Source organism: Acomys russatus, chromosome 17 (genome assembly GCF_903995435.1).
Source record: "Acomys russatus chromosome 17, mAcoRus1.1, whole genome shotgun sequence".
Classification (NCBI taxonomy): domain Eukaryota; kingdom Metazoa; phylum Chordata; class Mammalia; order Rodentia; family Muridae; genus Acomys; species Acomys russatus.
The window spans coordinates 1,047,409-1,119,497 of NC_067153.1; positions in this window are offsets into that span (position 1 = coordinate 1,047,409).

The following is a 72,089-nucleotide window of genomic DNA, read 5'->3' on the forward strand; positions in this document are numbered from 1 at the left end:
AATTGAATTATTGCTTTTATAAGAGTTGCCTTGGTCATGATGTATCTTTAGAGCAATGGAAACCCAAACTGAGATACGCCTGATCAGTGTTCAATACTTGTTCACAGCCGTGGCCATCGCCCTCACTTTTATTACTGCTATCACATATGTTAAAATCTAAATATTCAGCCAGCATGGCAACCTTAAGCAACGTGGGGCGTTAGAACTACATGTTACTGCGGATCTTCTAATTATATCTAAAATAAACATTCCTCTATTTTTCTGAACATGAAAAGAATAGAAGAGTTACTTTTAAGGTTGATTCTTTGGGATTCCTTTTAGCTTTTAGTAATTAAATATGTTGCTATTTATTTCTCTTTCTCTCTTCACAAAGAAATGACAGCTGTACAGGGGGAAGCAGCAGGATCCTAATAGCCCATTCTTTGATGGCATTCTATTTGATAGGGTTATGTAAAAAAATTTAAACACAACCTGTTCCTGCCCTGTTGTTTTCTAGAGTTGAAAACAAGTTCTCTATATATCAGAAGGAAAAAAGTTTCCCATTGCCATGGTACTAACCAAATGCTAACCTAGCACTGGAAACCTCAACAAAAGCCAGTGCTGGTTAGCTAAGCTAACCAGCTAAGCCACAATTGTAAGGGCCACCAACTGAGTACATATACAACCTGAGTGCTAACTATCTCACTCACTTCACCTTAATGCTAATCCAAACCACAAACCACATCCATGAATTCAGCAAGGACCCCCCTCCAAACATCCTCTGATACCCCAGCTTCAACCCTCCTGAATAAAAAGGAACTTATCACAGAGTTCTTTGTGACAAGAGCAATGCCTAGAACACCAAAGATAAAGCTCATTTCTGACCCAGGAGGGTGTGTCCACTGCAGGAATCACAGCTTCCTTGGGCTCCAACCCAGGAGACAGCGTGATTATTTCTTGCCCAGGGTTGTGGTTGTCCTCTGTATATCCAGACTGGACCTAGACTGCCCCATGTTGTGTTTTTTTCTCTGCCCATAGGGCTCTGAGGGAAATAAACCAAAGAGCTCTCTTTGCCAGAAGATCATCAACAATTTAGTTTATTCAGGAGCAAAGGCCCCCATCACTTTTGACCTTGTCACATTGTTCTAGAATAATCCCTTTTCTCTGACCCACACAAAATCTGTCATCAATGCCTTCTTCTAGACCAACAGTTCTCAACCTGTGGGCCATGAATCCTTTGGGGGTTGAATAATCCATTCACAGGGTCACCTAAAACCATCAGAAAACACAGATGTTTACATTACAATTCTTAACAGAAGTAAAATTAAAGTTATGAAGTAGCAACAAAAAAAAAATTTATAGTGGGTCACCACAACATGAGGAAGTGTGGTAAAGGGCTGCAGCTTTAGGAAAGTTAAGGGTTACTACCCTAGACCAACCCCACTCAGTCTCTACCCTCCCCAATCTTCCAGGACAGCAGCTATCTTCAGAAACTTTTGGGCCCCACAACACCCTTCTGTCCTCTTCCATGGCCTTTTGGATCTGTGGGTCAGTATAATTTTTAGTGTTGAAAGATATAGATGATAAATATGTACTGGTGATTTTCTGCCTTGCCTCATACACTCCAATCACAACTTCAGCATTAGAGTATTCAGTGCTTCACTTGTCTGCCTAAGGAATTCACTGCCGGGCTCAGCTGAAACCTCCCTTTGTCCTTAGCCCCAGTATATCTCTCTCTTCTCTGACAGTTTGTGTTTCTGGGTCTTTTTTTTTTCCCTCCAGAACCACCTTCCATCCTGAAATCAGAAAATACTCTTAATATGAAAAAGAAAGCTCATTCTCTGTCTTTGGCATGCCTACAACTTCCTGTCAGTAACTAGTAATTTAACAGGTGTCTCTTGTTGTAAAGATCATTGTCCCTTAGATGGGGTCTCCATGCAAGTTGTATGGCTCCTATTGTCATATAATCTGAGACTGTTTCCCTTCAACAATGAAGGAAACTTGGCTCTCAAAAAACAGCCCCTGGTGAGTCATGTCCTAGCTGGACTGTGAAGCAAATCTGAATCCCCATGCTCAGGCATATAATACGTTGTTTTCACACATGACCAGAGCAAGCACAGAAGAACGAAAATCTTAAGCCTAGGTTTTCTCTAGCACCATGTCTTTCTAGCCACCAATTGCTGTGTTCTGGGAGACAAAAAAGTGTTTTCTGAAAGGTCACCTTAAGGCTCCCAGATGCTTTTAGCTGAGCACAGAAAATGATGGAGATTCTCTGAGAGTAGCAGTTGAACTGATACAGGTACCATCATGTGCTGTCCCAACTCTTGGAAAATTCTGAGTTCATATCCTTCTTTCTATGTGTTTGTGCTTCTTCTTGACACCCAAGGCAGCTAGGAGAGTAGAAAAGCCTCCAGGGATTACACTCCACCCTCATCTTGAAAGTGGAGGTAGGCACACATATTTAAAGCATAGCCTAAGTTGGTATGGAGCCAGAGACTATCAGCGTTATTGTAAGATGACCATCTGATTGGTAATTTAAAATTGGCAGTGTATTTGGTCTCATTAGCTACAAATCAAGATGAGCAGTTTCTAAATTGCTCTCCTCCAGTAAACAAATTAAGTGCCACTAGGGGAAAAAAAAACTGATGAGGATGTTTGCGGAAGAAAAGATGGCCCTGTGCAGGAACACTTGAACGAACCATACTCACAGGACACTGAGCAATGGTTAGGGGAAAAAATGGTTTAGAGTGATGTTTCTCAACCTTCCTAAAGTTTTAACCCTTTAATACAGTTCCACATCTTGTGGTGACCCCAACCATAAAATTATTTTGTTGCTACTTCATAACTGTAGGTTTGCTACTATTATGAATCATAATATAAATCTTTTTGGAGACAGAGTTTTACCAAAGAGGTAGAGACCCACAGGCTGAGAACTGCTGGTAATAACTAAATGGAGTCCCCTTGTGTCAGACCCTACCTGCAGAGGAGAATTAGTGTAGCCGTTTTACCCATAATTTCTGCATCTGGCCCAGTGAAATGCTGACTCACTTTGCTTCCATCTCTCTTCTTCTACTTTTGCCTGTGTGACCCACTGAAGATGAGTCAGAATTTATCATATCCAGTTTATTCCAAAGACATTTCCTGAGCCCGCATTCTGTTACCTTTTTGTTGAGCCCACATGAATTAGCCAGTCCGTGTTAACCATGATATTAAAGAAACCAGGGAGGTAAACTGGACTAAAAAAACAACTGACCATCAAGGAGAGAAAAAAAAGCCTATCATTGATGTAAAATAGATGTGGGGGGGAGGGGATAGCTCTGTAGATGATATTCATTTTGACCTAAGTCCTGCTAAATTGAGCTGTCTAACAGGAACATTATGCCCTGGGAGATGGTAATAGTAAGCTATGTTTTCTAAACCCATGTCATGGCACATGGTACCTCCGTTCATGGTAAACTGATAACCCTCTTACTGCTCTTGATTTGAAAAATGCTAGAAGCGTGAATCCATTTGGAAAGGGGCTTAGGGTACAGTGAATGGAGTCTTAGCATTTCCAGCTCCAGCGAGCCTGGCTTTGTTCTTTACTGCCTTCTGCATCCTGTGAGGTGTGGCTGCAGGCCAGAGCCTGCTAGTTTACTTCACATGACTCAGACCTGGTTCCTTGGGAATTAATACAGCTGAATACACATCAAGAACTTCTCTGAAAAGCCTTTGTTTCCTTTAGCTGGTAGCCATGCTTGCTGCCATCTCAATGGTACAAAACCAGCACACGGAGTCAAATAACAACATGCGATAAAAACAAAGCCTCAATGTCCCTACTTACTGAAAGAAAGTTCATCTGAAAAAAAGACATGTTTCACTTTTTTGTTTTGTTTTCCCAACAGGTTTCTCTGTGTAGCCTTGGCTGTCCTGGACTTGCTTGTAAACCAGGCCTGCCTCGAACTCACAGAGATCCACCTGCCTCTGCTTCCCTGAGTGCTGGGATTACAGGCGTGCGCCACCATGTCTGGCTCATGTTTCCCATTTGTAAACCCCAAAATGCCACCAAGCTGAATAAAGACAAAAGAAAATAAATCATTCTACTCTTAGGGAGAAAAATAATCCTGTGTTTACATATAATTTTAAAAGTAAAATTTGTTAGAATATAGATTCTGTATGAAGTTGACTCATGAATTTTATGATCTAAACATACTTCATCAATCTGAGTTATGTCAAAACCTGCCTGGGCCAGTTTCTACCAACATTCCACATGGCTGACAATTTGTTGCATTTTTCGTTTATAAAGTGCTCCGTGCTCAGGACCTCATGGGATCTTCATTGCAAACCACTTATTCCTGTAGTCTCACTAGAACCCTATAAGTATATATATGGATTCCATGTTGTAGACCAGGACAGTGAATATCAGAAAATACAGTAACTTTATACACTAGTAAGATATTACTGCATAACAAATTTCCTGAAGCTTAGAAGTCAAGATGATTTTTGTTATCTCACAGTTTCTGTGAATCAGAAATCTCAGTAGTTTAGTAGAATTGTCTGGTTTAGGGTCCTTCTTAGAACTGTAATCAAACCATCAGTTGGTAACACAATCCTTTTAAGGCAGAATTGCCAAGAATTCACTTTCACACTCACTTACATGGTTACATGGTTGTTAGCAGGACTCATTTCTTCCTAGGCTATTGGTCTGAGAATCCACAGTTAGAGACCATTCCTAGCTCCTTGCCACATAGATCTTAGGTGAGACAGCTCACGTGGTAGATTGTTTCATCAGGTTCAGAGAGAGATGGAGGCAGAAGAGAGAGAGAGAGAGAGAGAGACTATCAATGCATGACTACCATGGTTTGCCATCTTCTATTCAGTAGGGTCTCTAAGCCCCCCCTAGATACAGGTGAGATTATCAGGAAGGGACAGGCCATTGGCAACCATTACACGCAGATCCCACCCCACTTGCCAACAACTTTGTTGTAGACTATCAAGACATCAAGCACACATTTATCTGATCTGCAATACTTCTGCACCATTTATCAATTAGCACAGCCTCACAGGATTTCAACATGTCCAGTTGTTCGTGTGATTGTTTCTGAAGCGCACAAGCGATCTACTTCAATCATGGTATATTTTGATAGAAGCTTAATCCTCTTTTTATAAAAGAGCTGTAATTTGTGGAGGTATAAATAATTCATATATGATTCATTGTAATTTCTGGTGTTAACATTTAAAGATATTTCTTAAAAGCGCACATGACTCCCAAGGTCCTACAAGGTGGTGACTAGATATAGACGTCCTGCCTCCAAGTCCCAGGAATCCCACTGCTACTGACACATCTTTCATTGATTTCAATTAATCTTCTAGGAAACCCTCATATCAGTTGACAGCAATGTCAGATCCTAAGACCCATCACTGTAGATCTCGGGATCATGTGGCTTCCTGGCATAATATGGCTCCAACTTGCTATGATGTTAAGACTGTGTGTGAGGCAAGAATAAAAATTCCTTGCATGATGTGTACTGATTTTTGCCACATGTTAGAAATATAAATAAATAAAAATGTGGGGGGAGCCAGGCATGGTGATGCATGCCTTTAATCCCAACCCTTGGGAGGTAGAGGCAAGCAGATCACTGTGAGTTCAAGGCCAGCCAGGTCTACAAAGTGAGTCCAGGACAACCAAGGCTACAGAAAGAAAGAAACAAAACAAAAAGAGATGTAAATAAACGGGAACTTGCCACTCTGAAGGAAACATCAGTCATTCTTTCACAGATAACTCTGGCCTCTCTTCCTTTACATTCCTCAAGCACAGTCACTAAGAACTCCCCAGTATCTCTAGTACCTACTCATGCAACACGGTTCTTGCTGAATGAACTGCCCCTCTCTGGTCTCCAGCCCTGAAGTCAACCACATCCAAGGTGAGCATGTTAACTTAGACCTGATGAGAAACTGCTCTACCTTAACCCTGTAGAGTTTCCCATTGCATATCATGCAAGAAGGTTCTCCTATCTGGCTCCTTCCTTCTCAGCTGTAGCTGTCACCCTCGTCATCATCATTTTTGCCCTAGCTAATCTTACTTGATATGGACAGTATATCTCATGTGCCCCTTCCTGCCTTTTTTTTTTTTTCCTTTCTTCCCTTCCTACTTCACCTTTCACCTCTAATTAAAAATAGAATTTTTCCTAATATGATGTATACTGATAAAAATAACATAAATGTATATGCAAAAAAAATTTTTTTAAATCTTCATTTAAAAAAACTAAGTTTACAGTGGAGATTATCAAAGAAAAAAATCGTTTCTGCTTTCTCTACTTCTAGTTCCTTTCCACCTCCCCTCCCATCCAGATCCACCCCTTTTCTGTCTCTCATTAGAAAGCAAACAGGCTTCTAGGGGATAATAATAAAAATGAAATAAGATAAAACAAATACTAACTCACCAGAATAAGAAAAAACAAACAGAGTGAAAAGAGCCCTAGAAAAGGCACAAGAAGCAGAGATGGACACAGAGGCCCCATTCATTTGCACATGAAAGAATCCCACAAAAACACTAAACTGGAAGCCAGACCTGTAAAATAAAAAGAGAGAAATAAAGTACACGTATATAAATAAAATAACTGGATGTCTACATGTAGAAAAATGGAATTAGATCCATACTTATCACCATCCACAAAACTTAAGTCCAAGTGGATTAAAGACCTCAACATAAAACCAGAGACACTGAATCGATTGGAAGAAAAAGTAGGGAAGAGCCTGGAACACATTGGCATAAGAGGCATCTTCCTGAACAGAACACCAACAGCCCAGGCCTTAAGGTCAACAATTAATAAATGGAATCTCATGAGACTGAGAAGCTTCTGTAAGGCAGAAGACACTGTCAACAGAACAAAGGGACAGCCCACTGACTGGGAAAAGATCTTCACCAACCCTACATGTGACAAAGGCCTAATATCCAAAATATATAAAGAATTCAAGAAATTATACACCACCAAACCAAATAACCCAATTAAGAAATGGGGCTCAGAACTAAACAGAGAATTCTCATCAGAGGAATATCGAATGGCTGAGAAACCCTTAAAGAAATGTTCAACATCTTTAGTCATCAGAAAAATGCAAATCAAAATGACTCTGAGATTCCATCTTACACCCATCAGAATGGCTAAGATCAAAAACTCAAGTGACACCACATGCTGGTGAGGATGTGAAGAAAGAGGAACACTCCTTCATTGCTGGTGAGAATGCAAACTTGTACAACCACTTGGGAAATCTATCTGATACTTTCTCAGAAAAATGGGAATAGGGCTTCCTCAAGACCCAGCTATTCCACTCCTTAGAATATACCCAGAAAATGCTCCACCACACTATAAGGACATATGCTCAACCATGTTCATAGCAGCCTTATTCATAATAGCCAGATTCTGGAAACAGCCTAAATGTCCCTCAGCTGAGGAATGAATAAAGAAACTGGGGTCTATTTACACTATGGAATACTACTCAGATGTTAAAAACAAGGAAATCCTGAAATTTGTAGACAAATGGATGGAACTAGAAATGGTCATAATGAGTGACTTAACCCAGAAGCAGAAAGACTCACTTGGTATATACTCACTTATAATTGATCACTAGCCCAAAAGGCATGTCCCATGAAAGTCTTCACTAACCAGAAGATTGGGACAGATGTGAGGACATCCCACTGGGACTCTAGGTAAGACAAATATAGGAGATGAGGAAATAAAAGGACCCATAGAGTCCTAGAAACCTACAAGAAGAACATGATGATGAGTGGATCGGGGCCCAGGGAAATCTGCTCAAACTATTGCACTAACCAAGGACAATACAAGTAGTAAACATCAAACCCCTACTCTGATCTAGCCAATGGTCAGGACATTCTCCACAGTTATGTGGAGAGTGGGGACTGACTCTGACATGAACTCTGGTGTCCCATATTTGACCACCTCCCCTTGGTGGGGAGGCCTGGTGGCACTCAGAGAAAGAATAAGCAGGCTACCAAGATGAGACTTGATAGCCTATGACCATATAGTGAAGGAGAAGGTCCCCCTCAGTCATAGACCTAGGGGAGGGGAATAGGGTGAAAGCAGGAAAAAGGGGGGAACAGGAAAATACAAATGATGGGATAACAATTTGTTGTAATCTGAATAAATTAATAAAATAAATAAAAAAATTAAAAGCCCTGACATGACATTTTCAGACAAGAAACTTCCAAAGATGGCACTGAGTTCCTTTTCTACTGAGTTCCATCTACTACTGGGCATGAGGTCTACCCTTATGCGCAGTTTCTCTCCCCCAATAAGACTTCCTTAGTGAAAACTGTCTTCATTGGCAAGTGCTTATCTATTGGAGATAGCTTCGGGGTTAGAGGTGGGGCCATGTGTCTTCTTCTCCTTTTAGCTCTAGGACTACTTTTGGTACAGACTCTTGCAGGCTCTGTGTATGTTGCCTCTGTGAGTTCATATGAGCTTTGATTGTATTGACTTATAGGACCTGGGTTTTTTGTATGTGTGTGTCCTCTATCCCTTCTAGCTCTTAAAATCTTTCCTCATCTTCTGAAGGATTCCTTGAACCCTGGTGAGTGTGGGGAACAAGATTTGACAGAGACATCCTATTTAAAGCTAAATGCTCCAACATCTCTCACCCTGCACATTATCTAGCTGTGGGTCTCTGTATTTGTTCCCATCTGTTGAAGAAGGAAGCTTTTCTGATGATACTTGAGTAAGGTACTTATCTATAAGTACAGGAGAAGAAAAATTTTATTGCTATGCTTTTAGTAGAACAGTAGTATTTGGTTTTACTTTTGATTCCTGGGCTACTTGGTTTCAGGTTCTTGCTCACTCAAGCAGTGTTGGGTATGGGTTCCATGTTACTGAATGGGCTTTAATTAAAATCAGATATGGTTTTGTCACTCTGACAAGCTTTGTGCCACTATTGCACTAGAATATCTTGTAGGCAGGACACCTTTGTAAATCAAAGGGGTTGTAGCTCAATTAGTGTTTACTTTTCTCCTTTGGTAGCTTGCCAAGTACCCTCCTGTACCACAGACTCTAGTATGTAGGGGTGAAGGCTCTATGTAGGCACCAGCTTGCCTTATCCATGTTCAGTAAATTGTGTAAGTGTTGTCTTCAGCAATAGCGGCTTTGCCCTCATGCCGTAGAGAGCAACACATAGTCTTGACAACAGTCTGAGTTATTTAGGGGCTCGCATGAGACCCCTTATCAACAACCAAATTAGATGTATCCCATTCTCATAACTGGAAGCTTCATTTGCTGACAAGAGATTTCAAGCTGTGGCTCTGTGGCTCCCATTATTTGCTAATTTCATTTAGATTGCTTTCATATATGTATATATTTTAGGAAACTTCTATTATGATTCTATAATACCCTTCAAATGGTTTATATTTTTAGGTATTTCCTCCTTCATGCCCTTCTTCCATCCACTTCCCTAATTACAGCTTCCCTTCCCTCCTCTCCTCCCAGTCCCTTTCTCATTTCCGCCCCCCCTTCCCCTCCCTTTCTTCTTGGAGAAGGGGTGGCCTCCCATGTATATCAACCCACTTGGCATACCAAGTTGTAGTAGGACTGTGCACATCTTCTTCTATTGAGGCTAGATAACGCAACCCAGTTAGAGGAAAAGGATCCAAAGTCAGGCAACAGTCAGAGACAACCCCTGCTCCAGTTGTTAGGGGTCCCACATAAGCATCAAGCTGCGCATCTGTTACATATGTTTAGGGGGCCGAGGTCCATTCCTTATGTATTCTTTGGTTAGTGCAGATGGTTTTAGCACAGAATTTTAGCAGACTTTCAAAGAAGAACTAATCCAAAACTCCTCAAATTATTCCATAAGGTAGAAACAAAAGGAACATTGCACTAATCATTTTATGAGGCCAGTTTTCCACACCACGTAATAGCCCAGCAAAGTAAAAGGACAGACTCATCAAAATTTCAAAACAATTCTTCGCTTGTCTTGAAAGAATAATTTTTCGGCTCATATGGAAGCACACACATGTGCACACACACAAATACACATATACACACACAAACAGGATAGGTAAGACAATGCTTAATAATAAAAAAAACTGCAAGAGTATCACCATCCTGAATTTCAAGTTGTATTACAGAGCAATAGCAATAAAAGGTGCATAGTATTGTCAAAAAACATACATGTTGCTCAATGGAATCTAACTGAAAACCAAGACATAAATCCATACACTCAGGACACATGATTTTTGATAAAGAAGCCAGGAATACTCACCAGAAAAAGAGATGGTGTACAAATGGTGGTGTTCAAACCTGATAGATACATGTAGAAGAATTCGAATAGTTTCATACTTATCACCTTATACAAAGCTCAACTTCAAATGGATCAAAGATCACAGCATAATACCTGATACAATGGCCCTGATAAAAGAAAAGTGGAGAATGGCCTTGAAATCATCAGGACAGAAAAAGACATTCTGAGTAGAACACCATTAGCACAGGCACAAAGATCAACAATAAATGAGGCCTCATGGAACTGAAAAGCTTCTGTACACTTTTTAACCCACTTAGATTTGATTTTTGTTTTCACAAAAATGGGAGATAAAGGCCAACTTTTAGGCTTCTATATGCTAGTAGCAAGTTTTTCCAGCATCATTTGTTAAAAAAAAAAAAAAAGGCTGTCTTTTTCCAAAAGATATTTTCTACACTTTTATTGAAAAGCAGCTGGTTGTAGACATGTGGGCTTGTTCCTGCTCTTCTGTCTTAACTTATTGATCTCTAGGTGTCATTATTTCACTGTGTTCTTGCTGTGGCTTTGTAATATAATATGAAATCGTATATAGTGGTATCTCCAGAACCGTTCTTTTGCTATAGGATCACTTTGGCCATTCAGAGTTTTCCGTGGTCCCATTTAAATTTTAGAACCATTCTATTTCTATAAAGAGAGCCCTTAAAATTTTGACAACGATCATATTGAATGTATTGATCACTTTCCATACTATGACCATTTAACAATATTAATTATCAAAATCCATGAGCAAATGATGTCTTTCCATATTATAATCTCTCTTCCAATTTCTTTCTTTGGTGTTTTATAGTTTTGACTGAAGAGTACTCTCATCTTCTTGATTAGGTTTGTCTTTATGTGCCTTTTTTAATCACTGTGAATTGATTGTTTTCCTCATTTCTTTGTCATCAGCCTTCTGACTAACAAAAGGGTATTTCTCTTTGTATGTTAATTTTGTTTCCTACTACTCTGCTTAGTTTTAAAAACTTGATGGCATCCTTAGTATATATCTAAAATACTAAATATTGCGTAAGTATATTTCTTCCCCCGTTTGTGTCCTTTTTGTTTATTTCTCTTATCTTATTGCTCTGGCTAAGGTATTTAGTAAAAGTGGTGAGGATGTCTTGTTCCTGAAATTAAAGGAAATACTTTCAGTATTTCCAATTTATTATGATGTTAACTAGGGGTTTGTTACATGTAACACTTAGTATGTCACTTAGTTTCTTGGGAGCTTTTATGAAATATGATTTTGTAAAACATGATTCCTTGATCTATTCAGATGATCAATTGTGTAATTGTTATTGCTGAGTCTACGTATATGCTGCATTGATTTATGTGTATCAAGCAATCTTTGTGCTATTGGAATAAAATTAAATTGTATCCATCTTCCTATTGTATTGTTGGGTTCAGTTTGCATATATACTGTTAAGGGCTTTTGATCTTATAATCACTAAGTATGTTGATCTATAGTTTTATTTCTTGGTTATATCTTTAGCCGATTTTCAAACCAGAATAACATTTTGTGGAGTGGGTTGAGAAGTATTTCTTCTCTATTTTAAGGACTAATGTGAAAAGGATTATTTTTAGTTCATCTTTAATGGTTTTGGAAAATAAGCATTGAAAATTTATTCTGTCACAAATAGGAGACTTTTTAATTTTTTTTAATTTTTAATACAATATATTTTTTCATACTCTTCTTCTACCAAAGTCCTTTAAGATCCTCCTTCACCTCTCTACCCACACAACTTTCTTTTTCACTAAGAGAAAGAACATGATATTGGGAGATGCTTTATTACTGTGCTGATTTCATTACTTGTTAAGAATCTATGGCATTTTTGTACTCTCTTGATTTGAAAGTATCTAGTCACATGTGTCTAGAAATCTGTGCCTTTATTCTAAATTTTACATAACATTTGCAGAAAAAGTGGATGTAACTGGAAGCCAATATTTTGAAATAAGTCAGACTCAGGAAGGCAAAATAGATCATGTTTCCTCTAAAACTCAGTACCTAAATTTAATATTGTGTGTATATATATATATATATATATATATATATATATATATATTAAATTTATGAATGTGTTTGTCAGTCACAAAACCATGAGGGTGATCAACAGAGGAGAGAAGTTATCTTAAGAAAGGGAAATGGCATCCATGCAATACATGTAATAGGAAAACAGAAGGAGAGCTTAACCTGGAGAAGGGAGGTAGCTGAAGAGGAAGTAGGAAATAAAATTAATGCAAGAAAATGTCATGACACATATGTATGAGTATGCCATGATAAGCCCTGTTATTTTGTATGCCTAACATAAAAAATAGTTTTAAGTTGTTAATGTGTGTGTGTGTGTGTGTGTGAGCCATGCATGCATGATTATAAACCTTTTAAATGAACTGTGCATGCATATAAACATACTGCATGTGCATATATATGAACCAATCAACAAACCATAAAATATTAAAAGTCTTAGTTTTAAAAATATTTAAAGATCTCTACTAGACCAGTGGTACAGGTAAATCTAGACATCCATTATTGTAGGAGGGACTTGTACACTGTGTCTTCAGATGCTGATTTCAGTATCCTGAGATCTGGTTACTGCCCTGCTATAGGCATTGTTATGTATGTTGAACCATCTCCTATATTCATGTAATACAAGGAATTCTCCCCAATTATCCTCGGTTGGTTAATAAAGTTGTTGACAGCCTAGGCTAGGCAGAAGAAAGGTAGGCAGAGCTAAGGTTCCTGGGGCTGGGGGTCTCAAGAGGAGGACAAAAGAGATGGAGCAGACAGAGAGGAAGAGAAGAGCAGGAGGTCACCATGGGATAACCAGGAGCATGTGTCTAAGAGCAGCTTGCTCTGAAGAATGGCCTGATGGAGCTCCCTCTATTTTATATCTCCAATCTGAGTCACACTGAATATATTTTTCAATGAGCTTACTTTGGTAGAACTCTATTCACCATATTGAGACACAAGTAGTTACTAGCCAGGATATCATAGCCTTATTTGTTGTATGAAATTGTTTCCCAAAGCAGCAAGCTTGGGCATAAATTTAGCAAAATGTTACTGTGATACAGTAATACAATTTTACATTAAGAAATGTTCAGCACTTCTCTAGACCCAGAAAATTATGCTCCTCCCAGGTCTGCCAAGTTCAGATTGCTTTTCTGTCCAACCTCTGTTTCTCTACTGCTTTTTCATACTGTGTCTCTTTACATTTGTAATCTAAACATTAAAGAAGAGACAGGAGATTTGCAACAACTTGGAGACCACGCTGGTCTACATAATGAGCCACACCCAGCTAGAGTCACACAGTAAGATCCTAAGTCAAAAGGAGTGGTAAGCATGAGAGAAAGTAAGAACATGAGATAGATAGAGTTGCATTGTATGGCTTAGAGTGCATAAAATATGTTCAAAACTGAAGTCATTATCTATGCATAAAGATACTCCCGTCTTGGTGCTCTAGACCAAGGCTCTACTTGCCTTCCTGATGAGGCTTTCTGGCCCCAGGAACATGTAGGTTAGAACCCTCCCCCTGAATTCATTGCCTGTTAGGTCCCAATGCACAGCTAGCAGCATTGATCTGTGCTCTGTCCCCTGAGTGGCATTGTCTAGGCCACAGATCTGGCTGCTTTCCTGAGAGGGCCTACCAGCCCCAGGAACATCTGGGAGTCCTGCTGAACCCAGGATATCCAGCTGGCCAGCATGCACCAGGGAAACCCAGATGCATAAAGGCCAGGGTAAGAACACAATCTGCAAGAGCCCAGGCAATACGGCACCACTACAACTCAGTTATCCTAGTACAACAAGCCCTGGATAGCTAAATACAGCCAAACAGAAGAAAATTACCTTAAATCCAATCTGATGAAGAGGATAAAGCCCTTTAAGGGGGAAACAAATAAACCCTTTAAAGAAATGCAGGAAAATACAACAAAACAGGTGAAGAAAGTGAATAAAATGCTTTAAGACTTTAATATAGAAATAGAAGCAATTAAAAAAGAAAAAAACCAAAAGCTAAGGGAATCATGGAGATGGAAAACCTAGGGAAGAAAATAGGAACAACAGATAGGAACATCATCAGCAAAATACAAGAGATGGAAGAAAGACTCTCAGGTGCAGAAAATACAACTGAAGAAGTCACAGAAAATGTTAAATTTAAAAAGTTCCTGACATGAAACATCCAAGAAATCTGAGACACTATAAAAAGACCAAACCTAAGAATATTAGGAATAGAAGAAGACGCTCAGCTCCAAAGCCCAGAAAATATTTTCAACAAAATCATAGAAGAAAATTTCCCCAACATAAAGAAAGAGATGCTAATAAACATACAAGAAGCTTAGAGAGCATGAAATAGATTAGACCAGAAAAGAAAATCCTTCTGCCACATAAAAATCAAATGTACAGAACAAAGAAAGAATGTTAAAAGTTGCAAGAAAAAAAGGCCAAGTAACTTATAAAGAAAACTTGTCAGAATTACACTTGATTTCTCAACAGAGACTCTAAAAACCAAAAGGTCCTGGACAGATGTCTTATTGACACTATGACACCACAGATGTCATCCCAGGCTACTATACCCCGGCAAAAACTTCCAGCACCATAGATGGACAAAACAAAATATTCTGCAACAAAACAAAATTTATACAATATCTTTCCACAAATCCAACCATACAGGAGACTACAGAATGAAAACTCCAGCCCAAGGAGGCTCACTACATCCAAGAAAACACAGAAAATAAATAATACCACAGCAGCAAAAACAAAAGAAGGGAAGAATGTGTGTGTGCGCACACACACACACCACCACCGCCGCCGCCACATCAAAATAACATGAATTAATAATCGCTGGTCATCAATATCTCTCAGCATCAATGGGCTCAGTTCCCCAATAAAAAGACAGAGGCTAACAGAGTAGATGTTAACACATGACCCATCATTCTTCTGTATACAAGAAATACACCTCAGAAAAAAAATAGCCATTAACTCAGAGTAAAGAGCTAGAAAAAACTTTTTCCAAACAAATGGTCCCAAGAAACAAGCTGGAGTAGCCATTCTCATATCTAATAAAATTAAATTTTTAATGAAAATTAATCAAACAGATAGGGAAGGAAATTTCATTCTTATCAAGGAAAAACCCACCAAGATGACATGCCAATTCTGAATGTCAATGTCCCAAGTGTAAGGTCACACACATTTGGAAAAAAAAAAAAAAAAAAAAAAAAAAAAAAAAACACTACTAAAGCTTAAATCATACCTTGAGCCACACACATTAGGTCATCAAGACAGACACTAAACAGAGAAATAAATGAAAACTAATAGGCATTGTGAATCAAATAAGCCTGAAAGATATCTACAGAACATTTTCCCAAACACAACAGAATATGCCGCCTTCTCAGCATTTCACAGAACCTTCTCCAAAATTGACCATATACTGTGTAACAAAGCAAGCCTCAACACATACAACAAAATTGAAATAACCCCCTGTATCTTATCAGACCCCCCATGGATTAAAGGTATATTTCAACAACAATAGAAAAAACAAAAAACTCACAAACTCCTGGAAACTGACAAACTTTCTACTCAATAACCTCTGGGTCCAGGAATAAAGAAAGAAAAGAATTAAGAACTTTCTAGAATTCGATGAAAATAAAGGCACATCATACTCAAACTTATGGGACACAATGAAAGTAGTGCTAAGACAAAATTTCATAGCACTCAGTATCTTCATAAATAAACTGAATGAGTAAATAAATAATAAATAAATAAATAGAAATTGGAGAGATTTCATACTAGCAACTTTAAAACACACCTGAAAGCTCTAGAACAAAAAGAAGGAGATAAACCCAAGAGGATTATGCATAAGGAAATAATTAAATTTGGTACTGAAATAAATATATTAGAAACAAAGACAATAATACAAAGAATTAACAAAACCCAGAGCTGGTTCTTCAAAAAATGAACAAGATAAACAATCCCTTAGCCAAACTAAATGGTGGACAGAGAATATACAATTAACAAATTCAGAAATGAAAAGGAAAACATAACAATAGATAGCAAGGAAATCCAAAGAATCATTAGGTCTTGCTTTTTAAAAAAACATATATTCTACAAAATTGGAAAAATCTAAAAAAAAATGAAAGATTTTCTTGATAGATATCACTTACCAAAGTTAAGTCAAGACCAGGTAAACAATGTACATATACCTCTGACCCCTAAAGAAAATGGAAGCAGTCATTAAAAGTATCCCAACCAAAAATAGGCCAGGTCAGATGGTTTTAGAGCAGAAATCTACCAGACTGTCAAAGAGGAGCTAATATCAATATTCCTTAAACTATTCAACAAAATAGAAACAGAAGGAGCATTGGCAAACTCATTATATGTTGCCACAATCATCGTGATACCTAAACAGACAAAGAGTCAACAAAGAATAATTTCAGACCAATCATCCTTATGAACATTGATGCAAAAATACTCAATAAAATACTTGAAAACCAAATCAAAGAACACATAGAAAACATTATCCACTATGGGATACTTAATCCCCGGGGATGTAGGGATAGCTCAACATACCAAAAAAATCCATCAATGTACTCCACCATCTAAACAAACTGAAAAAAAAAATACACATAATTATATGCTGAAAAATGCTTTGACAAAATCCACCACTCCTTTACATTAAAAGTTTTGGAGAAATCAGGGATACAAGACACAAACTCAAACACAACAAAAGCCATAGACAGAAAGCCTATAGCCAACATCAAACTAAATGGAGAGAAAGTTAAAGCACTCCCACTAAAATCAGGGACAAGACAAAGCTGCCTACTCTCTCCATATCTACTCAACATAGTACTTGAAATTCTAGCTATAGTAATAAGACAACCAAAGGAAATTAAGGGAATACAAATTGGAAAGAAAGACGTCAAAGAGCGATATGGTAGTATATATAAGTGACCACAAAAATTCTACCAGAGAGCTCCTATAGGTGATAAGCACCTCTGCAACGTGGCTAAATACAAAAATTCTACCAGAGAGCTCCTATAGGTGATAAACACCTCTGCAACGTGGCTAAATAAAAAAGTAGCTTAAAAAATCAGTATCCCTCCCTTATTCAAATGATAAATGGATTGAGAAAGAAATTAGAAAAACAACACACTTCAAAATAGCTAAAAATGATATGAAAGATCTTTGTTTAATCTAACCAAGCAAGTGAAAGATCTGTATGACAAGAACTTCAAGTCTTTGAAGAAACAAATTGAATAAGATATCAGAAGATGAAAAGATCTCCCATGATCATGGATTGATGGGATTAACATAATAAAAATGGCCATCTTACCCAAAGCAATCTACAGATGCAATGAAATTCCCATCAAAATTCTTTATAGACATTGAAAGAATAATATTCAACTTCATATGAAAAAACAAAAAACTCAGGATAGCTAAAATAATCCTGTACAATAGAAGAACTTCCCTGATGGTAAAAATATCACCATTCACAATTTTAAGCTTTACTATAGAGCAATAGTAATAAAAACCCACATGGTAGTGGCATAAAAAAGATCAGCTTGATCAATGAAACCTAAAATAAATCCACACACCTATGGACACTTGATTTTTAACAAAGAACTCAAAACTATACAATTGGGAAAAATAGCATATTCAACAAATGTTGCTGGTCTAACTATTTGTCTGCATGCAGAAGAATCTAAGTAGATTCATATTCATCATCTGCACAAAACTCAAATCCAAGTGGATCAAAGACTTCAACATAAAGCCACACTCACTAAATCTAATAGAAGAGAAAGTGGGAAATATCTTTGAACACACTGGCATGGGAAACAACTTCTTGAACAGAACACAAACATCTCAGGCACTAAGATAAACAATCAACAAATGGGACATCATGAGACTGAAAAACTTCTGTAAGGCAAAGAACACCATGAATAGGACAAAATGGCAGCTTATAGAATGGGGAAAGATCTTCACTAAGCCTACATTTGACAGAGGACTGAAATCCAAAATATATAAAGAACTCAAGAAATCAGACACTAGCAAAACCAAATAAACCAATTAAAATATGAGATACAGAGCAAAACAGAATTCTCAACAGAAAAATCTCTAATTGCTCAGAAGCACTTAAAGAAATGTTCAGTGTAACGCCTTTGGTGATCAAGGAAATGCAAATCAAAACAATTCTGAGATTCCATCATACACCCATAAGAATGGCCAAGATTAAAAACTCAAGTGACAGCACAGGCTGTGAGGATGTGAAGCAAGAGGGAACATTCCTCCATTGGTGATGGGAGTGCAACTTTGTACAACTGCTTTAGAAATCAATTTGGTGGTTTCTCAGAAAACTGACAATAGTCCTACCTCAGAACCAAGATAAACCACACCTAGACATATAGCCAAAACATGCTCCCCCATATCATAAGGATACTTGCTAAACAATGTTAATAGCAAGTTTACTCATAATAGGCAAAAACTGGAAGCCCCTCAACTGAAGAATAAATAAATAAAATGTGATACATTTGCACAGTGGCATACTACTCAGCTATTACAAAAATAGACATCATGCAACTTGCAGGCAAATAGATAGAACTAGAAAAGATCAACCTGAGCGAGGTAACCCAAACCCAGAAAGATACACATGGTATGTACTGTACTCACTTGAGGGAGCCAAAGTGTCAAGCATACTACAAAAAGATCTCCAGAATAAACTAACCTGGGTCCATGGGGGTTCACAACAATGTAACTACCAACTAAAGAGCAAGCATGGGCTGAACCAAGACCCCATACACACATATAGCAGATGTTCAGCTTCATCAACATATGGGTCTCCTAGCAATAGAAGATGGGGCTGTCTCTTACTCTGTTGCCTGCTTCTGGATCCCTTTTCCCTAGCTGGACTGCCTGTCAGGCCTCAGTGGGAGAAGATAGGCTTAGTCTTACTATGGCTTAAAGTGCCAGGCTGAATTAATACCCTTCAGAGGATTCCCCATCTCTGAGAAAGAGAAGGGAGCATGGAGCAGGAAGGTATGAGGAAGGGACTGGGGGCAGAAGAGGAAGGGGCCTGGAATCAGTCTGTGAAGTGATTAAATTTTTAAAAATGAAAAAAAAAATAAAATAAATAAATGAATAAAAAGAAAATGTGGTACATTTACACAATGGAATACTACTCATCTGCACTGGAAGCTTTGGTTATGCAAATATGTTTTTTGTTTTTATGCCAAGTGTGAGATGTGGAACAGTCTCATGACAGGATACATGATGTTTGTCCTCTGAAAACAGACTTATGACAGGGTGTGCAGTCTTTGTCAGCAAGGGACGGCATGTGTGGGGGCATTGTTTTTTGCCAGCTGAAAAACATCCTTGTATGGACTATGGGAGGGTATAAAGAAGAGGTCAAAAACAGAGAGATCACTTTGTGTAACTTGACTTTGCATCACCTCACATTGAGCCACTCCTACCCAAGGAATTGAGGCTAAAGTTTCTAATTTCCCTATCCCTACTAACATTATTTCTCTCCTGCCTAGAATCCATACATTGGAAGGGAGATAGAAGCATTAATGAACCCCAAATAAATTAGGGATTTAAAAAATCAAAGCTTAAGCTGTTGGCATTCTGTTCAGGAAGTAATCTCCTGTGCCAATGAGCTCCAGGCTCTTTCCCACTTTTTCTTATAACAGATTTCGAGTGTCTGGTTTTATGTTGATCTTTAATCCACTTGGAATTTAGTCTCTAAAATCAAAAATTAATAAATTGGACCTCATGAAACTGAAAAGCTTCTGAAAGACAAAGACACTGTCAACAGAACAAAACAAACAGCCTACAGACTGGGAAAAGATCTTCACCAACCCTACATCTGACTGAAGGCTAATATCCAAAAGATATAAAGAACTCAAAAAATTAAATATCCCTAAAGCAAATAATCCAATTAAAATGGCATGCAGAACTAAACAGAGGATTCTCAATAAAGGAATATTGAATGGCCGAGAAACAAAGAAATGCTCAACATCCCTAGTCATCAGGAAAATGTAAATCAACATGACTCAGATTCCATCTTACACCTATCAGAATGGCTAAGATCAAAAACTGGTGGGAATGCAAACTAGTACAGCCACTTTGGAAATCCATCTGGTGCTACCTTAGAAAACTGGGAATAGGGCTTCCTCAAGACCCAGCTAGTGCTCTCCTTGGAATATACCCAGAAGATGCTCCAGCACACAACAAGAAAATTTGTTCAACCATGTTCATAGCAGCCTTATTCATAATAGCCAGAACATGGAAACAGCCTAAGTGTCCCTCAGTAGAAGAATGGATAAAGAAACTGTGGTACATTCACACTATGGAATACTACTCAGCTATTAAAAACAAGGAATTCCCGAAATTTCTGGACAAATGGATTGAACTAGAAATGATCATAATGAGTGAGCTAACCCAGAAGCAGAAAGACTCAAATGGTATATACTCACTTATAACTGGACACTAGCCCAAGGGGCAGGTCCCATCAAAATCTGCACCTACCAGGAAAGTGGGATAGAGGTGAGAACATCCTATTGAGACTCTAGGTGAGAAAAATATAGGGGATAGGGAAGTAGGTGGATCCAGAGGGTCCTAGAAACCTACAAGAGGAACATTATGATGGGTGGATCTGAGCCCAGGGGTTCAGCTTGATCAAAGGCACCAACCAAGGACAAAACATGCAACCATCATCAAACCCCTACCCAGATCTAACCAAGGGACAGAACATTCTCCACAGTTAAGTGGAGACTGGGGACTGACTTTCACAGGATCTCTGGTGCCCCATATTTGGCCATGTCCCTTTGTTGGGGAGGCCAATGGCACTCAGAGGAAGGATAGCAGACTACCAAGAAGAGACTTGATACCCTAGCACCATATTCAGGGGGAGGAGGTCCCCCTTGGTCACAATCATAGGGAAGGGGAATGGGGTGAAGGTGGGAGGGAGGGAGGAATGGGAGGGTGTATGGGATAGGATAGAAAATGAGATGTAATATGAATTATTTTATCTTTCAATAAAAATGTGTTAAAAAAAAAAACTCAAGTGACAGCACATGATAGTGAGGATGTGGAGAAAGAGAAACACTCCTCCACTGATCGTGGGAGTGCAGACTTATACAACCACTTTGGAAATCAGTCTGGTGCTTTCTCAGAAAATTTGGAATAGTGTTACCTCAAGACCCAGCTATACCACTCCTGGGCATATACCCAAAAGATGCTGCACCATACAACAAGGACATTTGTTCAACTGTGTTCATAGCAGCTGTATTTGTAATAACTAGAATCTGGAAACAACCTAGATATCTCTCAACTGAAGAATGGATAAAGAAACTGTGGTACATTTACACAATGGAATATTCCCCAGCTATTAAAATCAAGGAAGTCTTGACATTTACATGCAAATAGATGAAACTAGAAATGATCATCCTGAGTGATGTAACCCAGACCCAGAAAGACATGCATGGTATATACTCACTTATAAGTGGGTATTAGCCACATAATATGGGATAATCACACTACAATACACAGACCTACAGAAACTAAATGACAATGAGGATCCTAGGGAGAATACTTAACTTTCACTTAGAAGGGCAAATAGAATAGACATCAGAAGCAGTTGAAGAGAAGGAACAGGATGGGAACCTACCATAGAGGTCCTCTGAAAGACTTCACCCTGCAGGGGAATCCAATCAGATGCTGAGAGTCACAGCCAAACTTCATGGTGGAACAATGGGAGCCTTATGGAACAGTTGCAGGATAGAAGAACCTGGAGGAGACAAGAGATTCACAAGACCAATGGAGCCAAGAAATCTGGGCAGAGGAGTGGAGTGCTGCAGGGACCTATACACCAATTAAGGACCGTGCATGGTGAGGACCTACACCCTCTGCTCAGATGTAGTAGATAGGCAGCACAGTCTCCTTGTGGGTCCCATAATATGGGTAATAGGGACTACTTCTGACCCAGATTCTAGTGCCCACATATTGATTACGTTCCCCTGGTAAGGCAGCCTTGCCAAGCCACTGAAAAAGAGGGTACAGGCAGTCCTAATGGAACTTTATAGGCTGAGGTCAGAAGTTAGGGGAGGAAGGCTCCACTTTCTGAGGACTAGGTGAGGGGAATGGGGGATGAGGGAGGGAGGGAGGATTGGGAGGCAATGAGGAAGAGGACTACAATCATGGTGTAAAGTGAACAATTTTTTTTTTATTCAAAGACTACAATTAGCTGTTAAAAACAAGGACATCGTGATATTTTCAGGCAAATTGATGGAACTAGAAAATATCATCCTGAATGACGTAACCCAGACTCAGAATGACAATCATAGTATGTACTCAGTGGATACTGGCCGTAAAGTACATGATAACTATGCTACAACCTCAGACCCAAAGAAGTTAAGGAACAAGGAGGGCCCAAGAGAGGATGCTTGACTTTCACTCAGAAGGAAAATAAAACAGACATCAGAGGCAGATGGAGGGATGGAACAGTGTGGGAGAGGAGGGTGTGGAGAAGAGCAGGAGGGATCAAACGCAGGAAGAATTGAGGGAGAGAGAACTGAAATCTGTGGGGGAATGGGGAGCAGCTCTGAGATGAGCCAGACACCTAGGACACAGGAAATTCTCAGGAATCTATGAGGGTGACCCTTGGTAAGACTTCTAGCAACAGGGTATATGAAACCTGAAATGGCAACCTCCTGTAACCAGGCAAGACTTCCAATGGAGGGATGGAGACACCAACCCATCCATAAAACCTTTGACCCAATATTGGTCTTGCCTACAAGATGGGCAGGAAAAAAAAAAGCAGAAAGTGAGAGAATGGTCAACCAATGACTGGCAGCTTGAAACCCATTCCATCAGAGAAAGCCCACCCCTGACATTATTAATGATAGTCTGCTATAATTGCAAACAGGAGCCTAGCATAACTGTCTTCTTAGAGGCTTCACCCAACAACTTATGGAAACAGATGCAGAGAGCACACAGACAAACATTAGGTGGAGATCGAGGAATCTTGAGGAAGAGAGGGACAAAGGATTAAAGAAACCAGAGAGGTCAAGGACACCACAAGAAACCTACAGAGTCAGCTAACCTGGGCTAATAGAGGCTCACAGAGACTCAACCACCAACCAAAGGGCATGCATGGGATGGACTAGGCCCCCTACACATATGTAACAGATGTGCAGCTTGGTCTTCATATGGATCCCCTAACAATTTCAGCAGCAGCTGTCTCTGACTCTGTTGCCTGCCTTTGGATCCCTTTTCCTTAACTGGGTTGTTATGTCTAGCTTCAGTAAGAGAAGATGCACCTAGTCTTACTGCATCTTGATATGCCAAGGCAGGTTGATATACATTCGAGGCTTCCTTCTCTGAAGAGGAAGGGAGGGGGAAATAGAAAGGGGAGATGGAGGGACTTGGAAGAGAGGCAGGAGGGGAAGCTGTGATTGGACTGTCAAGTCAATAAATAAATTAATAGGAAAAAAAACTATACTTCTCTCTTTGAGATCGATTTTCTAGAAATCATATGATAGTCACCCAAATGCCAAATCCTAATCCTCAGCCTCATCTTGCTTCTCTTCTTCTTCATTACTAAATCAAATCTACATCCTATCTATACTAACTCCTAATCTTTTCTAAATCATCTACTTCTCTCTGTTTTCCCAGTACAAGTTACCATTATCTCTCGTCCATGTCACTACACAAGCTCTCTTGTTGGCCTCTTTCCTCCAGTGGTCTATCCTGAAATAGATCCTCATTTCTCCTGTTAAAATAATACTCCTAACATAAAGTCTTTATTAGTGGTGAGACTATAAGGTAATGATACCATTTGAAGTGTGAGGTTAAAGAAATCACTGTGGGAAGGATTGTAAGCTTTGTTACAGGTGAAAGCAGTCTTGGCGGGCTTTGCCCTTGGACACACCAAGGATACTCCCTGAGATTAACCTTGAGATAGACTGGGTGGAGCCATCCTGGGCTAGGAATTCAGGAAGGGAACCAAGGGATTCTACCTGGACTATTGTGTTTCTAATTGGCCCTCAATGGGAGAGGGAGACCACCACTTGCACGTGAGAGACAGGCAGGCAGAGAGAACAGAGAGGAGCAGCAGGTCCAGACCAGGCTTGAGAGCATGTGGATCAGGAAAAGGATCAGTGAACAGGCCTGACCAGATGCAGGCCAGAGACACCTAGGTACCCGTCCTGTGGAACAGATACCAGAAGGTTCACTCTTGTTTCCCTTTAACCTTTTTTCCCTTTTGTGTAAGCTAGTTGGGTTGTATAATAAAGTTTAATTGTTAAGAAACAGCCAACAAATCACTGAGCACTAGAGTAGAAGATTGAGGAAAGGTAAATGTAAGAGACATGGAGAGCTACATTGAGATCCAACATTGTCTGTGGCTTTTACTTGAAGACAGTGATAAAGAAGAACGGTGTAAAAACAGAAGATAATGGCCATAAATAGTGGGAAGAAGCTTCCAAATACTTAAGATTATTCATGAAAAGGACTCATACCCCATGATATCAAAAAAACTTCTCACTGGTGATCATATATGCCTGAACACAAAGGCCAACATATTGACTGTTAAAGAAAATTACTTTGGATTTAGAATCTTGATTTCAGTTAAACTAACTAAATTAATTAATTCTCTTAGCTAATTCTCATTTTTCTGAAAAAAAAAAATTGACCCCCACCCCCAAAAAAAAAAGTTTAAAGAAGGAAAGGTTTGTTCTGGCTCATAGTTTAAGGACAAGGTCCATCATGGCATGGCAGGCATAGTTGTGGGTGGCAACATGTGTCAGGCATGTCCCCCACCAGTAGCAGCAGGAGAGTGAGACCACTGGTTACACTGCAATCAGTCAGGAAGCAGACAGAGATGGATGATGTTGGTGTTCACCTCACTTTCTCTAGTTTCCAGACTGGTACCCTAGACTATGAGGTGCTGGCATTCACGATTAGCGTTGGTCTTCCAAACTCACTTAAACTTCTCTGGAAACACTACTATACATATGCCCAGTGATGGCTTTCCTAGATGGTTTTAAATCCCATTTAGTTGATGATGAAAAATAACCATCCTGCTAACTTACAGGAAAGCAAAATGAAGGGGTTTTTTTTTCAGTTGTACATAAGCAAAAGCACCTCACCAAATGAATTTTGTAGTGTATATATTGAACTAGTACTTTGTTTCCTGCAACACTAGAAGGTCTATAATTTATTTTATGAGTGGTAATGTTTCTGACAGACATGCTCTTAAATAAAGGAATTATAGTACCAAAAATGGTAAGAAAAAGCCAGGGAGACTTCTCATTAGACTTAAATAAGTTAGTGTGTGTTTTGCACGCACCACTTATTTTAGAGCCGAGCATATTAAAAACATTTTCTGTCGCTGGAATGGATTATACTTTGATTGTTTGAATCAAAAAGTAATATAAATTTCAAAACACAAAGAGAAAAGCTGGTCAAATAGGTTTACAGTCCTTTGTTCACTCTATGCCATGCTTAAATGATATTCAGATACTGTGTAAACTGATTTCAGCTCTCTGTTCAAGCACAGGAAACAGCAATTCTGCAAGCAATTTGAGCACTCAGAACGGATACTGCATGCATGGAGCGTGGGACAGCATATACAAGGACTGCCCAAACCCCTGCAGGGAATATCCAGGTTATAATCCTATCAGTCCAGTTATAGATCCACGGTGAAATCCACTTGAAACTACCACCCATGGGGAAATCCATTATGAACTCTGACAATGGCAAAAAGAGGGAAGAAAGATGGGGGAGAAAGAAAAAAAAAAAGAAAAAAATTACAACTCTCTCTGGTACAAGGATGTATTGCATCAAAGCAAGCAAGAATCCCAGACCAACTCGCATCCACTGTCTATCCTAGGGATGTGTTTAGTTCTTAGGCAGCACCGTTACACCAACTGCTCCTCAGGATGCCTCAGAGACACAGTGGAAGCCTTTTAACATTGCGAATGCATGCTGCTTCAATTTACCTTTAATGTTATTTATTAATGTTCTTCTTGTCTGATATATATAAACATTTGCAGTTCATTCTTTGTCTAAAATACCAGCTTTTCTCCTGCCTTCCATAGCAATGTGTTCTTGAAAAATCTAAATACACTCCTGCTATCTATTGTGATCAAATTTTAAAATACAATATTCTTCAAAAATTCTAAAATGTTCTTTTCCCCCACAAAAAGAAAAGGAAGAAATTCAGCAAGGCAAAAACCAAAACAAAATTAAAATTTATAGTCAGAGTAAAACCTCCCTGAGGTAGGCTGAATGCATTTTAAAGAACCTTAAACATGTTGTATTATATGGCTAGACAGGGAAAGTCTTTGTAGGTGTGATGAAGTTGTAATTCTGTGGGAGGTGCAAGTATCCAGTATACACAAGTGTGATCATGTTGCATTCCCCCAGTCCTCTCATAAGAAAGAAATGGATGTGAAACTACAGGAACAGGAGGAAATGTGGCAGTGGCAGCAAAGCAGACACTAGGGGAACACACTGGAGGGAGGGGGCCACTGAGCTCCCATGTCACCAAGACTCTTCATCTGATTTTATATAAACATTAGCTAATTCATTCTTTCCAATTTGTGGGCCTTTTTCATCTTTCTTCTATACCATATTCCCATCAGTTTTAACATATGGGATACAGGAAAGCCAAAGAATACAGCTAGTCACAAAATTATGAAAAGGAGCAGGGAAGACAGCCTCTGCTCAGAACTTTTAGAAGAATCAGTCTTTTCAATACTTTGACTTCAGCCCAGCCACACATCTGATTTCTGAAAACGGGTGACAAAATGCAACTGCAACTGTGTTGATTTGAATTGTTAAATTTGTAATGACCTAGTACAACATAAGAACTAACATAGTCACATCCTTTAGAAACAAAGAAAACTGATTTGTTTGAAAGTTCTTTTGAAAAAGACCTTGCCAACAAAATAATGAGAGAGTATTTATGAAGAAAAAAAAAAGTGTGCGACATACTGGAAGCTATTACAGTTAGAATATAAAATGTCCCCCAAAGACCCACATGACAGAGCTGTCTGGGAAGGGCAGGATGCAAAAATGTTGGGAGGTGGAGCCTAACAGGTCAAAATCTACCCATGTCAGCTATTGAGTTACACCACAGAGAAAAGTAACAAGTATAGAAACAGTGATAAACCTGACCATGTGATTCTCAGGCCTCTGGAACTGGTTGGTGGGAGAAACGCAGAACAATTTGGAGTTGCAAGCCAGCTTTAAAATCCTGTAAGCAGAGCTTAGCAGGCTATTCTGGTGGTAGTACTAAAGGCCATAATACTCATGGAAGTCCAAACAGCCAAGACTGCTCATGTGTGGGACTCCACCGGATAAGGTTGAAGTCTGACTTCTCAGTCTATAACTGTACTCTGTTTTCTCAGCAAGGTTCCCACTCCACATGATCTGGTAACCCCAGATCTCGTAAGGACTGTCACATAGCCCTCAAGGGGTTCCTGATACAGAACTTGTTTGGTGAGTACAAGGAATTCCTGAAAGTACCCCACCCTATGCTGAGGAGATCCTAGCCTCCAGCAAATGACCTTTAATTGTGCCTAGAAGTCATTCTCTCAACCATAGGATAATTAAGTACTCTTTTCTCCTTCTTGTGATAGAGCCCCCCTGTTATTACATGTAAATGAGGTACTATACCATATATGTAGATTAAGTATCCTGGAACTCTTTTTTTATTAATTTATTCATATTACATCTCAATTGTTAGCCCATTCCTTGTATCCTCCCATTCCCCCCTCCCGCTTCCCCCCTACACTCCTCCTCCCCCTGTATGTGCTCATAGGGTATCGAGTCTCTTCTTGGTGACCTGTTATCCTTCCTCTGAGCGCCACCAGGCCTCCCCATCAAGGGTACGTGGTCAGAAATGGGGCTCCAGAGTTTGTACAAAAGTCAGACCTCACTCACCACTCAATGGTGAAGAATGTCCTTTCCATCGGCTAAGTCTGGGTAAGGGTTCGAAGTTTACTGCCTATATTTTCCTTGGCTGGTGCCATAGTTTGAGCAGGAAGGACTCCAGGACCCAGATCTTCCCATCATAATGTTCTCCTTGTAGGTTTCCAGGACCTTCTGGATCCTTCTATTTCCTCATTCTCCCATGCTTCTCTCACCTAAAGTCACAATAGGATGTCCTCCCCTCTGACTCACTTTCCTGGTAAGTAAAGTTTTTCATGGGACGTACCCCTTGGGCTAGTGTCTAAATATAAGTGAGCATATACCATTTAACTCTCTCTGCTTCTGGGTGAACTCACTCATTATGATAATTTTTAGTTCAATCCATTTGTCCACAAATTTTGGAAATTCCTTGTTTTTAATAGCTGAATAGTATTCCATAGTGTAAATGTACCACAGTTTCTTTATCCATTCTTCTACTAAGGGACACTTAAGCTGTTTCCATGTTCTGGCTATTATGAATAAGGCAGCTAGGAACATGGTTGAGCATATGTCCCTGTTGTGTGGCAGAGCATTTTCTGGGTATATTCTAAGGAGTGGAATATCTGGGTCTTGAGGAAGCCCTATTCCCATTTTTCTGAGATAGCACCAGATAGATTTCTAAAGTGGCTGTACTAGTTTGCATTCCCACCAGCAATGAAGGAGTGTTCTTCTTTCTCCACATCCTCCCCAACATGTGGTGTCACTTGAATTTTTGATCTTAGCCATTCTCAGTGTTGTTTTGATTTGCATTTCTCTGATGACTAACGAGGCTGAGATTTCTTTAAGTGTTTCTCAGCCATTTTGATATTCCTCTGTTGAGAATTGTCTGTTTAGTTCTGAGCCCCATTTCTCAATTGGGTTATTTGGTTTGGTGGTGTTTAATTTCTTGAGTTCTTTATATATTTTGGATATTAGACCTTTGTCATATGTAGGGTTGGTGAAGACCTTTTCCCAATCTGTAGGCTGTCACTTTGTTCTGTTGACAGTGTCTCCTGCCTTACAGAAGCTTCTCAGCCTCATGAGGTCCCATTTATTAATTGTTGACGTTAAGGCCTGGGCTGTTGGTGCTCTGTTCAGGAAGTTGTCTCCTGTCCCAATATGTTCCAGGTTCTTCCTCACTTTTTCCTCTAACCGATTTAATGTCTCTGGTTTCATGTTGAGGTCTTTAATCCACTTGGACTTAAGTTTTGTGCATGGTGACAAATAGGGGTCTAATTACATTTTTCTACATGTAGACATCCAGTTAGACCAGCACCATTTGTTGAAGATGCTATCGTTTTTCCATTAAATAGATTTGGCTTCTTTGTCAAAAATCAAGTGACCAAATGTGTGTGGATTCATCTCTGGGTCTTCAATTTGATTCCATTGATCCACCGCCTATTGCTGTGCCAGTACCATACTGTTTTAATTACTATTGCTCTATAGTACAGCTTGAGATCGGGTATGGAGATTCCTCTGGAGGATCTTTTATTGTATAGGATTGTTTTTGCTATTCTGGACTTTTTGTTTTTCCATATGAAGTTGAGAATTGATCTTTTAATATCTTCAAAATATTTTGTAGGTATTTTGATAGGGATTGCATTGAATCTGTAAATTGCTTTTGGTAAGATGGCCATTTTTACTATGTTAATTCTCCCGATCCATGAACAAGGTAAATCCCTCCATCCTCTGATGTCATCTTCAATCTCTTTCTTCAAAGATTTAAAGTTTTTTTCAGATAAGTCCTTCACTTGCTTGGTTAGAGTTACTCCTAGATATTTTATATTGCTTGTGGCCATCATGAAGGGTGTAGTTTTCCTAATTTCTTCCTATGTCTGTTTGTCATTTGTATACAGGAAAGCTACTGGCTTTTTTGTGTAAATTTTGTATCCAGCCAATTTGTTGGAGGTGTTTATCAGCTGTATGAGTTCACTGGTGGAATTTGGGGGGGTCACTTATATACACTATCATATCATATGCAAATAGGGATAATTTGACTTCTTCCTTTCCCATTTGGATCCCCTTGATCTTTTTTTGATGTCCTATTGCTCTGGCTAGAACTTCAAGAACTATATTGAAGAGATATGGAGAGAGTGGGCAGCCTTGTCTGGTCCCCGATTTTAGAGGGATTTCCTTGAGTATCTCTCCATTTAAATTAATGTTGGCTATTGGCTTGCTGTATACAGCCTTTATTATGTTTGGGTATGTGCCTTGTATTCCCGATCTCTCCATAACTTTAAACATGAATGGGTGTTGGATTTTGTCAAATGCTTTTTCTGCATCTAAGGAGATAATCATGTGGTTTTTCTCTTTCAGTTTGTTTATATAGTGGGTTACATTGATGGATTTCCATATGTTAAACCATCCTTCATGTATCCTGGCACTCTTAGACCTAGCAAACCAGACACATTCCCCCTTCAAACTCCTCCCACTGCCCAAAGTTTTTAAATAAAGACTGGCTGGCTGGGACTGACAACAAGTTGAAGTTTTGTTTATTAAAGTGTGTGCCACTTTGGCTTCCCACCACCCATGTAAAGAGCCAAGCATGCATGCATTCAGCTGTAACCCCAGTACTAGGGGACAGAGACAAGGGGTCCCTGGGACTTTCCAGCTAGCCTAGCCAATTGTCAAGATACAAGTTCAATTAAAGACCTTGTCTCAAAACATAAGGTGGAGAAAAATAAAGAAAGACACATGGCATCATCCTCTGACCTCCATACGTGCATTCACAAACATGCATATATGCCCATACACACACATGAGCACATGAAATGCATATTCTATGCACACACAACCACAGACATTGTAGTGAGACAATAGGAAATATAATATGCCTTAAAGACAAGTCCCCTCCTGCTGTGAACTCAAAAATCTTATGGTGCAAATTTGTTTGAAAAAAAAAAATAGTGCCTAAAAAGATAGATCCTTCAAGAGTCTTAGCTAGTCTGGGAAAAGAGAAGCATTAGATAAAGCCAAAAACAGACCAAAGTAGTAGGACTCATATTGCAGCCACAGAGACTAGAAGCTCTCTTGCTTGCCTCACCTTTAGCCTTCACATCATGAGAAAGATAGCTGATCTAGAAGGCCAAGCTAAGCCAGACATGGTACAGCACATGCCTTTAATCCTGGCACTTGGTAGGCAGAGACAGAGATCTCTGTGAGTTCCAGGCAAGCCTCGTATACATAGGGAGCTTCAGGCAACCAAGGCTGTATAGTGAAACCCTGTCTCAAAATACAAAAACAAAAAAAAAATAAAACAAAAGGTCAAACTGGCCAAATAGACTGCTGCTCCAATGATATGGCTTCAGGCAGCCATGAACTTAGCTGCTTAAAGCAGTGTGCAACCTGATCTCAGTTACCTATGAGGGTGTTTGGGGTCCAAAGCTCCACCTGGAGGGTTCGCCTCAACACAGCAGAAAACTATCACCTCCAATGAGAAACCACAACTGATTAAGGACTTCAGGGAGAAATAGAATTGAAGCTGAAATCCATCTACAAAGTGCTCAAAAGCTGAGTGACTAACCCAGAGAGTAAGGTCTTCTACATGAAAATGAGATTTGTTTTCAGTACCTTCCTGAAGTTACTTGTGATGATTATCAAAATAAATGATAGATAATTTCTAAGGGACTTATCAAGAGGCATTTGATACAATCTATAAAGAGATACAAAACAAATATTTTAACACCTGAGAATGGTTCTAAGCTTCACACACACACACACACACACACACACACACACACACACACACACGGTAGCTTGCCTGCCTGCATTCTGTCTGAAAGAGCTTTTGATGAGACCATTGCAAAACTTGATACGCTGAATGAAGCTCACACAATGCCTTCACATTCATTACACAGTTGCTTAGAGGAAACATTACAGACATAAGAAAGTGCAGGGGAATGTGATACAGTGCAAGGTGCCAAAAATTGAATGCTTAGCCTGTGCTATCCTTTAATCCTTTGGGAAAACTTTTACAGGCCAAAAAGATGGCTTGGCAGCTAAGTGCATTTGCCACCAGGCCCAATTATCTAAGTTCAATGGCCAGAACCTAAAAGTGGAAGGAAAGATTTGATTCCTTCAAGTTGTTCTCTGATGTCTGGGCACATATCATAGTACACACACACACACACACACACACACACACACACACACACACACACACATTAAATGTGATGGTTAAATGAGAAGGGCCCCCATAAGCCCATATATTAGAACAATTGCTTCCTAGCTGGTAGAATTGTTTGGGGAAGGTCTAGGATGTGTGGCCTTGTTGGAGGAACTGTATCACTGACGGAGGGCTTAGAGGCTTCAAAAGTAACACCAGGCTTAGTCTCTCTCCCTGTCTCTCTGTCTGTCTCTGTCTATCTCTGTCTGTCTCTGTCTGTCTCTGTCTCTGTCTGTCTGTTTGTCTCTTTCTCTCTCTCTCTCTCTCTCTCTCTCTCTCTCTCTCTCTCTCTTTCTCTCTCTCTCTCTCTCTCCTTTTCCCTGTGTCCCTCTGTATCTCTGTCCCTCTCTGTCTCTGTCTTTCTCTGTTTCTCTTTCTCTGTGTCTCCCTCTCTGCCCTCCCTTTCCCTGACCCTCTTTCTCTGCCTGCTACCTGTTGATAATATATATGCTCTCAGCACCATGCCTCCTGCCATGATGGTCATGGATTCAGCCTCAGAAACTGTATCAAGCCTCCAATTCAATGCTTCCCTTTATAAGTTGCCCTAGTCATAATGTTCTTCACAGCAATAGAAAATTAAGACAATAAATAAACTTAAAAACAATTTTAAATAAACCTATATCTCAATTCCTTAGTCTATGTGGACTTCCTCTAGCAGAAAACCCCACTCATGATTGTGAAACCAACTGATTACAGTCTTCTCATGCTGAAGCTCAGCGAAAACTCCAATCCTAATGCTGTGCTTGTTTTGGCCTATTCTGTATGCAGTTGCTGCTGGAAAAAGAATTAACAGCTTCATTTCATTTAAACATAAGTAATTTCCAGACATATTTGCAGAAAACTAGAAATGTGTTTGATATTTAAGTAATTATAACCAGTCCACAGTTACTGTTTTGTAAGATACGAAAATGTAGTTAATTATAATTTAAAGTGTTCTACATAACTTTTCAATTTCTACATTTCCTTTCTTATTCTTCTTTCAAGGTTTCCTTTTGGAAAAGCAACTTTTCCGTGTTCTCACTGTATTCCTTTTTAGTATAAATGCAAAAGTATTAGATTAAATGGGAAAGCACTTGATATTCTAAAGTTGGGCGTGGGAGCACAGTTGACACGCTTCCTATGACACATACTTTGGAATTATGTCTGTCCTTGAATGCATGAGGTTTCCTTATTCATTCCTCGTCTGTTGCTGTTTAAGTTGCTCACATCTCTTCCCAATAAAAACTAATTTAAATATTTCACCCACACTTACACAAAAATACAGAGCCTTCAGGGTGCTCTGCTGGAAAATGGCAATTTTTCCCAGGGTTGGCAGCATAGGCACATGAGAACGGCCACAGCTGTGGTCAAAGAGCTGTATCTTGAGCTGGAGGCACTTGGAATTGTCTTAATGGTTTCATAGAAATGGAAAATGTAAGAGTGAGAGGGTCATGGTGTATAGATTGTTAGATGGCCGTGAGCCTATAGAGGACAGGGATCGAATATCAAGTTTTGAATATGAGGCTCTGCATACAGTCTCATGTTCATGACTACTCTGTACCCAAGCAGTGGTGCTATTTAGGAAGTTGTAAGACCTTTGGGAGATGGGGTTCAGCTGGAGGCAATGGGTCACTGGAAGTCAGCCCTTGAAGTTTATATACCAGCCCCAGTTCCAGGACACTCACTCTGTCTGCTTCATGACTGCTTCAGTGTTATAACTAGCTGTTATATACTTCCACTGCCATAGCCATAAGCCACTTCTGCCACCACCTCCCCCTGCCACTATAGACTCTATCCCTCAAACCGTAAGATGAAATAAACCTCTTCCAATGAGTTCCTTCTTATTCGCTATTTGACACAGTGATGAGAAAGGTGAATGATAATGAATCTAAGTCATAGTAGAGGCTGTGGAGATAATTCTGTCCACAAATTCCATAAGACATAAAGTCCATGACAGCTTACTTGTCAAAACTCATGTAAAAAAAAAAAAAAAAAAAAAAAAAAACAAATAAAACCAGATGTGTTGTCACACACTTGCAAACCTTATACTGGAAAAGCAGAAACAGATGGATCCTTGGACCTAATCTGGCCAGCCAACTTAATACACTTTGGTAACTCCAGGCCAATAAGAGATTCGGTCTCAAAAGGAAAAAAAAAAAGGCAGGTTATCCTATTTGTCCTTCAGCTTTCATATGTATGTACATACACATTCATGAAAACATACATGAACATGCGCACAAACAGAAAAGAAAGACTAGGGAGGGAGGAGAAAGAAAGAAAGAAAGAAAAAGAGAAAAGAGAGAGTATACAGAGACAGAAACTTGGCTATAATCACTGTGCAAAGCTAGAGAGAGGGGAAATTCTAAGAAGGTGTCTTGGTAGGAACCATCTAGACGACAGAAAGCTTACACAATCTGAATGATTTATCTACAAACATATACCTCTTAGTGACAGGGATGCATCTGCATGCAATTTCATCACCATGTGCCTATCACAATATAGTCACACACGCTAAGATAGAAGTGATATCGCAAGGTAGCATAATTGTGTGGAATCACCATTGTACATGCAGTCTGTTCTTCACTGCATGGTGCGTAACGGTACTCTGAACCTTATTCATTAAAGGCTTGAAATTTCCACGGGTAGATTTGTGTATATTGTGGCTATTTTAGCTAATTTCAGCTCTGCCTTGGCTACTGTTGTTGTTGTTGTTGTTGTTGTTGTTGTTGGTTGGTTGGTTGGTTTTATTTTGTTTCTAGAGACAGGGTTTCTCTGTGTAGCTTTGGCTGTCCTGGACTCACATTGTAGACCAGGATGGCATTGAAGATGCACCAGCACACAACAAGGACATATGCTCAATCATGTGGCCTTATTCATAATAGTCAGAACATGGAAACAGCCTAAGTGTCCCTCAGTAGAAGAATGGATAAAGAAACTGTGGTACATATACACTATGGAATACTACTCAGCTATTAAAAACAAGGAATTCCCGAAATTTGTGGACAAATGGATTGAGCTAGAAATGATCATACTGAGTGAGTTAACCCAGAAGCAGAAAGACTCAAATGGTATATATTCACTTATAACTAGACACTATCTCAAGGGACATGTCCCACGAAAGGCTTCACCTAACAGGAAAGTGGAATAGATGTGAGGACATCCTTTTGGGATTCTAGGTAAGAGAAGTATGGGAGAATGGGGAAATAGGAGGATCCTGAGAGTCCTAGAAACCTACAAGTAGAACATTATGATAGGCAGATCTGGGCCCAGGAGTTCTGCACAAACTATGGCACCAACCAAGGACAATACATGCAGTAAACATTGAACCCCTACCCAGATCTAGCCAAGGGACAGGTCATTCTCTACAGGTGAGTGAAGAGTGGGGACTGACTTTCACATGAACTCTGGTGTCCCATATTTGACCACATCCCCTTGATGGGGAGGCCCAGTGGCACTCAGAGGAAGGAAAGCAGGCTACCAAGAAGAGATTTTATACCCTATGATCATATACAGGGGGAGGAGGTCCCCCTCAGTCACAGTCATAGGGGAGGGGAATAGGGTGAAAGTGGGAGGGAGGGAAGAATGGGAGGATAGAAGGGATGGGATAACAATTGAGATGTAATATGAATGAATTAATAAATAAATAAATTTTAAAAATAAACAAACAAAAAGCCACAAAAAAAATTTTTTTTGCCCTGACTAGTTTTAATGTCAGCTTGACACATGTTAAAGATTTTTGAGAGAAGGGAACTTCAGTTGAAAAAAACCTGCCTCTACCAGATCAGACTATATGGAGGCTACACTGTAGGGCATTTTTTCTGAGACAGGATTTCTCTGTGTAGCCCTGGCTGTCCTGGACAAACTTTGTAGACCAGGCTGACCTTGAACTCACAGTGGTGCACCTACCTCTGCCTCCCGAGTGCTGGGAGGCACTGGCTATAGGGCATTTTTTTAATTAGTAACTGATGCAGGAGGACACAGCCCATTGTGGGTAGAGAAAGCCCTGGGGTAGTGGTCCTGGGCTCTATAAGAAAGCAGACTGAGCAAACCACGAGGAGCATGCCAATAGCAGTGCTCATACATGACTATCAGCACTGAGTTCCCCAATGATTTGAGTTCCTGCCTTGACTTGCCTCAAGGGACTGTGATTCTGGGCACTCTTGAATTATGAAAGACAAATAAACTCTTTCCTCTCCGAGTTATTTTTGGTCATGGTGTTTTGTCACATCAATAGAAACTCTAAGAAGCTGTTATCACAGTAACAGACACACATCTCCATGCTTAACCCCATGGTAGGCAGCTCTATTTGGTTAGTGTAATAACCTGCTCACAGCATTCAGGGTCCGGGACAAACTAAAAGTAATCTTTCTTCCATATATTATCAAACATTGATCATGGATTACTATTTCTCATCAAAAACATAGAAGCACACTCATGCCTGTCATCACTATTTTCCCACCTCCTGTTGTCACAAGCCCCTCCTCCTTTGGCTGCAGTGAGTTTCATGGAATTTAAAGAGCCAGAGAAACGTTTGGGAGGCAGACATTAAATATTAAGGTATTGCAAAGTATGTCTTGCAGGCAGGACACAATTGTAGAGGGTTTGTAGCTGGGTTCACAGGGTAGCTTCCTATACAAAAGATGTTAGAGCATAACAGTGAAGGCTCTATGTAGGCACCACCCTGACTTCTCCATGGTGGAAGTATTGTTTTCAACTCTTGTGGAAAGCAACTTATAATCTTCCCAATGGTTGTTGAGGGATTCCTATGGGACCCACTTTGGCCAACAATTCAATTAGATATACCCCAGTCTTTGGGAAGGAAGCTTCATTTGGTAGCAAGAGATGGGCATCTGGGGTTCTGTCTCCATAATTATTTGGAAATTTCATTTTTATCACCTTCATATATAAAGATATTTTAGACAGCCCTATATATTTTAGAAAACTTTTACTATATTAGGTTTCCATATGACCACACAAATAGTCCTTGTTTTGGCTGTCTCTCCCCATATTCCCTCCTTCACTCCCCTTTCCTTTCCTTTTTCCTACTTGATGCAGCCCCCACCCCCATACACACGTACACTACTTATCCACCCAAAATATATCTTTTTGGAGAAACAAACCAATGTCTGATTTGACTTAAGACCCACCCAGCAAAATGGGATCCATACTGTAGGCTGACCAAGAACCAGAAACCAGATAGCCCAGGGACCTAAGGTAAAACTATATCCTACTAGTCCAAAAGAAAGTCACAAAATGACTCCTAGTGGCATTCTACTATATTCATAGGTCAGCTGTCTGCTCAGCCGTCATTAGAGAAGCTTCCTCCTGCAGAAGATGGGGGCAAACATAAGGATCCACAGCCAGATATTACACGGAGAGTGAGAGACCTTGGAATACTCAGACCTAAATAAAGTGTCTCTATCAAATCCTCCCCTCAGGGCGCAGATAACCCCTCAGAGGAGGAAGCTGAAGGAGTGTAAGAGCCAGAGGGCATGGAGGACACCAAGAAAACAAAGCCTTCTTTTGATCAACATGATCAAAGCTCACAAGAACTCACAGAGACTGGAGCAGCAAGCACAGGGCTAGCATGAATCAGCACCAAATCTTCTATGTATATGTAAGGGAAAAATTAATGCCATATTCTATATGTAATGCGTATTCTGCAGTTAATGATGGTCTGTATGAGAACTTGTCCTGTAGGTGACCCTTCTCCCTACGTTCTGAGAATAACACCTGCCAGCAGTCCCCAGAAACTCGACTGGTGCAATTACATACAATTAGCTCCCAATGTTCCTCTGAGATAAAAAAGACTTCCCCTCCAGACTCAGCCTCCACCCAAGCTGCCTGAAGGTCATCATTGCTGTGACCCACAACTCCCTCCCCCACCCCACCCTCCCCCTGTTCCCTTTATAAGCCCATTGCCCTTGAAGCTCTGGGTCATTTTCCTATGCTGCTGCATCAGGAAGGATTATGATCCGAAGCTCTGAACCCTTAATACGGGACCCTGTGTATGTTGCATCAGTATCAAGTCCTGGTGGTCTTTTTGGGGGGCCTTGCGATCTGAGTGATCTCAGTATTACACTGAGTGATGTTGGTATAACATATATTGTCGCACCCAGTTTAGTGCTTTCATGGGATTCCTGGGTGTGTTAATGAGTGGCTCTCTGTTTCTTGTGTCTTCTCTCAAGCTATTTCTTTCTTGCTGTTGTTTGTTTTGTCCAACTCAGAGATAAATAGAGGAAATACCTGTTGTGATAATTTGAATACGAATGGCTCCCATAGGGTCATATACTTGAATGTTTAATCATCATCATCAGGGAGTGGCACTATTTGAGGATTGGAAGATATGGCCTTGTTGGAGAAAGTGTCACTGAGGGTGGACTTTGGGTTTTCACAAGCCCATGCCACTCCTAGTATCTCCCATCGCCAGCCTATGGATCAGGATGAAGCTCTTGGCTATTGCTCCAGCACTATGCTTGCTTGCTTTCATGCTCCCTGCCATGATGATGATGGCCTGAGCCCCTGAAACTGTAAGGAACACTGCAACGAAATGCTTTCCTTCGTGGGAGCTGCCTTAGCAACAATAGAATAGTGATTAAGTCACCAGGGAAGGAGAATCTGATTTCCATTATTAGATTTAAATGTTAGATTGAAATTCCTATTTTCAACAACAAAGTCAGAAGACATAGAAAGAAGCAGGTAAGTATGACACATTATAATAAGGGGGAAAAAGAGCCCAACAGAAGATCTGAAGGCAGGTCTCCTAGACAACAATTAGATGTTTTAAAGATGTTCTCAAAACTGAAGGAAGATACAGAAAAAGAAAATAGCAATAAACTTCCAGAATCTTTGTGATTTATGTACAGACATGCACCACTTAAAAATATATTCTGAGGATGGGTTGAAAAACATCTGAAAAGAGAAAATACCCTTAAAATAGATAGAAAGCTTCAAGGAAATTTCTCAGTCTGAAAATTATGATAGCTGAAATGAAAAAAGTTCATTAGACATAGTCAAAAGCAGATTTGAGTAACAGAAGAATCACAGTAGCCAAAAGAAAGATGTATCCCAATCTTCAGTAATGAATAGACGGACAGCTAAGGATACAACGTGATGTATTCACATACTAACATCAGTCAGCCCCTGAAGGGGAGGGGAGTTATGTAACATGGTATCTTTTGATGAATCTCAAAGAAACAGTATTAAATGAAATAAGCCAGTAACAACAACAACAACAAATGCAAATGCTTTATGGCTCCATTTATGTGGTGTACTTAGATTAGTTAAAGTCATAGATATAGAAAGTAAAGCAGTAGGTTACATGGGCTAGTGGGCAAGAGAAAAATGGGAAATTATTGTTTAATGAGGACAAAGTTTTTATTTTACAGATTTAAAAACATGGAGATGGATAACTATAAAGGTTGTACAACAATATGGATATATTTAAAACCTGTGGTCTGTATGCTTAAATAATATTACAATGACAAATTTATGTTACATATTTTTACCACAGAAAAAGCTAAAAAAAGAAATGCAAGGCTAAATCTATCCTATGGAGGAGAAAAGTAAAAACATATAACCTTGTATAGTCACTAGAAAAATAATAGCAAGCTGTAGGGCTGAGGATTCAGCACAGTTGTGAGAAAGAGGGCTTGTCTACCCTGCATGAGAACCTGGATTCCATCCCACCACTGTACACACTGGGTATGATGGCTTACAACTATAATCCCAACATAGGAAAGGTGAGAGCAAGATCAGTTCACTTGTGTGGTTGGTGGGGGGGGGGGGGGGAGAGGGTGCATGCATGTGTGCATGCGTGTGTGTGTCCACACGCATGCATATGATTCAAGAAGAACTGAAAAATTCTTAGTGGACTCGTAATCATTTAATAATACTTTTATATTATCAGAGATTTATTCTAAAAGTAGGAGTAAGCTTAGATGACTTTAATAGAAGTGCCGCCAAGCACATAAATCCTGCCTTATTTAAGGTGACGCAATAATGAGTAGATCAGCACTGGATATCTCATTATGTGGAACTAACATCACTCTAACAGTAGAGAAAAAAAATGAAAGAAATAAAGAGAACTACTGGTCAATTGAAGGAAAATAAGTGTGAAAGTCATTTAAAAATTGTCACAGAATGTAGCAGCCAATTTTTATTGAAATATTTCGTATAATATATTTTGATCATTTTTCTCTTTCACAATTTTTCTCAGATCCTTCTCGCTGCCCTACTCAAACTTTATGTCTTATTCTCTCTCAAACAATAAAAAGAAAGAAAATCAAAACAAACAAGCTAAAGACTATAAGACAAAAAAAAATAAACAAAACAAAAGTCCACAAAAATTGAAGTTTGTTTTGTATTGACCACCTACTCCTAGGTGTGGGACCTACCTTGAAGTGTGGTTGATATCCCCAATGATACTCTACTGAAGAAAACTGATTTTTCTTTTGCCAGTGGGCAACAACTGCAAATATCTCCCTTTTAAAAATATTATTTATTATTTATTTATTCATTTCTTTTATTTTTTTGTGCATTGATGTGTGTTGCCTACATATATGTCTGTATGAGGGTATCATATACCCTGGAATTGGAGTTACAGACAGTTGTGAGCTGCCATGAAGGTGCTGGGAATTGAATCTGGACCCTCTGATTAAGAGCAGCCAGTGTTCCTAATCGCTGAACCATCTCTCCAGCAATGTCTTCTCCCTTTCAGTGCTGGGAAACAGTCTAGCTTGAATCTGTGTAGGCCTCACACATGCTGCCACAGTCTCTGTGAATTTGTACGTATATCAATACTGTTGTGTCTGGTTCCTTAAAATCAACCATCTCCTCTGGCTCTTATACCCTTTCTATCTCATCTTCCACATTCCTAAGCTTTGAAGAGAGAGGTTTGATGAAGGCATCCTATTTAGGACTGAGGGTTCCAAAGGTCCCCACTCATTACGCATTGTCCAGCTGTGCATCTCTCTGGTAATTCTCACCTATGTCAGCACATTTTTAAATACACATCATAATCAAATTGAGTTTCTCCTAATTATCTAAGAATGTTTCCATATTATAATATCTGCTAACTCATCACATTAGTAAGTTAAAGAAAAACATGAAACCATCAAAACATACAAAGATAGACACTATCATTTGGGAAATTCTGGATGAGATAAAGTTGTCAGTTCCTAGTCAGAAACTTCGGTTCAGGGTCTCTTGCCCAATGCTTTCTCTTTGTAGTATTCAAATGTGGAATATCAGGAATCTTATTATGGATACTTACACACCAAGTACACCAAAAAGTCATAATTATAGTATATACAATACCATTTAAGAATCTGAAATAATTTTTAGTAAGAATTAATGAGAAATTTATCAAAGAAGCTGGATACTTGGTGAACAAAATCAGTATTTTCCAGAATTAATCAATAGAAAATTGTCATTAAAATAGGAATCCTATTTCCTGTAGAGGAATATAAAATATCTAAATAAAAATAACAGTAAATATGAAGAAAATTATATAGAAGAAACTTTTATCTTTTTTTCTCTCTCACATAATACATCCTAACCAAAGTTTCCCCTCCCTTCTCTCCTCCCAGACCCTTCCCTTCACTTTTCCTCTTCCCCAGATCCACTCCTCTGTTTTCCTTCAGAAAAGAGCAGGCCTTTCAGGATTTCAACCAACATGTCATAACTAGATACAATAAGACTAGGCACATCCCCTCATGTCAAGGCTGGATGAGGCAACTCAGTAGGAGGTAAAGTGTCCCAAAAGCAAGCAAAAAAAAAAAAAAAAAAAAATCAGGAAGGTCCCACTCCCACTGTTAGGAGTCCCACAGGAACATCAAACTACACAACCATAAAATATATGCAGAAAACCGAGGTCAGACCTCTACAGCCTCTGTGAACCCCTATGAGCCCTGGTTAGTTGATTGTGTGGGCCATGTTCTTGTGGTGTCCTTGACCCCTCTGACTCCTATAATACTTCCTGTTCCTATTCCACAGGATTCTCTGAGCTTCACCTAATGTTTGGCTGAGGATATGTGCATCTGTTCCATTCAGTTGCTGAATGAAACCTTTCTGATGATGATTACGCTAGGCTCTTGTCTATAAATAACAAAGTACCATTAGGAGACATTCATTGACTTTTTTTTTTTTACTTTGCCCAGTGATGCTTGGTTTTCTGGGCTATCTAGCCTCTGGTTCCTGGTCCTCCAGGAAGTGTTGTATAATACCAAGATCACCCAGATTGCGAGACTCTCAAAATGACCTGTACTACGGTCTCAGAGCTTTGGATCACCATCCTTCCTGACACAACAGGATAGGAGAATGATCCTGGAGCCTCAAGGGTAATGGGTTTATAAAGGAAAAATTGTAATTGGGGCTTGGGGTCACAGGGAAGTCAGGAAAAAACCTAAGTGCAGGATGTGGGTCTCAGGAATGTAAAGTTGTAGGTCTCAGGAATGTCAGCCTTCAGGTAGGTTGTGTGGAGGCTGGATCTCAAGGGAAAGCTGTTTTATCTCAGAGGATCATTGGGCGTTAATTGTATCTAATTGCTCTGGTGGAGTTTCTGGAGAGTGTTGGCAGGCCCAGTTTATGGCAGTGTGTGGTCTTTCCTGAAACGCAGGAAGTGAAGTCACCTGGAGGACAAGTTCTCATACAGAACATCATTAATGGTAGAATATACATTAGATATAGAATATCGCATTAACTTTGCCCTTATAGTGTAAGGAGTGGGCTCTTTCCCAAGGTAATGGGCCTCAAATTGGACCATCATTGGCTGTCCACTCCCACGACCTCTGCACCACCTTTATCCCAGCACATCTTGCAGGCAAGACAAAATGCAGGTCAAACCAGCCTTGCCTGGTTCAGGTGTCACATCCACCCTTTTTTTTTTTTAATTCTTGTTACATCTCAATGGTTATCTCATCCCTTGTATCCTCCCATTCTTCCCTCCCTCCCATTTTCCCCTTATTCCCCTCCCCTATGACTGTTCCTGAGGGGGATTACCTCCCCCTGTATATGCTCGTAGGGTATCAAGTCTCTTCTTGGTAATCTGCTGTTCTTTCTCTGAGTGCCACCAGGTCTTCCCCCTCCAGGGGACATGGTCAAATGTGAGGCACCAGAGTATGTGAGAAAGTCATATCCCACTCTCCACTCAACTGTGGAGAATGTTCTGACCATTGGACATCCACCCTTACTAGGAGTTTTTGCTAGGGTCACTCTCATAATTCTTGGGAGTTTCCGTTGCACTGGGTTTCTACCTCACTCCAGAACTGCCTCCCAATTCCAGTCTCTCTCCCAAATCCTCTCTCCCTCCATCCCCTACTGTTGGCTCTGTTTCTTAACAATTGGACTTATTATACAACCCAGCTATCCTATGCAAGAGGGGAGATAGGTTAAAGGGAAATAAGAGTAAACCTTCCATTGTCTGCTCCACGGGACAGGTCCCTAGGTGTCTCTGGCCTGCATGCTGGTCCGGCCTGCACGCTGGTCCTTTCCCCAATCCACGTGCGCTCCTGCTCCATCAGAACCTGCAGCCTTCTTCCATCCTCTCCGCCTGCCTGCATCTGTCTCTCTTGCCCAAGGGCCAGTCTCCTCCCAGGCTCCCTCCTCCCATCGATATTCTATTAGAAACACAATCACCTGGCTGGAGTTTCCAGTCCATTTCCTGAATTCAGGACCCAGGATGGTTCCTCCCAGTCTTCAACAATGTCCATCTCAGTCGGGTATGGGTGTGTTTCCAAGCAGTGGAGCCCGAGGCAAGACCCGCCTCGACTGCCTTCACATGGGATATTGTCTACAATCCTTCTACACCCTACTTCATCCTCACCTCTCTTCATTCCACTTGTAAAGTCTGTGCTATTTCCGCTTCCCAGAGAGATCCAGCATTCCCCCATTGAGCCCTTCTTGTTCCTTAGCATCTCGGGATCTGTGGGTTATACCGTGATTATCCTTTACTTTACAGCTAATATTCACTTATGAGTGAATAAATACCATGTTTGTCTTTCTGGGTCTGGGTTAGCTCACTCAAGATTTTTTTTTTCTAGTTCCATCGATTTGCCTGCAAATTTCATGTTATTATTTTTAAACAGCTAAGTAATTCTCTATTGTGAAAATGTACCACATTTTCTTTATACATTCTTTGATTGAGAGATATTTAAGTTGTTTTTAGTTTCTGGTTATTATGAATAAAGCTTCTATGAGCATAATTGAGCAAATGTCCTTGTATCTGAAGCACATTTTGGGTAATGCCTTAGGTGGGTCTTGACGTAAATTTAATCCCAATTTTCTTTTCTTTTCTTTTTTTTTTTAAGGTATATTATTTAATCTACTCTTTTTTAAAAGATTTATTTATTTATTATGTACACAGTGCTCTGCCTGCATGTACTCCTGCAGGCCAGAAGAGGGAGTCAGATCACACTACAGGTGATTGTGAGCCACCATGTGGTTGCTGGGAATTGAACTCTGGACCAGTGCTCTTAACCTCTGAACCATCTCTCCAGCCCTACCAATTTTCTGAGAAACTTCCAAATTGACTTCCTAAGTGGCTGTACAAGTTTTCACTCCCACAAACAATGAGGAGCGTCCCCCTTGCTTCACATCCTCACCTGCATTAGCTGCCTCTTGGGTTTTTTATTATAATCATTCTGACAGGTATACGATGGAATCTCAAGCCATTTTGATTTGTATTTCCCTGATGACTAATGATGTTTAACTCTTTGAGATTTCTCTGTTGGGAATTTTCTATTTTGATCTGTACTCCATTTTTAAATTGAATTATTTGGTTTGTTGATGTCTACTGTCTTGAGTTCTTTATGTATTTTTGGGTATCAACCCTCTGTCAGATGTGGGGTTGGTGAAGATCTATTCTGTAGGCTGCTGCTTTGTCCTACTGATGGTGTCCCTTGACTACAGAAACATTTCAGTTTCATGAGGTCCCATTTGTTAATTGCTGATCTTAGAACCTGTGCTATCAGTGTTTGGTTTAGAAAGCTGTCTCCTCTGCCATTGCATTCAAGGCTATTCCCAACTTTCTCTTCTGTCAGGATCTTCCATCTGGTTTTACATTGAGGTCTTCAATCCCCTTGGATTTGATATTTCTGAAGGGTGATAAATACGGATCTATTTGCATTCCTCTACTTGTTGATATACAGTTAGACCAGCATCATTTACTGAAAATACTTTCTTTTTTCCATTGCATATTTTTTGCTTCTTTATCAAAAATCAGATGTACATAGGTATATGGATTTCTGTCTGGGTCTTCAATTTGATTCCCTTGATCAACCTAGTATTGGTATACCAACATCATGAGGTATTTACTACTAAATCTCTCAAGTATAGCTTAAAATCAGGGATGGTGATACCTCTAGAAAGTCTTTTATTGTGTATAATTGTTTTAACTACCCTGAGGTTCTTTTTTTTTTTTTTCCCCATATGATGTTGAGTCTCATTCTTTCAAGGTCTGTAAGAATTGTGTTTGAATTTTGATAAGGATTGAGTTGAGTCTATAGGTTGCTTTTAGTAAAATGTACATTTTTACTACATTAATCCTACTGATCCAATCCATGAGCATGGGAGACCTTTCCATGTCTGATATCTTCTTCAATTTCTTTCTTCAGAAACTTAGAGTTGTTATCATACAGATCTTTTGCTTGCTTGGTTAGAGTTACCCCAAGACGTTTTATATTATTTGTGGCTATTGTGAAGGGTGTTGTTCCTCAGATTCCTTTCTCAGCTGTTCATCATTTGTATACAGGAAGGCTACTGATTTTTTTTAGTTAATTTTCTATCCAGCCACTTTGCTGAAGGTATTTATAAGCTGTAGAAGTTCCCTAGTAAAATTTGGGGGAGTTATTTGTTTATACTATCATATCTTCTGTGAATAATCTTCCTTTTCAATTTGTGTCCCTCTTGGCATCCTTTAATTGTCTTATTGTTCTAGCTAGAACTTCAAGTACTATACTGAAGAGATATGGAGAGAGTGGGCAGCTTTTACTTGTTCCTGAGTTTAGTGAAATAACTTTGAGTTTCTCTCCATTTAATTTGGTGTTGGCTATAGGTTTGTTGTGAATTGCCTTTATTATGTTTAGCTTTTCCCTTTGTATACCTAATCTCGCCAAGACTATTATCATGAAGGGGTGTTGAATTTTGCAATAGGATTTCTCAGCATTAAATGAGATGGTCATGTGGTTTTCTTTTTTTTTCATTAAGTTTGCATATATTATGGTGGATTAAATTGATATATTTTCCTATATCCATGAATCTCTAGAATTAAGCCTACTTGATCATGGTGGATGATATTTTTGATGTGTTCTTGAATTTGGTTTGGATGTATTTTGTTGATACTTTACATCAATGCTCATGAGGGAAATCGGTGTATAATCTCTTTCTTTGTTGAATCCCTCCCTCCCTCCCTCCCTCCCTCCCTCCGTGTGTGTGTGTGTGTGTGTGTGTGTGTGTGTGTGTGTGTGTGTTTGTGTGTGTGTGTGTATGTGTTTCTTTTCTTCTGGTTTTGCTGCTGTGAAATTATTTATTTCCTGTTCTTTCATGGGTGTAGTTAACTTCCTTGGTTTGGAGTTTTTCTTATAGTACCTTCTACATGGTGGGATTTGTGAATAGATATTGTTTAAATTTGACTTTGTCATGGAATATTATGTTTTCTCTATCTATATGATTGAAAGTTTTGCTGGGTATAGTCGTCTGCACTGGCATCTGTGGTCTCTTTGAGTCTACAAGACTCTGTCCAGGCCCTTCTGGCTTTTAGTGTCTCTGATGAGAAGTTGGGTTTCATTCTAATAGGTCTGTCTTTATATGTTATTTGGACTTTTTCCTTTACTGTGTTTAATATTCTTTCTTTGTTCTATATATTTAGTGATTTCATTATTATGTGGCAGAGGCACTTTCTTTTCTGGTCCCATTCCCTGCATACCCCATTCCCAGTCCAGTGCCCTGATCCTCAGAGGCCCTCTGCAGCCACCTGGGGAAGACATATGAGATCACTACAAGCCAGACCCCTGCTTTCACCAGGCACTGAGCAAACACAGCAGTGGTCAGTTACACCCAGCTCCCTGCATCCTCCATGTACTTGACCTCATCCTTTATATAGACTAAAGTCTGAGTGCTTATTTGAGAGAGTTGATGGTGGAGCTCTAAGTCTGTTAACTTATCTGTGAATCTACAGAGAAATAAAAATAAGAGAAAGAGAAAAAAGAACACACACACACACACATACACACACACTCAAGAGCGAAAATGATGAGACAATGGCCCCAAAAAACTTTATTGCCCTGGTTACACTTCTTATGCTCTGAGTAAAAGCTCTATATATTAGAGAAAAATTACCTCATAGTAAAAGGATATATCATAGAGGAAGAAGATAAAAACTGTTACAATGGAAGGAATTTAGTGAATACATGAACTAAGCTAAACACTTCTTTATCTACTTTTACATTCCAAAATACAAAGTAAATTTAAAATGACAGTGTTTTATACCATAAGCTGACAAGGTATAAGGAATTACAGTGAAACAGTTTGTATGTTTTGGTTATTAAAGTTTGCATTTAATTTAGACATTTCTTCTAAGTACCATTATTTTTCTGGGTTCAGGGAAGGTTCAAACCAACTTGCCTATATTTATGGTGCATGCCAGGATTTGTGGTGACATCTCTAGAGTGAAAGCTTATCTGAAATCACAAAGCTATCTCAAGCCTGTCTCCTTCCTAGTCAAGTTTACATGTCAATGACAAGTGAAAAATGACAGAATTCTTAGCAGATTTTGTTTTCTGAAGGCAGGCTTAAAATGCTACTTGAAGCAATTTAGGAATCATTTTCCTAACATTCTATGGAAAAATCTTCCCAAACAGAGAGAGCAGCACCAATGGAGCAACAGGCAATGAAGGATTCGCTATACTATGTCAATAATAACAGCAAAAAGGTGGTGTCAGCATGAAGTGATACTGTGGAGTATCTTCAGTGCAGAGTTTGCAAAACACTTTCACAAAGCCCACATGCCTATTGAATACCTTTTATCTGAATGGCTTCTGACAATGCATGACTATATTTGACTCCTGGCAGCTCCTCGCATTAATTGAAATACCAGTTACTGAAAAAAATTTCAGTTCCAGGAGGCCCTTGGCAGCCAACTGCAGACCACAAGATCCCTGGAGGCCCTCAGCAGCCACCTGAGGAAAACAGGTGAGATCATTATGTATCCCCCTGCTGACAACAGGTGTCTGGGCAAGCATAGCAGCAACCTGAGCCCTCCATCTACTGGACTTTACCCCTACATGCATTCCTGAAGGTCTATGATTCTCAAGGACCAGCAGGCCACAGGGGAAACAGAGCAGCATGCCTAGCCCACTGCACCCTCCATCTATTGGATCTCACACCTACATACAGTTCCAGAAACCAGCAGCCTACAACAATCACCACCCAATACCAAAGACAACCAGATAGCTAAAGACCAATGCAAGAACAACAATAACAAGAGCCTGGGCAATATGGCAAGACCCAAACCCAAGTACCATACTACAACACACCCAGTATATTTTCATACAGCAGAGGAAAAATAAAATGACCTTAAATCCAGTCTCATGAAGATGATAGAGGCCTTTAAATAAGAAATGAATAAATCCCTTAAAGAAATATAAAAAATACAATCAAACAGATAGAAGCCTTTAAAGAAGAAATTAATAAATACAGGGGGAAAGCAATTAAACAGATAAAAGAAATGAATAAAACTGTTCAATACCTGAAAATGGAAGTAGAAGCAATAAAACACAATTTGAAGGAATCCTGGGCATGGAAAACCTGGAAAAGAGAACAGAAATACCAAAAACAAGCATCTCCAACAGAATCCAAGAAAAAGAAGCAAGAATCTCAGATATAGATGCTATGATAGAAGAAATTGACATATTAGTGAAAGAAAATGTTAAAGCTAAAAACAATTCCTGATGCAAAACATCTAGGAAATCTGGGATAGTATGAAATTACTTAACCTACAAATAATAGGAATAGAAGAAGGTGAAGAGGCCCAGGTCCAAGGACCAGAAAATATTTTTGAAGTATCATAGAAGAAAACTTTCCAAATCTAAAGAAAGAGATGCCTATAAACATGAAGGAAGCATACAAAACACCAGCTGGACTGGACCAGAAAAGAAAATCCTCCAACCACATAATAATCAAAACACTAAATCTGCAGAACAAAGAAACAGTATTAAAAGCTAAAAGGAAAAAAGGCCAGGTAATATATAAAAGCATACTTAAAAGAATTACAACTGACTTCTCATCAGACATTATAAAATCCAAAAGGCCCAGCCAAATGTCTTTAAAATCCTAAGAAACCACAGGTGTCAGCCCAGACTACTATTCCCAACAAAATATTCAATCACCACAGATGGAGAAAACAAGATATTTCAAGACAAAACAAAATTTAAACAATATGTATCCACAAATCCATCCCTATGGAAAATGCTAAAAAGAAAACTCCATCCCAATGAGGGTAACTATGTCCAAGAAAACAAAGGAAATAAATAATTCCACACCAGCAAAAACAGATTAAAAGGGAAGCACATACAAACACACAGTAAGAACCCTACCATCAAAATAGCAGGGAATAACAGTCTTTGGTCATTAGTATCTCTCAATATCAATGGTTCCATATAGGCTCACAGAGTGCTTGGGAAAATAGGATCCATCATTATGCTGCATAAGCCTCATCAACAAAGATAAACATTAGAAAAAAGGTTTTCCAAGCAAATGGACCTAAGAAGCAAGCTAGAGTAGCCATTCTAATATCTAATAAAATAGACTTTCAACCAAAATTAATCAAAAGAAATGAAGAAGGGCACTTTATATTCATCAAAGGAAAAAAAATCCACCAAGATGATGTCTCAATTCTGACCATATATCCCTCTAAAGCAGGGCACTGACATTCATAAAAGAAACATTACTAAAGCTTAAATCACACAGTGAACCACACATATCAATAGTAGAAGACTTCAAGCCCCTCTCTCACCAATGGACAGATCACTGAGTTAGAAACTAAACAGAGAAACAGTGAAACTATGAGATGTTATGAGTTAATAGGACCTAACATATCTCTACAGAACATTCCATATAAACACAAAAGAACATACCTTCTTTTTAGCACCTCACAGAACCTTCTCCAAATTGGTCACGTTCTTGGCCACAAAGCAAGCCTCATGGGATACAAGAAAGTTAAAATAACACTTCATATTCTATAAGACCATCATGGATTAAAGCCAGACTTCAAAACAGAATCCCCACAAACTCATGGAAACTGAATAAGTCTTGATTCAATGACCACTGGGTCAGGAATAAAGTAAAGAAAGAAATTAAAGACTTTATAGAAATCAATGAAAATGAAGGCATGACATGCCCAAACTTATGGGACACAATGAAAGCAGTGCTAAGAGGAAAGTTCATAGCACTAAGTGTCTTCATAAAGAAATTGGAGAGTTCTCATACTAGCCACTTAAAAGCACACCTTAAAGCTCTAGAAAGAAAGAAGCAAACACCCCGAAGAGGAGTAAATGTCAGTATATAATAAAACCCAGGGTTGGAATCAATAAAGTAGAAACAAAGAGGACACTACAAAGAGTGAACAAAACCAAGAGTTGGTTCCCTGAGAAAATCAATTAGATAGATAAACACGTAGCCAAACTAACTAAAAGGCAGAGGAAGCATATCCAAATTGACCAAATCAGTTCAGTTTGAAAAGAGAGACATAACAACAGACACCAATGAAATCTTAAAAATCATTAGGTCTTACTTCAAAAGTCTGTATGCCACAAAATTAGAAACTTTAAATGTAACAGATGATTTCCTTGGTAGATACCACTTAACAATGTTAAATTAAGATCAGGTAAAGAATTTAAATAGACCCATAACCCTGAAAGAGAATTTCAGACCAATTTCATTCATGAACAATTATACAAAAAAACTCGATAAAATACTCAAAAACTGAAACAGATCAAAAATATCACCCACCATGATTAAGTAGGCTTCATCCTAGGCATGCAAGGATGTTCAACATATGAAAATCCATCAATGTAGCCCACCACATAAACAAACTGAAAGAAAAAAAAAGCATGATCACTTCATTAGATGCTTAAAAAAGCGTTTGACAAAATCCAGCATGCCTTCATGTTTAAAGTCTTGGAGAGATAAAGGATACAAGGCACTTATGTAAATGCATAAAGGCAATATCCAGCAAATCAATAGCCAACATCAGGTTAAATGGAGAGAAACTTAAAGCACTGAAACCAGGGACAAGACTCAGGTGTCTTCTCTCTCCATATCTTTTCAATATAGTGCTTAAAGTCCTAGCTAGAGCAATAAGAATATTAAAAGATATCAAGAAGATACAAATTGGAAAGGAAAATGTCAAAGTATCACTATTCACAGATGATATGATAGTATTCATAAGTAACCCCAAAAATTCTACCAGGAAACTCCAACAGGTGATTAACACCTTCAGAAAAGGGGCTGGATACAAAATTAACTTTTAAAAAAAATCAGCATATACAAGCAACAAATGGGCTGAGAAAGAAATTAGAAAAACAATACCCTTCACAATAGCCTCAGATAATATAAAGTATCTTGTTGTAACTCTAACAAAGCAAGTCAAAGACCTGCATGACAAAAATGTCAAGTGTCTTAAGAAAGCAATTGAAGAACCTATCAGAAGATTGGACTCTCCCATGTTCATGGATCAGTAGGATTAACATAGTAAAAATGGCCCATCTTACAAAAAGCAATCTGTAGCTTCAATGCAATTCCCATCAAAATACCAACATAATTTTTTTCATAACCTGAAAGAATGGTTCTTAACTTCATAAGGAAAATCAAAAATCCAGAGTAGTTAATGCAATCCCAGGAGCTTTGTCTGATCTCCATGGAGGAGACTGGGGACACTACTGGGAGACATGGACCATGGACGCTGGGGAAAACTGGGTTAGGGGATCCACACAGTACAGACCATGGGCAGGTCTGGCCTCTGGTCATCCAGTGACCCACAGAGGACGGAAGCCCAGTCCCCAGAGTCTGGACCTATAAAGAGGCACTGGAAGACATTCAGGAATATACAAACAGTCATATGAAGGAAATCAATAAAAGAGTTCAAGATTTGAAGATGAAAATGGAAACAACAATAAAGGCACAGACAGAAGAAAAGTGGGAATGAGAGACCTTAGAGAAGAAAGCAAGCAACACATAGGTGAGTTTCTCTACAGAATCCAAGAGATGGAGGAATGAATCTTGGGACTAGAAGATACAATCATAGATCTTGAAGCAACCATCAAAGAATATGCTAAGTCTGAAAAATTCCTGACACAAAACATCAAAGAAATCAAGGACACCATGAAAAGACGAAACTTGAGGATAATAGGCATTAAGAAAAGAGAAGACACCCAACAACAAGCCCCAGAAAATATTTTCAACAAAATCATAGAATAAAATGTCCCCAGATTAAAGAAGGAAATGTATACAAACATACAAGAGGCCTACAGAACATAAAGTAGAATAGATCAGAAAAGAAAATCTTCCTGCCACATAATAATCAAAACACAAAATGCAGAACAAAGAAAAAAATATTATAAAAGGCAAGGGAAAAGAAGCCAAGTAACATATAATGGCAAACCTATCAGAATTACACCCGATTTCTCAGCAGAGACCATAAAAGCCAGAAGGGCCTGGACAGAGGTCCTGAAAACCCTAGGAGACCACAGATACCAGGCTAGACTACTTACTATACTCAGCGAAACTATAAATATTCATTGATGGAGAAAACAAAATATCCATGACAAAAGCAAACTGAAACAGTACCTATCCACACATCCAGCCTTACAGAAGTTATTAGAAGGGAAACTCCACCCCAAAGGGACAAATTAAAACCAAAATTACAGGAGAAATAGATAACTACACAGTTAAAAACACAACCACACAAACACTCTACTGTAACCAACATCAAAATCAAAGGACTTAACAGTCACTGGTCATTAATATCTCTCAACATCAATGGTCTCAATTCTCCAATAAAAAGACACAGACTAGCTGAATAGATGTGTAAACAAGATCCAACATTCTTCTGAGTTCAAGAAACACATCTCATCCACAAGAATAGACATTACTTCAAGGTAAAAACTGGATAAAGGTATTCCAAACAAATGGACACAAGAAGCAAGCTAGTGTAGCCATTTAAATATCTAATAAAATAGACTTTAAACCAAAACTAATCAAAATAGATAAGGAAGGACACTTCATACTCATCAAAGGTAAAGTCAACCAAGATGACATCACAATTCTGAGCATCTATGCTCCCAATACAAGGGCACCCACATTTGTAAAAGAACTATCAACAAAGCTTAAACCACACATCAATCCCCACACATTAATAGTGGGAGACTTCAACACCCCACTTTCACTGAAGGATAGGTCACTGGAACAGAAACTAAACTGAGAAATAAAGACACTAACCAAAGCCATGAATCAAATAGATCTAACGGATATCTTCAGAACTTTCACCAAAACACAAAGGATTATACCTTCTTCTCTGTACCCCATGTAATCTTCCCCAAAGTTCATCATATAGTGGGTCACAAAGCAAGCCTCAATAGATACAAGAAGATTGAAATAATACCTTGTATCCTAACAGATCTCCATGATCTAAAGCTGGACTTCAACAATATCACTCATGGAAACTAAACAACTCTCTACTTAATGACACCTGGGTCAAGGAAAAAATAAACAAAGAAATTTCAGGACTTCCTGTAATTCAATGAAAATGAAGGAAAAACATACCCAAATTTGTGGGAGACACTGAAAACAGTGCTAAGAGGAAAATTCATAGCATGAACTGCTTTTATAAAGAAATTGGAAACATCCAATATAAGCAATTTAATGAGACATATGGAAGGCCTAGGGAAAAAAAGCAGAAACACCCAAGAGGAGACATCTGGAAATAATCAAACTCAGGGCTGAGATCAATAAATTAGAAACAAAGAGAACAATTCAAAGAATCAACAAAATCAGGAGCTGGTTCTTTGAGAAAATCAACAAGATAGACAAACCATTGGCCAAACTAACTAAAAGGCAGAGAGACACTATCCAAATCAACAAAATCAGAAATGAAAAGGGAGACTTAACAACAGACACTGAAGAGATACAAAGAATCATAAGATCCTACTTCAAAGACATATATGCCACAAAATTAGAAAATCTAAGGGAAATTTTCTTGATCAATTCCACTTCCCAAAATTGAATCAAGATCAGAAAAACAAACTAAATAGTCCTATTTCCCCTACAGAAATAGAAGCAGTCATTAATCATCTCCCAAGCAAAAAGAAGCCCGAGGTGAGATGGCTTCAGTGCAGAATTCTACCATACCATCAAAGAAAAGCTAATACCAATACTCTTCAAACTACTCCAAAAGATAGAAATGGATGGAACATTACCAAACTCATTCTATGAGGCCACAGTCACTTTGACACCTAAACATCACAAAGACCTAACAAAGAGAATTTCAGATCAATTTTGCTTATGAACATTGATGCAAAAATACTCAATAAAATACTCACACACTGAATACAAGAACACATCAAAAATATCATTCACCATGACCCCGTAGGCTTCATTACAGGCATACATGGATGGTCTAATATATGGAAATCCATCAATGTAATCCACTATATAAACAAATTGAAAGAAAAACCCCACATGATCATCTCCTTAGATGCAGAAAAAGCATTTGACAAAATCCAACACTCATTCATGTTTAAAGTTTTGGAGAGATCAGGGATACAAGACACATACCTAAACATAATAAAGACTATATACAGCAAGCCAATAGCCAACATCAAATTAAATAGAGAGATACTCAAGGAAACTCCTCTAAAATCTGGACAAGGCAAAGTTGCCCAGTTTCTCCATATCCCTTCAATATAGTTCTTAAAATTCTAGCTGGAGCAATAACACAACAAAAGGAGATCAAAGGGATCCAAATGGGAAAGGAGGAAGTCAGATTAGCCCTATTTATAGATGATATGATAGTATACATAAGTTACCCCCAAAATTACACCAGAGAACTCCTACAGCTGGTATACACCTTCAGCAAAATTGCAGGATACAAAATTAACTCAAAAAAATCAGTAGCCTTCCTATATACAAATGACAATCGCACAGAGGAAGAAATTAGGGGAATTACACCCTTCATGATAGCCACAAGCAATATAAAATATCTAGGAGTAACTCTAACTGAGCAAGTAAAAAAAAACTTCAAATCTCTGAAGGAGATTGAAGATGACATCAGAAGATGGAAAGATCTCCCTTGTTCATGGATCAGGAACATTAACATAGTAAAAATGGCCATCTTATCAAAAGCAATTTACAGATTCAATGCAATCCCTATCAAAAAGAATTGAAAGACCAATTCTCAACTTCATATGGAAAAACAAAAAAACTCAGAATAGCCAAAATAATCCTCTACAATAAGAGATCCTCCGGAGGCATCTCCATGCCTGATCTCAAGCTGTAGTATAGAGCAACAGTAATTAAAACAGCCTGGTACTGGCATAACAATAGGATGGTTGATCAATGGAATCGAGTTGAAGACCCAGAAATTAATCCACACACATACGGACACTTGATTTTTAAAAAAGAATCCAAATCTATTCAATGGAAAAAAAGATAGCATCGTCAACAAATGGTGCTGGTCTAACTGGATGTCTACATAGAGAAAAATGTAAGTAGACCCATATTTATCACCATACACAAAACTCACTCTGCATAAAACTAAGGTCCAAGTGGACTAAAGACCTTAACACAAAGCCAGAAACACTAAATCTATTAGAAGAAAATGTAAGGATCACCCTTAATCTCATTGGCATAGTAGAGGACTTTCTGAATAGAATACCAACAGCTCAGGATACAAGATCAACAATTAATAAATAGGACCTCATGAAACTGAAACGCTTCTGTAAAGCAAAGGACACTGTCAACAGAACAAAATGGCAGCCTACAGACTGGGAAAAGATCATCACCAATGCTACATCTGAAAGTGTTACTATCCAAAATATTCAAAGAACTCAAGAAATTAAACACATACACACACACACACACACACACACACACACACACACACACACAAATAATACAATGAAAAAATGGGGTACAGAGCTAAACAGAGAATTCTCAACAGAAGAATCTCAAGTGGCTGAAGAACTGCTCAATACTCTTAGTCATCAGGAAAATTCAAATCAAAATTACTCTTAGATTCCATCTTATACCTGTCAGAATGGCTAAGATCAATAACTCAAGTGACATCACAAGCTGGCAAGGATTGGAGAAAGGGTAACACTCCTCCATTGCTGGTGGGAGTGTAAAATTGTACAACCACTATGGATATCAATCTGGAGTTTTCTCAAATAATTGATATTAACTCTACTTCAAGATCTAGCTATACCACTCCTGGGCATATACCCAAAAGATGTCCCATCATACAACAGGGATATTTGTTCAGCTATGTTCATAGTAGCTTTATTTGTAATAGCCAGAAATTAGAAACAACCCAAATGTCCCTCAATTGAAGAATGGATAAAGAAACTGTGGTACACTTACACAATGGCATACTACTCAGCTATTTTTTAAAAATCGTGAAATTTGCAGACAAATGTATGGAACTAGAAAATATCATCCTGAGTGAGGTAACCCAGATGCAGAAAGACACACATGGTAGGTATTCACTGATAAGTGGATATTAGTTTTATAGTACAAGATACATATACTTTAATTCACAGCCCCAAAGAAACTAAATAACAAGAAGAATCCAAGGGAGGATGCATGAATTTCACTGAGAAAGAGAAATAGAATAGACAGAGGAAGTGTATCAAGAGAGGGAATGGGATAGGAGAGGGAATGCTGAGGGAAATAAAAGTAGAGTGTGGGGGGAGGAATGGGAAGGCAGAGGGCTTGCAGAGAGAAGAGAAATTGTGGGCTGAGGCATCTCTGAAACAGTGTAGAGACCTACAACAGGGTAGGCTCCTGGGAGGATATAGAGGTGACCCTAGCTGAGATTCTGAGTCCTAGGGACATGGAGACTGAAGGGACCACCCTCTAACCAGACAGGGCTTCTAGTGGAGGGAAGAAAACACCAACTCATCCACAAAAACTTTGACCCAAAATTTACCCTGCCCATAAGATGTGTAGGGATAAAAACATAGCAGAGATTGAGGGACTGTCCAATCAATGCCTGGCCATACCATGAGAAAGATCCAACCCCTAACACTATTAGTGACATTCTGCTATGCCTAACATAGCTGTCCTCTGTGATGCTCCACCCAGCAATACATGGAACAGATGCTGAAACTCACATCCAAACACTGGGCAGAACTTAAAAAGCCTTGTGGAAGAGTAGGGGTAAGGATAGAAGGACCTGAAAGGGACAAAGAAGACAAATAGAGCCAACTAAAGAGGGACCAATGGGGCTTATGGAGACTGAAGCACAAACCAAAGACCATGTATGGATTAGACCTAGGCCCACTAAACATGTGTACCCATTGGGAAACTTGGTCTTCATGTGGGTCCCCTAAGTGGGGGCTATATCTGACAAGGACTCAGTTGCATGCTTTTCAATCATTTCCCCCTGGCAGGGCTGCCTAGCCCGACCCCTGTGGTAAAGGATGCACTCAGGGATGCTCCCCTTTTCCCAGGGGTTTGGGAGTCAGTCGAGGAAGAGGGAGGAAGGTGGGACCACGGAAGAAGAGGGAGGGGCTACAACTGAGATATAAAGTGAATAAATTAATTAATTAATTTTAAGAAAAGACCTCAGTTCCTTCCATACTATAAGACAATAAGATAATAGTTTTTAAAAAAGCAGTAGGATTTGTATTTTATTTAATAAGTTAATTATAATGTTTTATGTGAGGCTCTAAAATTTATAATATATATTAGAATGGTCAAGTAGTTTTTTAACAGGTGAGGAAAGATGGCCTATAAAGACAAAAATGATTTAGAATGAGGTATTAGGGCAAGAAGAGATATTTCAAGATAGAATCTAACATATACATGGAAGTTTAACACACAATAAAACCTATCATTTTTCCAAATCTTGTTTAATAAAAAAATGGCACATAACTACCTGATCAAAAAGAAATTTAAGGCCTGGTGGTACAGGAACAAAATTCCAGCTACTCAAGAAGTCTGGGAAAGAGACTGACAAGTGGAAGAACTGACTAGAATGCAGAGTAATTGAAGTCCAGGCTGCCCAACCTAGTGAGATTCTGTCTCACAATAAAAGGTGAAATCAGCTCAGAGTGTCCTGATATGCTGTAGCCATGTTGTGAGGGCGGACGTTCCCTTCTGTCATAATCTAGGGTAAAGGAATAAGGCAAAAGAGGGAGAAAGGGTGGGAAAGGGAAGATGATGCAAGGCAGGAGCTAACAATAGAGATGTAATCTGAATAAATTATAATAAAAGGGGAAAAAGGCTGAGCAAACCATCTGGAGCAAGCCAGTAAGCAGTACCCTCCATGGCCTCCGCCAACAGCTCTGTCCTCCACAACAGCTGCCTACCTCCATATTCCAAAAAGAAAGAAAGAAAAGAAGTGTTATGCCGAGATTACCCAGATCGCGAGACACCCCCCCCCCCCAAAAAAAGACCATCAAGACTCGATACCGATGCAACAAACATAGGGTCCTGTATTACGGGCTCAGAGCTTCTAATCATCATCCTTCCTGACACTGCAGGATAGGAGAGTGATACTGGAGCTTCAAGGGTAATGGGTTTATAAGGAAAAACTGTAATTAGGGGTTGGGATCACAGGGAAATAAGGAAAAAACCATAAGCGGGGATCGAGAGTCTCAGGAATTTCGACCTTCAGGCAGGTTGCGTCCAGGAGGCTGGATCTCAAGGGAAGCTGTTTTATCTCAGAGGATCATTGGGCGTTAATTATACCTAATTGTTCCGGTGGAGTTTCTGGTGAGTGTTGGCAGATGTCATTCCCAGAATGCAGAGGGAAGGGCACCTAGAGGACAAGTTCTCATACAAACCATCGTTAATTTCAGAATATAAATCACATATAAGATATGGCATTCATTTTGCCCCTACAAAGAAAGAAAGAAAAGACAAAAAAAGAGGTCAGAGTAAAGAGCTTACCTACTATGTGCAAGGACTTGTGTTTAAAATTTTATATATAGGAGTGTGCGTGTGTGCGTGTGCGTGCGTGTGTGTGTGTGTGCACATGTGTAGGTATGCATATATCATACATAATTACATATATATTATACAATATACATATATGTCATTGTATTATTCATTTACAAAAAATAAATATATACGTGTGTGTGTGTGTGTGTGTGCGCATAATGACAGCAACTCAGAAAGGTTGAGTAAATTGCTGAACATATCGGGGGACTGGAGAGATGGCTGAGTGGTGAAGAAAACTTGTAGAAGGCCTGATTCAGTTCCCAGTCCCTGTGTCTGCTCCAGCCACCTGTAACTCCAGTTCCAGGGAGCCCATCTACTTCTGGCCTCTTTGTGGCATATTCAGTAATGAATTTCCTAGTAAATCAGGCTTGCCTTCTTGGTGAAAAATGAAAGAAAGAAAGAAAGAAAGAAAGAAAGAAAGAAAGAAAGAAAGAAAGAAAGAAAGAAAGAGAACTACTAATATTAGAAAATTGTGTAAAAGTTAAAAATCATAAATAATAACTAAATGAAGTGAAATAAAATAGAAAAGATTTTACATTGTCATGGAGTAAAAGTATAAAGTAGCTTTATAAAAAAACATATATGTTAAAATTTCAATAATAAGAGACAAATAGGGAGTGTGCTTTAATCCATCACATATTAACATAGTTAAATATGAAAATACAGTGCAGATTTATAAAAAAAGAGCACTTTCTTATGTTATATTGGAAATAAAAAATTAGTAATGTATTTCTATTTTGAAATTAAAATCTACCTAGCACCAACAATTGTAGCTTTTTTCCTAAGAGGCATATTCACACTTGGGTGCCAAGATACATGTCTATTGAAGTGTTATTTATAATAGAAAATATTGGAGAAAAAAATTAAATCTCCAGGAGAAGTGGTTCAATAGATTATAAAGGGTGATGTAGATGGCTGCTAAGTCAACTATCACACTAAAAACAATTAAAGTGCTTGGGGAAAATATTTAAAATATCTTGAAGGCAAAAAGCGCTGCAAAATAATGAAGAAATGTCAAGGAGAAAATCCTAATGACAAGCACAGTAGCTGGCTCTGGCCCTGAGGGTGTGCACCAGAGCTAGAGGGAGTCTTTATTATTTCACTTTTACAGCCTGAGAAATGTCAAGACCCATCAAAACTGGGGAGACTAATAGAAAATTCTCATTCCATAAAGCTAATGCCCCAAGGGGTTATAATCACAGAAGAATACCAGAGAAACAAAACTTCCTATTGCTTATGCCCAGGAACCATTCCTTATATCAATCTATTGCTCAAATTCAATTCTTAAAGTGACCTAAAAACAATTATTAACCATTCCATTATGTATATGTGTTTCAAGACAAAACATTGTAGAGGATGAATACAATTGTTGTCAATTAAAATGAACACACAAAATAGTTTTATTTCCTTCAAAGTACATACTTGGTTTTAAATCATTCTGAACTGATGTCCTCAGACACATTAGTGCTAGCGTTCACCTTCTTTGTGCTTGAAGAATTTTTATACACACATGCACATGTGCCTTGTGGTGTCTTAGAAGCTTTTCTCAATGAAAAATCCATTAAGCACTAAAGAAAAACTAAAAATGAGAAGAAGCCTAAACATCAGAAATGTATCCTGTGATTGTGACTTGTGGGTTGCTGTGACCAAAATACCTAAAAGGAACAATTTAAAAGAGGTAGGCTTACTATGGGCTCACAGTTTTGCAAGTTGTTATTTGTCATGTGAGGAAGACATGGAGCATCTCACTGCAGAAGGTACATCAACGTGACAGCAGGCTTAGCTGCAACCACAGCTGGGCTATAACTTTCACAGGTCTGCCCCTAGAGACCTATGCCAGCTATGGCCCACATCCCAAAAGTTCTGGAGCCTTCAAAATAGTATACCACAAGCTGAGGGACATGGAGTATGTTTTAAATCCAAAACAAAAGACCCTAAGAGGTGAGCATGGTAATGCAGGCTTGTAATTACAGAACTCCAGAGCCAAGGCAAGAGGGTCACTGCTTCAAGGACTGCCTGGGATACACATAATGACCTTGAAAGTTCAAGGGAAGTGAAGGCTACGTAGACATGAGCATCACAAGTTCCAGGGCAGCCTGGGCTACATAGAATGATCCAGAAAACTCAGACCACAAAATAATTTTGATACAAGTATTAGTAGTCAAAGTACAAAATACCCATGCTTCCCATGACCAAAGAAACAAACAAACAAAATGTTTGAAACTTTTGTATAATAAATAAGAAACTAAAAGGGGCAAGAAGATTTGAATGTGATAGACATCATGACCAAAGGCTACTAGGGAGGAAAGTGTTTGTTTCGGCTCACACTCCAGGTGTCCATCACTGAGAGAGGCTGGGGCAAAAATTCAAGGCAGAAGACTGGGAGCCCAAACTGAAGCCAAGACCACAGAGGACCTTAGTTAGCTGCGATCTCTTTTGATAGTGTTCAGCTATCTTACAATACAGACATGCCAGCTTAGAGATGTAACCACTCACAGTGTGCTAGGCACCACCACATCAATCATCAATCAAGAAAATCACTCACAGACATGGCAGCAGGTCAATCGGATATGAGCAACCCCTCAATTGAGAACCCCTGAGATTACTTCTAGGCTGTGTCAGTGAGCAGTTGAAGTTAACCAGGACAGTGACCAAAGGAAATTTGCAGGCATAAGAAGTATCATAACTAACATTTGAAACTCAGTAAAGTTTACCAACAGAACAAACTCAACAAAAGTCAGAGCGAATTTCAGGATTTTCTTACTTTTAATAGCTGAGTAGTATTCCATAGTGTAAATGTACCATAGTTGGTGCCCCCTATTTGACCACCTCCCCTTGGTGGGAAGGCTTGGTAGCAGTCAGAAAAAGGATAAGCAGGCTACCAGGATGAGACCTGATAGGCTGTGATCACATGGTGGGAGAAGCGGTCGCCTTCTGTCACAGGCCTGGGGAATAGGGTGAAAGAGGGAGGGAGGGATGGAGAGAGGGAGGGACGAAGGGTGGGAGGGAGGGAGGGAAGATCGGGAAGATACAAGTGAGGGGATAATAATTTAGATGTAATATGAATAAATTACTTTTAAAAACTCCTCTACAACACAAAAAAAGTTATAATGAAAGAAAAAGTCAGGGTGAATAAAATAAAAGATAGTCTCCTTGCCCTAAACAATCCAGGATGAAGAATTAGAGAGATAAACTATAGACAACTTAAGAAAAGATATCAAGGCTAAATCTAACATTTAACAAATTAGTGTTTTATAAGGAGAGGAGAAAAAGATGGCAGAAAAAAATGTTTAAAGGGTAATAGTTAAATGTGTCCCTATATTGCTGAAAAATGAAAGTCTGTAAATTCAAGATACACAACATGTCAAAAAGGCTACATAAAATAAACTCACATACATGCAGGCACACACAGACACACACACACACATTTGTAGTAAAACTTTGATTATGAAAAGAAGCTGTAATAAAAACAAAGGGAGAATATATAGATGACTTCCTATCCATTAGACTGACTGCTGAAATACCAGCATTCACAACGAAAAACAGAATTCAGTTTAATGGTACCACTAGCAAAATGAGAAAAAAATATGTGTGATTCGAAAATTTTATACTCAGAACAAAATAATATTTTATGTAAATACTTCCCATGGGTTGTTTCTGGACTATAAATAAAATATATGTGTTAAAAAGAAAGAAAAATTTCTCAGACATATCAGGACAAATGAGCATGTGTCATGAATTGCATATAACTCAATGTGTACAACATATAGACACTGTTAGCATAAATACCAAAATGATGCAAATATTTTAAAGAACAGGCCTAGAAAGACTCGTTATTTCTGAGTGAGTATAATTTATCTGATTATTGAAACTGGGAAAAGCGGGGGGGGGGAGTATATGTGGTCCAGCCTTTTAAAAAAGTTTTAAAATTAAAAAAGAAAGAAGGAGTGCCCAATTGGAGGTGCACCTCACTAATGATCTAGGCAAACAAAAAAAGAGCCTGAACTACAGGGCTTCACAGTCAACTCTAAGGGAAAGGCAGAGCCAGTACTCTGAGTCAGATGTGAGGACACAAAGTTTCATGAGGCTCAAGCAAGAGGTATTGAGGGAAGAAAGGAGCCGGGTCTCTCCAGGTATAAGCTTGCCCACTCAGAAGAAGGCAAGTAAGAAACCTCGACCATCTGGAAGCTTGGCTTCTGGAATTAGTGGGCTAAAACGTTGCCACTACAGAACAAAGGGAATCATAGAGGAGTCGCAAACCAGCTAAGGCCACAAAAAGCAAAGCTGGGATACAGCCTACATATTCAATCAGCCAGTCAGTTAACTAATAGTAGGTTGATTGGTTGGTTAGTGAGTGAGTGAGTGAGTGAGTGAGTGAGTGAGTGAGTGAGTGAGTTCTTTCATTTCTTAGTTACTTAATTAGGTAGGTAATTAAGTAAACTGGGATTCTCTAGTACTAAAGCCCTGCAATAAGAGTTGCTACCTGTCCCCAAAGCCTCCATCAATCAGGATGTTTCCTGATCACTGTACAGAGCACACAGGACAAAGGACACAGGGCACAGGACACAGGAATGTGGCTGAGATACAGCTAGGTTTGGGGATATAGCACCCCTCCCTCCCCAACCAATCAGAGTAAATTGAGTTTAGCAGCATCCAGACATATAGCCACATATTATCCTGTGTGGCATTTGTCTGAGGCCAGACAGGTGTAAACAGCCTGGCTTGTTCCTCCTGGTTTTTCTTCCATGTCTTTTTAAATCTGGACAAAGGCAGCTTTAGTTAGATATCTCTGAGATCTCCAGGATGCCCATGCCCAAAGCCTCCCTAGCTTAGGCTTCTCTGGTCTTTATAAAGGACTTTAACTGCACAGAGATCTCAATCACTTGATTAATTTTCCATGTGTATAGAAACCTACATCAAACTGTTCCATTCCCTCAACCAAAAGTGCTTTTCACAAACTTGAATAGCTACTGTCTTTTCAGTTCACCACCATCTCATCTTTAAGGGTCTCCTCTCCCTCCCTTCCTCCCTCCCTTCCTCCCTCCCTCCCTCCCTTCCCTTCCTCTCTCTCTCTCTCTCTCTCTCTCTCTCTCTCTCTCTCTCTCTCTCTCTCTCTCTCTCTCTCTCTCTCTCTCTGTCTCTCTGTCTCTCTCTCTCCTTTAAGGTAAGAGCTTCTAAAAGTGACTATCTTTGGGGCTGTGGAGATGGTTCATCCAGTAAAGTTCATGTCATGCAAGCATAAGAAGCCCAGTTTGGAAGCCAATCTAAGCTGAGCATTTGTTCCATAAACTCTGTCTAAAATAAAAGTATAGAATGGCTAAAGAAGCCACCTGATGTTGCCCCCCTAGCACAGAGAGAGAGAGAGAGAGAGAGAGAGAGAGAGAGAGAGAGAGAGAGAGAGAGAGAGAGAGAGCTTTTCCTATCTCTATCTCCAGCACACCAAAATGCGTTCCACAGCCTAGTGCTGTGGCCCTTCTGATGCTGAGCACCTAAAGCTCAGGTGAGTTGGAAAGCAGCCAGCCCACAGCTGGGAAGGCGGGTTCCACGGGCCTGGCTTTGGCAGCAGGATCTGGTGTGTGCTTCTCAGGAAGCCTGTGCTATAATGGTCTGAGTGTCTGAGGAGAATAGGCCAGTAAAGGTTGAACAAAGAGATACTTGTATGAACTGGGCCATGTTTGCTGCTATTACTGCTACCTGGCTGTTCCTGGAATCAGACCACTGGCTTTCCTTCCATTCCCTTCTCTTCTATCCAAAGACTGCTTTAGAGTTTCTTTAGACTCTTGTGGCTCTTCCAAAACTGAGCTATTCTTGGTGTTATTGCTGCGCAATCATATCCAAGAACAACACCAGTCATTTAAAGTGAAGCAGCTCATATGCAGTGCATGCTTAGTTTGTGTATGTACCAGACATATGTTTTTGTGTGCAGTGATCACCACAACCCTCAGGTCAGTTCCATTCATAGCCAGGCAGGCTCTCTAGAAGAGGAAACCAGGGCATACAGAGCTCCACTAGACTGGTATAACTTGGCTCAGCTAGTAAAGCATGGCTCCAGTTCAAAGTTGTAACTCCAGCCCCAGAGTGCTGAGCTCTCACTCCACTTCAGAATTCACAGAGCTGTGTTCCTCTGTCATCCCTTTATCAACTCTCAGACAGGGAAAGGAAAGCAGATCATTAGCCTCTCTCCCACTGTCGCTCCTGCCACCTGCAGGCCGGTCCATGCACTGCTTGCCTCCTGACAAGAATGGGATGACCTTGAGGTCAAAGGACCCAAGGTCCTGTTTCTTGCTCAAGGTGAGGCTCATGACCTAAGCACTAAGCCAGGATCCCAGTCTCTCCGGGGGAGGTGGAAAATGAATTTCCACCAGAGCGTCACAGTTTAGCTCTTTTAGAATGAGATGGCTGGTATGGAAAAGGGAGTGGAGGATTGGGAGCACCACATGCCCCTGCTGATACCCAAGGTGTTTCCACTCCTTGTTTGAGCTGCTGTGCTAAGCACAGCAGAGGAAGCAGGCAGATGCTTCCCAGGAGATGCAGGCCTGGCAGAGCTTCTCGGAGGCATGGGCGGGTTGGGGTAAGGGGGTGGACAGCAATGAGCTAGCAGTAGCCCTGCCATGGCTACCTGACCACCGTGTGTCCAGCAGTGGTCAGAATAAATGGAGTCTCAGGTGGTTATGGTGAAGGAATGGTGAGCAAAAGAACAAACCACCACCACCACCACCACCACCACCACCATCACCACCACCACCACCACCACCCAAGCAGGACAGCTGGGCTTTATTTATAAACCTTGAACAGTGGGGAAGGGTTTTGAGGGTAAATGTGTCTGATTCACTAGGGCTAAGGGTACCAGGATACTTAATGTACATACAGTGGTACAGTACCTCATTTGCATGCAGTAGCAGGGTCCCATCACAAAAAGAAGAAAACAGTAATTAATTACCCCATAGGTGAGGGAAGAACTTCTAAGTATGATTTAAAAGTCATTCACTGGAGACTAGAATCTCCTCAGCATAGGGTGGGGTAGTTCCAGGAATTCCCTGTGCTGGCTGAATAAGTTCCTTATCAGGAGAAGGTAGGGTCTGTAATCTTCCTTGAGGGCTATGTGACACTCCTCACAAGGTCTAGGGTTACCAGATCAGGTGGAGTGGGAACCCTGCTGAAAAACAGGAGTCCACCTTCATAGACTGAGTGCAAAATGGCTATCGGGAGAAGTCAGACTTCAACTTTATCCAGCACAGTCCCACATCCCATTCTTATTATAATTCCCTCAATTTTAGATGGGGTGCAGATTTGAGAGACACGGCATAGAAAAGTTTAAAGGATGGGTTATAATAATGGGAACAATTATATATAAAATAGAATTCACCAAGGGAAGAGTCTTCCTCAGCACTTCAGCCTTGACCTTCTAACTGCTCCTCACTTCTCAGTCAAGCTACACCTCTGCTTCTTCCCATGCCCTCCTTCTACCCCTGTATAATTTGGTTCTGCATGGCCTCTGTGGCTTCCTATTGACCCAGCCATGCAAAGAATCTGTGTAACTTCTACCTAGAGGGAAAGCCACCACTGTTTTCCTAGCATCACCTCGTACGGTCTTAGAAACAGAAAACAGTAGCTCAACATCTCTTTCAGGTTTGCAGATAAATCTGCACAGTACCGTGGATCCAGACCTCAAACTGCCACAGTGAGAAATTCATATATGGTCTCTGCACACCACGCCCCTTCTCTGAGCACTGTCCCTGAAACCCTCAGAATCTCTGCTGTGGTCTGTGTTGTGAAAGCCAATGGGGTGGCTATGAATGTAGGTCCTTAGTGGCCTCTAGGTGAGGCTTAGTTGCCAAGGGAACCAGGTGATTAGAAGGCCAAGACTTAACACCATAAATATCCCCCTGCCTCATCTCTCCTTTAAGTAGGGAAGAGATGTTGGCATTTCCACTAATTATCAATGACCAGTGAAGCCTTCATAAAAATCCAGAAGGCCAAAGGACAGAGTTTAGAAGCTTCTGGGGAGGATAGCACATCACCGCTCCACAGGGACACAAACATCTAAACTCAGGACCCTCCCAACCTTCTTCCTGTGTACATCTTCATCTGCATCCTTTACCAAATCTTTTATAGTGCCCTGGTAAATGCACACGGTTCCCTGCATGATATGTGACATCATAGCAAGTGATCAAGCCTCAGGAGTGGATCAGGAAGGACCAGTGGCAACCTGTACCAGCCACTGGTTGGTGGGGAGTAGGGGGAGTTCTTTAGCACTGAGCTCTTAACCTGTGGATCTCATACTTCCCAGGGGGGAAACAGTGACAGAGTTGAGTTAAACCACAAGACACCCACTTGATGTCAGAGAGTTGTTGAGTGTACAAATGCCAACCACAGCCAGAGCCACATGTGAAGTGCTGAGGATATCACTTAATATGGAGAAAAAAGTTTTTTCTACCACATAGATAATATTCCTAATACCACCACCACCGCCACCACCATCCACCACCACCATCCACCACCACCACCACCACCACCACCACCACCATCACCACCATCCACATCCACCATCACCACCACCACCACCACCACCACCATCACCCACCATCCATATCCACCATCACCACCACCACCACCACCACCATCACCACCACCACCATCCACCATCCACCATCCATCACCATCACCACCACCACCACCACCACCACCCTCACCACCATCCACATCCACCATCACCACCACCACCACCACCACCACCACCACCATCCACCATCCACCACCACCACCACCACCACCATCCACCACCACCACCACCACCACCATCCACCACCATGCTTTCATACGCTAAGCACGACAACATAACAATGAGCATTCTCTAACTTGCCTCAGGCTCCTGGACTGGTGTGCAATCTCTGAACACAGGCTGCTGCAATGGTGGCTGGATCTGGGATAGATCTTTCAGGGAATTACAATGTTTCCAAGAAATGCCATGCATCCAAAGAGGCCACCATGGGATAGAGCTTTCCAGCAATCCTGAAAAGCTCCTCCCAGCCCTCCAGTCCACCAGGGCATTCCTTCCTTCCCATGGCAGATGTTTTTTAAAGATATTTTCCAAAACTGCATATCACATTCCAAATACCATTAAAATGTCCTCAATACTCTTCTCAGCTCAAAAACTCCATCATCCCCAGATTACATCCCCAACTGAGAAAACTGAGCCATGAAAGGTATCCTCTCTACACACATGAGTGGCAAAATGAAGACTCAAATCCAGCCACCATAGCCCAAAGCTTATCATTGGGATCACTTGAGTCCAGCCCTCCAGGCAGTCAAGCAAGTAACATGCAAGGCTTCCCAGAAGCTAAGGATGTACAGTTCCAGGTCACCGATGGATGGCTTCTGGATACCAGATTCCAGTCACCCAGCACCTTCCCCCAATCTGAACACAATTTCCGAGTTCCAGGGAACAACGGCTTCAGCCTCCAGACACCAGACTCCTCTCCCCTCTCTAAAGACATCTCCCTGATCCCAGGGACATGGCTCCAGCCTCCTAGCCATTGTTCTACCCATCTCCCTATGGAGACCTGCTGGACAATAGTAGCATACAGGGTCTTGTTCCCAGGTGGTAGCATGCAGTGCACCTGAAGTCAGAGTACCTCATGACTTTTGTGCAGTGACTTCAGAGATCAAATGACAGTGATGCTGACTCCATCAGCATCTGTCCAAGATGAGGGATCCCAGCTGCTAGACACACATCATTCTTGCCTCAGACCTGCCGCCATTTCCCACCAACCTGAGGATGACTCTAGATTCCAGAGATGCTAAGATCCAGCATATGGTGCTGGTGCTTTCTCGGAAAATTGGGAATGCCTCTACCTCAAGACCCAGTTACACTGCTCCTGGGAATATACCCATATATATACCATGCCACAAGGACACTTGCTCAGTTATATTCATAGCAGCTTTATCCATAATAGACAGAAACTGGACACAACCCAGATGTGCCTCAACCAAAGAATAGATAAAGAAAATGTGGTACACTTACACAGTGGAATACTACTCAGCTATTAAAAAAAAGACATCTTGAAATTTGCAGACAAATGGACGGAACCAGAAAAGATCATCAAAAGTGAGGTAACCCAAACCAAAAAAAAAGATATGCATGTTATGTACAAACTTAAAAGTGGATTTTGGATATGTAGTACAGGATAACCATACCACAATTCACAAACCCAAAGAAGATAAGTAACAAGAAGGACTCAAGGAAGGATGCTTAAGTATCACTCAGAAGAGAGAATAAAATAGCCAACGGAAGCCCATGAAGAAAGGGAACAGGGTAGGAGAGGGAGAAAGGAGAGAAATGAGAATGGCGATCAGACCTGGGGAGAGAAGGTAAGGGGACAGAGGGCTTGCAGAGAGAAGAGAAACCATGGGTGGTGGCATCTCTGTGACAAACAGGAGACACAGGCATGGTAAACTCATGGGAGGATATTGGAGAGACTCTAGCTAAGACTTCTAGTAGCAGGGGTCATGGAAATTGAAGAGACCACCCTCTAACTAGACAGGACTCCTAGTGGAGATAGGGGGACACCAACCCACCCACAAAAACTTCAACCCAAAGTTTATCCTACCTACAAGATGTTCAGGAATAAAGATAGAGCAGAGATTGAGGGAATGTCCAAACAATTCCAGGCCCAACCCAAGACCCAACCCATGGGGGATAGTCAACCCCTGACACTGTTATACTAGCAGACAGAAGCCTAGCAGAATTATCTTCTGAGAGGTTTCACCCAGCATCACTTCAAAACAGATGCTGAGACTCACATGCAAACATTGGAAGCAGCACTGGAAGACATATGGAAAAGTAGAGGGGAAGGATAGAAAAACTCAGAGGGGACAGGAGCTCTGCAAGAAAACCAACAGATCCAACGAACCAGTGCCCAGGCGGGGGCGCTTACTGAGACTGAAACACCAACCAAGGACTGTGCATGGACTGGACCTATGATGCCACACAGATGTAGCAGATGGGCAGCTTGGTCTTCATATGGGACTCCTAGTAAGGGGAGTAGGGGCTATCTCTGACATGGATTCTGTTGCTTGCTTTTTGATCATTTCCTCCTGCCAGGACTGCCTTGCCAGGCCACAGGAGAAGAGGATGCACTCAGTCCTGTGACTTGAAGCACTCTGGTAGGTTGGTAGGTGATGGACTTTCCTTTTCTGAGGGGTAGAGGAGGCAAGGTAGGCGAAAGAGGAAGGGAGTGGACAATGGCCGGGATGTAAAGTGAATAAATTAAATAATTAATAATAATAAAGAATGGCTCAAACTTACATACATGTCTTGGGAAATTGCCCATTTTCTGCCCTAAGTACTTGGTCTTCTCAAGGGATCATTATCTCATAAGACTACTTATGGATTCGTGACCACCTTAGGCAGCAACTTTTGTGCCTCCACTAAGCTTTCTCTAATTTCCATCTTTGATTTTATAGTTAATATTGTTACCACCTTGCCATAGATCCAATGAGAACTTCTAATCTCTCTTCTTGTTCCTCAAACAGCAGTCTCCATCCATATAAAATCATGGGCACCGTGTGTAACACTATAGTCAATCTCTACGCTGATGTGAGACAATGGCTAGGGATGGGTTATTTGTTCTTTTGCTCAACAAAATCTCACTTTATTTCCCATTTTATTATGGCCAAATTGTTCATCACCTTACTAAGAGACTTAATTTGATGAAGTTGATTTTGATTTTCATTTCCCCTGTCAGCAAACCTAGAAAGACTTTGAGTTCTAATTACAAATTAATAAGGTCTATTTTTTAGACGGAATGTTATTGAGCAGACCTTTTAAATTTTTTCTCAACAATTGTTATTGTTTCACTGAAGCAGTAAAAATGTCCTTCAAATAGATTACTTTATTAACAGAAGACAAATAAGACTGAGGCTTAAAAATAAAAGAAAGAAAAAGGAAACAGGAATATGTACAAGTTCAGGAGGAAGTAAAAACTAACACTATTGTATAAAATGTTGAAGCTAACCCAATAAACTTGAACTTGATTTAAGTTTCATTCTAAAGAGTAAAGTCAATGCAAACTTCTATGATGAATTCTATATAGAATATGAGCTTTGAGGATGAAGAGATAGCTCAGTAGTGAGGAGCACTGGCTGAACTCCAGAGGACCTGCTTTGGTTCCCAGCATTCACCCAACAACAGCTCACAACTGTCTGCAAATCCAGTCCCAGACATGCCAATACTTTCTTCTGGCCTCTGTGGGCACTGAATGTACATAGAGACAAAACATCCATACAAATAAAATAAGAATAAATCTATAAAACCATGGATTTATCTACAATTGAAACTCTTTTGAAAATGACTGAATCCATCTGGGTGTAGTGGCACATGTCTTTGATTCCAGCACTTGAGAAGCTTTATATGTGTATGTATTTCAGTTACACCCCTTGAGTCATCTGAAAATTACATCATAAATTACTTACAAAACATCTAATTTGAATTTGAGAGGTAGTGCAACATATTGGCTAAAAGTGAAACTCTGATGTTATTTGCTT